Raw genomic sequence first — 71,922 nt, forward strand, 5'->3', positions numbered from 1 at the left:
CTACGTGACTTGGCAAATCTGACCTTGTTGCTTTGCAGGAGCTGGTGTCAGCCACGAGGAATAGATCAGTGTGGTGTGATTAATTCAACAGTTGCCATCCTCACCAATAAATCAGTGATTTCCTGCCCTGTATTACTCTCTGTCTATGATAAGCCACTTCCTGCAGGGATCCAGACCATATCAATGTCAACAATGTAAAATCTGCATCAAAATTTGCATGATTGCTTTGCTGCTTTAGCATGGGAGCACCCACCAAGGTGCCCCAGAGACTGAAGCCCCTGGGTGACCTGCAGGGTTGAGAATGGGTTTATAGGTTATAACCACTTACAGAAGTTGCTCATGATACCCATGCTTTGCACTCCTGGAGGGCTTCAGTTCTGATTCAGTAACGTGGAAAGTTAATATCTCCTCAATATTGTAATCAGTCTGGGGACTGGACCATTTTCATGCTCTCCGTACAGCACCTGACACCATGACAGGGCTTTCCACACATATGCCAACACAAATAAACCAATAAAACCGTCAGAATATAAACTACTGTAAAAGAATAAACTCTCTCCCCTCCTTGGCTGCTCTGCTGGAGGGTAAGGCGGTCCCTGACAGGCAGTAAAGGCAGCCTGGACCTTTAAGAGCAGCAGTTCCCAGTGCAGCTCTTCCTGTGAACTTTGGAACATGCCAGGGTGGAAAGAAAGCCTGAGCTGACTGCCTGCAAGGTAAGCGCTGCATGCCTGATCTTCATGCTGTAGCTTTGCATCAGCCCCTTTGGAAAGCCCACCCCCTTGAGTCTGCATACCCTGTGCACAGTGCTGCAGGCATATTAGCAAAGCACAAACTACAGGAACCCCAGGGCTGATGGGGAGTGTTGCACTGCAAGGGCGTTTTCCAAGTGCAACATTGAGTGTTTGAGAATTAAACTGACCCTTTTATGCTGAGCCATGGTGTATGAAAAACGCAGCAACTGACTCACGCTGTACCTTAGAATCAAACAAATAATACAGGCATGAGCAAGAGGATCCAGCCTTGGGAGTCCCTCATGATTTTTAGCAGAGAAGAACTGATCCTAGTGTTCAGCCTAATTACAAAAGGACTCAGCGCTCCTGAGGGACATGTGCAGACAGGCAGAACTAACATCTGAATCTCACTACCCACGAAGCTGCAGGAACGCTGAGCAAAGCTGCTGCAGGGGCAGAAGTAAACAAGGCTGAGATCCGGACTGAGGCTCGGGATATTTGGCAACTCAGTTTTGGAACGCAAACTGTCCCCCAGGAGAGGGCTTGCTCACTGCTGCAGCCTCGTCTCTCACACAGCAGGAGTGGCTGTGCCAAGGAAAAAATCTGCCTCCAGGAAGGCGAGGGAGTAAACGCTGATTTATGTGGATGCTCCCTAATGTCAATGATGTTGTAGTGCAGCTTTATTACACTTAAAGCTCTTTAAGTATTCATTGAGATCAGAGCACATTTTTGTCAGCCACTGCAAGGCTGCCTCTGAAGCAGACTTTAAATTGATAAGGCCAGAGAAGGGGCAGCTGGGGAAATTGAGGCACAGGCAGGGAATTTCCCCAACTGCTTTCCCAGTGTGTTTTCCTGAAGCCTCATTGCCAGCACCCCATGGGGGCTCTCCATGGGGAGGTTGCTTGTGGCTGGATGAGGGGAGCTGGTTTTATCCTGCCCTTTCCCCATATGATGGGACACCCAGACACAGGAGATGAGTTACAGGGAGGGCATCAGGTCTTCTGCTGCTGGCCCATGGCAGGGACTGATCTGGTTTTGCTTGAAGGCAAATTCCAAGCGTATCAGACCCACCAGGCTGATGGACTCCTCTGGACTCCTGCTGGTCACAGAGGTTCAGCTCGACACACTCATAGGGAAAAGATGTTTCTATCTTCCTATGCAAAATTGCTGAAAGTGGGAATAGAAAGAAAAATGAGGCAGAGGACCACAGGATGAGCCTGCCAGTGAACATGTGCACCGTGTGTTGGGAAGGAAATGGCTTTCTACAAGTGTTTCCAAGGAGATCCTGCCAGAGATGAGTGCCCTTGTCCTAAAAAAGGGATGGAAAAAACCGTAAAACGCAGTATCAAAGAGACATTACTGTTTTTTCATGTAGCCTCTTTGGGTCCTTTTGAAGTGAAAATGTTTATTTATAATTCCCTTATTGGGATAATCCTCTATTCTATCATATTTTCCTGTGGGTTTGCATTAGCCAGTCTGAATGTTGGTACCAGTGCAGATGAGGAGCAAGACAACCAAGTCATGTGAGTTGTGCTGCTGGCATCAAGACTGGGGTTAAAGTCTAGAGATTAGGCCATTGGATGTGCTCAGCTGCTGGGGTGGGGGTACTTCCATCTATGGATTTGAGGTGGGACTTTCACAAGCTTCTGGCATGGACATGGGGTCAAACTGCTGGGGAGAGCAGTGGAATATTCAGTGGAAGGGAGTTTCTCCCATCTCATCCACATCAAAGGAGTTTTGGAAAATCCTCCCAGGGAACATTCAACCATTTGCAGGAAGCAAGAAATCCTCAGACTTGTTGGAAATTAACACAGCCCTTAACAGATTTTGAATTGTTCTGAACAACAAATATCCTTGCATGGAAAAAAGCTGAATTAAATCTAAACTAAAGACAAAAGAAATCCTTGCAGAGGCCAGATGAGTCACTGGATTAGAAGTCTTACAGGGAACCTTTTGTATCCTGGCCACACAACCAGCGCCAGTGCCAGTGTCTTTCTGCTAATGAAAGGAAAGGGGATCAGAGATACAAAGACACTAAATATTTCCAATAAATTGAGCTGAAACTAAAGCCTGTAGTTCATAAAAGATGGTCAAAGAAACGAAAAGATTATGAATATGCCTTGTATGTACTTTCAGATTGATTCCTTTGACCCTTAGGTTAGAAAAATTAAAGTTCCTTCCTTTCACAGCCAAAGCCTTGTCTAAACTCCCTAGGGAAATTTAAGAGATTAAGAAAACAACTACCTGCTTCACATGGAAACCTGTCTGAAAGGGTGACACACTGAGATGTTAATCACAGTTAACTGAATCCATGAATGCAAAACCTTCCAGTTAAATTACCTGTGGGATAGAGAAAGAATTGCTTACCTGGTACAGTAAAAGAAACAGTAAGAACTTTCTGTGACTTTTATGCTGGTATGGTGTGGCAGCTTTTTTGCAAACCTGTTGTTTCTTGATTTTAGAAAACTTTTTTCATGTGGGATCCTCCTCTGTGGTCAGAGATGCTGTTATGGCATGTGCTGTGTCTTCCCATGGGAAAGACGTCCACCTGGTTTGAAGGCAGCCCCTGAGAGAGGGAAAGCATTATTGCCACCTGCTCCTGTCCTTGTCTTTTTTTAAAGAAATACTTAAAATTCCTTTAGATCCTCATTAAAATGGCCCAGACTACATTTGCAGGCTGGTTAACCTGTGCTACAGAAACAGGAGTGAACCCCTTGACAGCCACACAGCAGTAACTGGCTACTTTTCTGCTCACACAGGCAAAATGAACATTCAGGAGTATTTTGGAAGAATATCTTACAAGCAGCCCCATAAGGATGCAGACTTGCAAACCCTGACAGCCATTTTCCAGCATCACATCCAGACCATTCCTTTTGAGAACCTCAGCATGCATTGCGGGGAGGCCATCAAACTGGATTTGCAATCTACTTACAATAAGATTGTGAGAAAGAAGCGTGGTGGGTGGTGCCTGGAAATCAACCACCTCCTGTTTTGGGTCTTGCAAGGATTAGGGTATGATGTGTGTATTCTTGGTGCACACAGCTATGAACCAGCAGAGAATGGATACGCTGCTGAGATGAACCATATCCTCCTGAAGGTGGTGATCAACGGCGATTCCTACATAGTAGATGCTGGGTTTGGGGGTGCCTACCAGATGTGGCAGCCACTGATGCTGATTTCTGGGAAGGACCAACCCCAGGTCCCCGGCATTTTCCGCCTCATGGAAGACAACGGCACCTGGTACTTCGAGAAAGTCAAAAGGAAGCATTATATTCCTGAGCGAGGTGATACTGACTTCCCTGATACTCCAGAACTGGGGAATATCAGAAAAATACATAGGTTTACTCTTGAGCCACGACACATAGATGACTTCCAAGAGCTAAACACATACCTCCAAGTGTCTCCAGACAACATACTTCGGAAGAAGTCAATCTGCACTCTCCAGACCACCAATGGGCTTCTGGCCTTAGTTGGATGGACCTTGACTGAGATGAAGTACAACTACATGGAGGACATGGACCTGGTGAACATCACAACCCTTACAGATGAAGAGGTTGAGAAGACACTGAAAGATAAATTCAATATCGTACTGGAGAACAAACTTGTACCAGTAAATGTTCGTGGCTTGCCACCCAATCTAGTGGATAAGATCTAACTGTAACACTGTGCTGGATGGATCTTTAAATAGCCAACAGAAAAGTTCTAAAATTAAAATTAACTACATTAATGTCATTTTTAACTTGAGCTAGTCACAAAGCTTAGTAAATTCAAGTACATTGCTAATTAACTGCATATATCGATTGCATATTTTTTATTAAACCTCTCCTTCTTTAGAAACAAAGACATCTTACTAGCTCTGTTTTGCTCATATGCAAATTGCTTTTTGACTCCTTAACTTTTTGCTCACCTTCTCAAGAACTCATTTTATTGCACATATATTTTGTGGCAAATGAGACCAAAATGATGCAGAAGGAGAGGCTGTGTTACCATTTAACACGAATGACCTCTAACCTTCTTTGGTATTATTTCCAATCTCCTCAGCGTCTTTTACAAATTATTCACTTCCCTTAACAGTCTTAAAGTTGAGCTGAATAGGCTTTTAAAGACTTTGTAGAAAAAAGAAAGGTTAAGACTTTCTCAAAACAAGCCACCATTAGGTGCTGATTAGCTTATGAAAAGTTGAAAGACTCAAGTCCCGTTCCCTTTTCAGAAATTGGCTTATCCAAGGGTGCCTAAAACGTCCCAAAATCTCTCTAATTTTGAGTACCCACTTTTTCTGAGTCTGATTTATCTGTGTCTCTGAATTCAAAATAAAATCCACAGAAGATGAGATAATTCAATGGTTTCTAAAAATCAGGGATTTGGTATCAAAACTGGAAAACAAAAGTTCGATCAACCTTTGCAAACTATAATCTAAACTTTTGGGACCAAGGCTTCACGTGATGTCAAGAGGACATGACAGTATTATAGATAAAACTCTTCATATTTATTACAAGCAGCATTCTGCACAAAAGCAACTTTAAAAAGTGATATTTTGAAAGCAAAAGAAAACCCTGGGAGGTGAGGACATGCCACCAGTGTGGTTTCACAGCAGGATATCTGTTGGGGCCCTCCCCCCCCGCCATGGGGTCCTGGGAGAGGGGCCCTGGGGGGGGAGACACGCGGTTTCCCTAGCCCCTGGTCAGCCTCATTCCATGTTCCCCTGCGCAGGCAAGGACCCTCGGGTCTCGTGATTGCCTCAGTTCCTCGTCAGAGCCTGGCCATGCGGCTGGAGAAATAAACATCTCTCAAACATCTACCAAGAATCCGTCCATATATATTTCTTTTCCACGGGCCTCGTTGTCTGATACGCGTGTTGCAGCATCCGCACTGTAACAAATGGTGAAGAATGCGGGCAAGACACCGATCCCTAAGGACAGAAAATTCGTGAGTAAAAACCACTCTAGATCTCTCTCTTCTTGCCTTGGTTTGGATATTCTCTCTGGACTATGGAAGAATCCTGGGAAATGTGGCTCTCTGAGTCGCAGAAAGAAATATATCTAGAAGTTAAAGGAATCCTTGAACAACAAAACAAGAAAATGTTTGTTCCAGGAGATTTAGAACATTTTTTTAACTGGCTTTTCAAAAATTGCTTTTATATTTCTTGAGACTTACTTTTTGATATTAATCCTCCTGGAATTACTGGAATTAATCACGGGCGTTTTTGGCACAAAATCTGGGGTGAGATAAGGGATCAAACAAAACATGCACTAGGGATAGAACCTCTCCGTGCATTCCTTGTAATCAGCGAAGCTTTTGAGGAGCATTTGTATGGTCCCATTACCCCTAGAGCAGAGGATGGCCATAATCCTGTGGTTGAGACCACGCGGCCGCCATCCCAGGAGCACATGACTGCAGCCGTGCCGGCGGAGGTGCCTGTGCTGGATGCGCCCGGCCCCCTCGGGAGCGCGCGCCTTATCACGGACCCCATCCCTGCCTCGGGGTCCCCGGCCACGCGACCACAAGTGAGGGAGCGATGCCGCAGGCGCCGTGGGTGCCGTGGGCCACGAGCAGCCAGGAACCGGGCATCGGCGTGGCAGCCCGCTCTGAGCACACGGCTCGGAGAGCCCTGCGGAGGGAGAAGCGGCGGTTTCCACAGCGACACGAGAAGCCGCGCAGCGCCGAGCCGGAACGGGGCCGCTCTCAAAGCAGCGTGGAGTTTGCGGAGCGGAACCGCTCACAGGGCACGGAGCCAGCGGCGATGGCAACGCGGGGCCGCGCAGAGCCCGGACACGCCGGAGCAGCGCCGCTCGGAGAGCGCGGAGCAGCCGCAACGCGGGGGCCTGGCTGAGACATTGGAGTCGGCGAGGCGGCGGCCACGTGGGACCAGCAGCCACAACGAACATGCAAGCACGTGATAGGACAAGTTATAGCAATGAAAATCACAGGAACTGTAAAATGGTACAATGTAAAAAACAACTATGGATTTATAACACGAGATGATACAGGGGAATATATTCATCCATAGAACTGCCATTAAAAGGAATAACCCTAAAAATTACCTGCAAAGTGTAAGAGATGGGGAAGCTGTACAATTTGATATAGTGCAAGGAAAGAAGGGTTTACAAGCAGCAAATGTTACTGGGCCTGGAGGTATTCCAGTCAAAAGCAGCCATTATGTGCAAAATTATAAACAATATCCATCCCAGCAATTTCCCTACCCACAACCTACTTTCCCCTTTTACCCTACATCCAATATGAACCCTTTCCTAAGTTTCCCCCATCCCCAGTTTATTCCTAATCCGTTTTTCACCCCATGGCTTCCCTATACAATTCCCTTTCCCTACAACTCCTCTCCGATGCCGAGGGGGGGGATGGAAGGGGGGAGGGAAGAAATTAAACCCTCTCGTGCCTCAGTTTCCCCACAAAGCATGCCCGGAGAGTCCTGTCTCCCTTCTGTCAACCTTAAGATATTCCAGAGAATCTGTTTGGACATTTATAAAGACTCAGGAGGGTGGCTTGTTTTGTTTTAAAACTGTTCTTGTTATGTTTATCCATTTGTTTTCAATGTTAAGTTCTAAATCTCTTTTTGTTAAAAATAAACAGGTGAAATGTTGGGGCCCTCCCCCCCCTGCCGTGGGGTCCTGGGGGGGAGACATGGGGTTTCCCTAGCCCCTGGTCAGCCTCATTTCCCTTTGGTTGGTTTGTGTTCCCCTGTGCAGGCAGGGACCCTCGGGTCCCGTGATTGCCTCAGTTCCTTGGCAGAGCCCCAGCCATGTGGCTGGAGAAATAAACATCTCTGAAACATCTACCAAGAATCCGTCCATATATATTTCTTTTCCACGGGCCTCGTTGTTTGATACGCGTGTTGCAGTATCTGCACTGTAACAGATATCCGTAACACAGAAGCCTTGTACCTTGGGATACCTGTGGTACTGTACAGGATGTGCCATGAACGAGAGCGACAGAAAATCATCTGTCTTCAGCCAAGGAAAAGAGTTTGATGCTTGTTTTAGTCAACCACATAGACCTACGGGGCACCTGATGTGCCTAAAACTCAGGTGCTTCCCCAGGTGCAGTGTAATGTGCTCTTTGCCTTCCCCAAAGAGACCTCCTCTGACATTCCACCTCTATCAAATGAAGGGGAGACAGGCTTGACTGGGAGAGAATGAAATAAACAGCACTGCAGCGCTTTGAGGATGCAGGAGGCCAAGTTTAGAGCAGAAATGTAAATAAATATTTGCCATGGCATTAATCAGGTGTGGCAGCACCACAATAAGTTCCCGCTGCAGCTGAGGAGCTGAACAGATTGAAAAAGATCCTCTGTGGGCAAAAAAGGGTCATTTGTTCATCCATGGAGCACAAGGACACACAGCCTGCAACACCCTGGCACCTCAGTGTACCCACAAGGGCACAGATGAACGTCTTCCACCACGAAGTGCTGGTTTGCAAAATAACAATTAATTTTAAAATGTTATAACGCCATTTGCAACAGCCTACTGTAATTATTGTACACGGAAAACAAGTTCATTCTGGTCTTAACCAGAGGAAGACATAAACATCTACTAATAGAGAAGAAACAAAGTTTAATTTGCTCACGGATCAGTGAAGTCCAAAAATGTGAATTCATTTTGGGTGGACTTTGCCCTTTTTTGGTATTTAAGATTCAGGAGCAAGTGCCAGCAGAGCTTAGAAAGACAACCCTCACAATCTGTATCCACTCCTGGCATCACTGACTGCTGCCCCTGTAATAAACCATCCAGAAACGGAATACCTCAATAAATAAAAAGGGATCTTTTAAGAGGTAAGTTTATTTTCTTAAAAAACCCCTCCAAACAAAGATGCAAAACCACCTGGTTTCTTTATGATGGTAAAGGTCATGGACAATAACATATGCAACATTCTCTAGGAAAAATGTTCTAAAAATGTGTTGATATAGAGCTAAAACATAACCTGCTATACAGGGGACCTTAAAGAGGGCAAAACAGTTGTATGCAATTTCAATTCTTCTACCTTTCACTCTTCAGGAGAAGCTTCACTATGAGATAGATTCTTTTGTTTAGATACAATAGTAGATATAAATTTAGAACTGCAACTTCTTGTTGGAAGTCGTGCTTTTAGATAAATTTATTTAAAAGTATTGCAAGTGCAAAGGAAGCAGAAGCTCAATCTAATAATCAACAGATTCTGCTTTAAGGGAATAAATTAGAGCTCTTTAAAAACAACTTTAAAAAAATTACAAACTGGGTTGTACAACCCAGAAAGTCCATGTGCTGATGTATTAGGATAAAGGAAAACAAATAACATATTTTTAACAGTAGGATTGCTGACACTGTGTATAGTCCTGGTGAGGAATATTTTTGTATGAACACCTTCATTTGCACCTGTAAAGTTCTTCTGCTGATGTTTTTCTCTGCATAAATCATGGCCACATTTGTGGGGCTGCCTTTTCAGTACCTGCCTTTTGATCTGGTCTGCTCACAATTCAAAACAACGGTAGCTTTCATCTCCTGCAGTCCAGATCTAATGCTGATCAAGTGTATTATGGAGCTGCAGAAAAAAATTACAAGTAATATAAACTCGAGAACCAGTTTTATGCTTGTGTGATCTATTTAGCATTCACAGTCAGAGTGATCAGATAGGATCAGATATACTCGGATTCTGCAAATCAAAAGAAAAAATGCCATATTTTGGCATAAAAGTGTAACTTTTATGTTACACTTACCAAATATTACATTGAGAATATCCTCCAACAATGCTTAGATATCACTGAAAGTTAATTCCTCTCTGTAGGAGGTAATGTGTAGTTTTTGCTGCTGCTCTCCATTCTCTTGGAACAGCTGCCTCTACACCGTGAATATGCACAGCATGAATCTGCCACTGAGAATCATCCTGAGAAATCCTCGTTTGCAGTAAACATTCAGCAGTTCACTGCTGAGTTTTAGGATTGGTGAGTTTTGAGAAAGGTTGGGACTAGAGAGATGTAAAGCAGCCCCTGTCCATTTTCAGGGTACCCTGTGAGACACAGGGCACAGGAGGGAATGGAGATGTGCTCTTTGTCTTTTAAGCCACTCACCTCCATTCAGATCCATTATTCCAACACCAAAAGGAGTTTCCACAACACTCAGAGCAGACACAAGACTCAGTGGTCTGTGACTCTTCTAAATGTCAGTCTTTTCAGTTATAATTATCTGAATAAAACTTGACACTTCACAAAACATGCAGGAGTATCATGTTAACTTTTTGTAAGCGGTGGAAGAGCAATGTGTGCTGAACGAGCAATTCATTTACTGTCATGTCCATCAGTGGCAGACTCATGAAAAGAATATGTGAATCCTGGCTCAGACTATCCTCCCTCCCACTGGCAGATGACACTGCTTCCTCCAGTGACAATCCTGTCACTGAACAGTGGTTTTAGACCATTTTCCAGGAACCCTTGTACGCACTCCCCAGCGTGATCTTGTATTTCTTCTTCACCCCGCTGTTACAATGCAAGTACAGCAAATCCCCATCTCACAGCTGCCTTGTATGAAACTGAAATGGCATCAGCTGTTTGCCAGAGGCATGACTCTAAACAAAAGCAAACCTTCACGTGCACTAGTCTTTGCTCAGGGACCCATTTGATAGGAATACTTGTTTCCTTTAAAAGCTGCTCTGATGAGGTTCAGTAGATTCAAGAATCTTTGCTGGCAGAGCCAGGGCAGCTTTCCACAGCATCATAAATCACTGATGTAAAGAAACCAAAACACAATTCCTTCCTTTACAGGTGAGATGAACCTTGAAGAGTATTTTGCAAGAACTGGCTATAAAGGCTCCACTGAAAAACAAGATTTGGAAACCTTAACCGATATATTCCAGCACCACATCCGCGCTGTTCCCTTCGAAAACCTCAGCATCCACTGTGGGGAGAAAATTACTTTGGAGTTGGAGCATGTTTACAACAAGATCGTGCGGAAGAAGCGGGGTGGCTGGTGCATGGAGAACAACCAGCTGCTGGGCTGGGTGCTGAAGGGCCTGGGCTATGACACCAGCTTCCTGGGGGCGTACGTGTTCAACCCCCACCAGAATGCCTACGCCACCCTCATGACCCACCTCGTGGTAAAGGTTGTCATTGATGGCAAAGCCTACATCGTTGATGGAGGCTTCGGGGTGTCCTACCAGATGTGGCAGCCGATGGAGCTTGTGTCAGGGAAAGACCAGCCCCAGGCTCCCGGCGTCTTCCGCTTCACAGAAATAAACGGTGTCTGGTACCTGGAGAAAATGAGACGGAAACAATACATCCCCAACCAGAGCTTCTCCAACTCTGACCTGCTGGAGAAGAAAGAGTGCCGGAAAGTTTATATGTTCAGCCTTGAGCCACGGACAGTGGAAGATTTCCGTTTCCAGTGCACGTACCTCCAGACCTCTCCAGATTCCCTCTTCACAAAGAAGTCCATCTGCACCCTCCAGACCACTGATGGATTCCAAGCGCTAATTGGGTGGACACTCACTGAGACCACGTACAACTACAAGGAAAACATGGATCTGGTAGAATTTGTAACTCTTGAAGATGAAGAGGTGGAAAAAACCCTCAAAGAGAAATTCAACATCACCCTAGAAAGAAAACTTGTCCCCATTAATGTTAAAGGATCTTATACAATCTAGATGACCAGGAAAACCTACAGTAATGCTACGTGTGTACAGCACCTTCCACTGTCTGTGCAATCCTCACTGCAAGGTTATGGGATTCTTTTGCAGGTGACTGAAGGATACATACATTAACATGAGATTAAAGTGAATTTCACTTTGGGAAAAATCAGGAATTTAAGACTCTTGAGTCAGTTAGGTAAAATTATTTGCTGCGAGATGACTGCCGTTCAATTTTTGGCACAAATGTAGGATTTGATTTGAATCTGGTTATAAGCTTGGGTAAGAAATATGTCTGGGGAATTTTGGACTGCCTGTAGCACATGAGTATGGATTATTAATTGTGATAGGCTGCCAACACATTTTCTAAGGTTATTATAGGGAGACAAGTCATCTGTGAGCATTTAGACAATGAAGTACACATTTAAAACTTCATTTTTCACAAGATCCAACCACTCACAGCTCATCTCATTCCTCTACCTTTAATATGAGTAAAACATAGTCATCTTGGAAAGGAGCATTAGGAGGCATAATTCTTTCACCATCATCCTTAGACAAGCCATAGTATGAAATGAAAATTATCATCATGTGCATCCCTCTGGCCATTACTGCAGTAAACTGCCCCAAGTAATTTTTGGTATGTACCTATTCTTCTGGTGATGAAAATTCTATATATTGCAGTGTTATTGTGGCTGATGGGCTCTAAGGAGCAAACTACTAAGCTTTGTTTCTGAGATGCAATCATACTATAAAATGTGACTGGTGCTTAAATGCCACAGCTGGCTTAGACTTACTTTTGTCCCAAAAGGGGTGGAAATTCTGTGTTTTTAGCATTGCATTGTATTTGTATATGAAGCTAAGCCCGCTATACCCTTAATTCTGTCCTGCAAACATGAGAGTCCACATGACTGTCCTGAATGGATACCATAGCCCAGGAATTTTAATGCCATTAGTGTTTGTTCATCCGTATCAAAGTGAAAAAACAACCCAAGGAGCCAGCGAAATCGAAAGGAAACCTTTTCTTTTATTTCACAATCACTTTTCCCCATTTTCCAGAAAATGTTGTTCTTCCTACCATGCTTCTCTGCAAAAAGCCTAACCAACAAAACCACTAAGACAGGGGAAACATTCTTAAATGCATCTCTAAATGCATCAAAAAATAGCAGAAACACCAAAAACCACTCTCTCTCCCCAATCTGTAATTAGCCTGAGTACTGGTCAAATGTTGATTCCTCCCACTGAATAGTGTATTTTTGCTCAAAGACATCATCCGGTCATTAATCTCACAAATGCTGTAAGTGTATACCTAAAAATAAATAAAAGGAAAATAAAGACATTACAAGGTGTTTTAGGTACAGCTGCCCCCAGCTGCACTGACTCCTGCACACACCATCCCCAAAGTGACGGCTGGTCAGTCATACCACTGATCTGCTGGCCAACCCTTCCCACCTCAAACTTCTTAGGATCACAGGATCACTGAGGTTGGAAGGCCCTTTAAGATCACGGTTTTCAACAATGAACCCAGCACCACCACGTTCACCATTAAACTCTGTCCCCAAGTGCCACTTCCAGGATGGCGACTCCACCACTACCCTTGGCCGTCTTCCAGTCCTTTACAACCCTGTGAAAAAAATTTTCCTAGTATCTAATCAAAACCATCCCTGGCATAACTGGAAGGATTTCCTGTTGTCCAGTCACTTGTTTACCTGTTCCTTGGAATCTGTTACCTGTCACTTCTTGAACTAAACAGGCTAATATTGAACAAATGCAGCACTGGTGTTGGAGATGGTGAGTTCCTACAGGTACCTGGGTGAAGAGGTTGTAGGCTGAGGAAGATGATCACTGAAGGGGAGGCCCAGGAGTCATGTCTGCTGGGCTTGGCAGCCAGCAGCTCTGGGCTGGTTGTGGTGTGTGCCAGCTCCTTGTGTGACTGGCCGTGGTGGCAGCTCATGGCCTGGGTGCACAGATACTTGCACAGGGATGAGGAACTGAAAACCAAGCAAGAGGTGAGAGGAGACACTGAAAGATCTTACTGAGGCCAGAACACAGCTTTGCTATTAATAATGGAATTACAGAATTCGTTCAGTAATTTGTGTTCAGGTTATTCCCTCACATTAAATGTTCCATTAAGGGTTTTTTACCCCTTTGTAAATGATTGATCATGACAAGGTGTTCCCCAAGACCTCAGGGAACATTACAAGCTTCACGACACTCACCACCTCCATTCTATCCGATGGGATTCTCATGTGCATTCACCCAGTTCACCAGACCACTTTTCTCTGTGCCATCCATCACAGTTGTTTCCTTGTCTTGCCTCCCAACTTCCCTAGAGGTGTTCCTGCTGTTGCTCCCAGATAATTGCTTGGATTTTTGTATGTGAGGGTTTCTCAGGCAGTCTTGGCCTCCTATCAGCATTTAACTGGGCCTGCAGTGATAGGACTCACCCAGCAACCCCTTCTATTGTTTGGTTCTTACCAAAGATCTACAGAGTTGCTGGTGACTGAGGCTCCAGCCATCCTCCTGACTCCTATCTGTTAATAACCATTCTCTAAGAGGGATTTTTCATCTTGCTGTGACAATTATAAGCAGGTCCTCACTGTGCAACATGAAACCACACAAAGAAACATCAACATGTACAGCTAAGGAACAGTTTCACAGTTTAACTAAAGCTCCCCAAAAGCTGATGAAAGCAGGTTATTGAGGTGTGAATGCCAGGCCCAAAATACCTCTTAGGTTTGAGATGAGAATGGTGTAAAACCGAACAAAACCAAACAAACCCTGAGGCCTCATGCTGAGGTTCCATTAGCAAGGCAGTATTGTAGAAGGTGATGTTCTCCCAGCCTGAAAAGAAAACAAACAACCAAGCCCTTAAAAAGCACCAGCTCTCACAGAAACTTGAATTCACATGTGGAAGGGAACTGTGGGATGTCTGACATCCTTCCCTACCACCATGGTTTATTAGCACTCTCTGAGAAAGGTTTAATGAGAGCCTAAGCGATTTTGCAGTTTTAGTTCTGGACTGTTGTTCAAATGAAGCAAAACAAATGCTTACAAACCACCCCCCTCTGCCCCCAGCCTCATCTAATTCCAAATACAATTTAAAAGTATGGTATTCCAATTAAGAGAAAGACAAGACAATTTCTTTTAAAGTCTGAATGCTGGATGAAGTCCCAGAATCCCAGCCCAGCTCCCCGTTGCACACACAGGCAATGCCCAATGGCAACTACAGCCACCTGTGGTTGTAGCATTGCATAATGGAGTGTCTCTTTAGAGAACAAGACACAGAGCACAAGAAACACGGTTCAAACTCCACAGCACCACTGAACATCCTGCCCCTCCCCAAGAACCAAAGTTTAATCAGCTCAAGCATTACTAAATTCACACTGGATGGCTCACTTCAGTTGGACTCTGGTCCAGGACCTTTTAAGATCCAATACTAAGCAGAATAGAAACAAAAGAGAAACATCAGCAAGAAAGACGAACTTGTTCAGTACTTCCATGTTTTCAACCCCAGCAGTTATTACAAAATATGCACCACCAGCCTGCCAAAGGGAGGGACCAAACTTCACATGACAAGGGACAGACATACGCAAGCTGTCAGTGAGCACCACCTACAAACACCCTTTGGGCACCTCAGGGTCACAGGCACAAACACTTCTGGTGCCTGGTAACACTCTACCAGTTCCATTTTGCAGGTAACCATTTTCTGTAATAAAAACACTACTTACCCAGCTTGCTTCTGTCTTCAAAGAAATACTTTTCATTTAGAAACATCACCACGTGGGAAAGTCCTACAGCTTAGGAACTTGCACATAAAATGCACTGGAGTCTGTGTCAGAGCCAAGAAAGCCTGAATTAATGCAGGCTTGCATTATGAATATTTCACTGCTACACTTACATCTCTGTCAAGAGAAGTTCAAGCACAGATTTTATACAGCAGAATGTTTCTACCTCAGGTAGGAAGCTCGAGTCAGACTTAAATCCATACATATATACATGTATTTATACCATTGGAAATGCAGACAGGTATTTCAGAAGGTCCCACCATGTCTGCTTGTAACTCTGTACTTAAAGTACATTTAAAAAGTCACACAGGGCTGGGTTTTGCTTTTGTCTTGCTCACAATAACGCACTATGGATGGTGCTTTTAAGGGCACATTTTGCAAACTCTCCATGAATAAAAGATTGTGCTAAAAATAAGTAGCTGGTCTTACTGTAGCACTGAGCCAGCTGAATGTGAACAGCAAGCCCCCAGATTTAAAGACAATAAACTGATGTCTACCTTTTCTTCACAGTTGGTGTTGGGCATGCTTAGGAAACAGAATTACCCTTCCTCTGTCCCAGTTCCAGAATCATGGATTTTCTAGGAAGCTCTTCAGCTTCTCCTGTGCTTATCCATGCACCACGCCACTCACACGTCCAGCTATCCCTCCGGAAGTGACATGAAATTAAGGAGGTAGAACGCCCTTTAACTGATGAGAATTACCCCCCATTGGACTGAGCAGAACCCTGCAACACAGGAGAGTTCTCTGCAGAACCCTGACAAAGGAAGACTCCACATGGAATTCATTTGAGCCACTGTTGTTATCAAAATAACCCCAAAGCTTGTTTACATGGCAGCACTGGAAACTTCCCCAATCCACGGTCTCTCAGGACATGCACTTGCAGTGACACCTCCTGGTTGCTGGTGGTTCACCAGAACACACTTTACCCGTCAACTATTCAGCACAGCTATGCAGAAATTCACTCTCCCTTCAAGAAATGTGTTCAGAGAGAGGGAGGAATCATTTTCCTACTAATAAGCAAGAATAATGGGATATATTCCAAGTTTTTCTTGTGACGACCAACAATAAATCATTTCTTAGCTCAGGTCACATCTTCCATGGGAAGAAAAATGTCTTGCCATCATTAACTTCTTTTCAGCTAGCAGTAATATATGATCAGGTTTTAAGTAATTGAACCAGTAGCATTTAATTAGCTCTGAAAAACTATCTCAGATCATGAATCACAGCCTTTCCACCTGCACAAAGTACCCTTACTAGGTTAAAAGTATATTTCTCTTTCCATGTGTGATTCATCTTGAATATCTAATTAGGTGCTCCTGATATATGGATTATAGTTGGATTATAGTTCATATATAACATGCAAAATACAGCAGACACAGTGTGTCCTTCTTTAAATAATTGAGTTTCACGTCTTGCTTCACTGAGCTGTTAAAAAAGACTGAAAAAAAGCCTCGTGCCCATGGCAGAATGGCCACTCCTTGCTTCAATTAACAAATTCCTCTTTCTCCAGAGAGCCAGCATTGAGGATGAGTAACTTGGACATCCTGAGGAAATGCAGGCATAGCAATAGTTCTTGTTGAAAGGCTGTACACAGAGAACTGCTATGATTTTAGACAAGACCAAACTGACATTTTTTAACAGACCCAGGAGCACCAACTGACGAAACAGAATGGTGTTTCCATCCTAGCACTACTTCAGACGGCTTCATCACATGCTAAATAAATCAGTGCACTCAGCTAATGTCGGGGGACATCTGTGGCCAGCACAAAACAGGATCACTCCTTGTATCAGCCTGTGTTAAGCATAATTTTTTTACATTAAATAAGCTAATCCACAATCATTAATGACAAAAGCCCACAGTTTTTATTCAGCTTTCAATTATGTTTCTGAAACTGTTATTATGCTTTTATGACAGACTTACATAATTATAAGATTGGGTTTTTTTGCTGAAAAAGAGGCAAAATTAGCAAACTTCTTTCAGAAGGCAGAAACTAAGACTCACAATCTGCTCAGATGTCAAACTGTAAACGTCACCCAATATTTGGCTTGCTGTATAAAAAAAAGTTTCACTACAAAATCCTCTATTTTTAAATAAACTTCATAAAAAATAAAATTCCATAAAGTGGATTTTATCTCTCTGTTCTTCTCCCATCTTATTTTTAGCACAGTAAAAAAGCCCACAAACCAAGCATGTTTCTGCTGACTTTTTTCAATTTGAAGAGAGCGCAGGTTTCATTTTCGTAATAAAAGCAAGCGGTGAAAGCTGAACTGCCTTACTGAATTGGACACAGCTCATCTTTGCTCCAAATACCTCTTTCAGATGTTATCCTAAAGTGTAAATAGCGTTGCTTTTGATTGCATGCAACACTCAATTTAACTATGCACAACATTTAAAGAGACTGATGGGATGAATGCCCCACTCATGAAAAGCTGCAGAGAGGAAAGGATGTACAACATCCATTGTATACACACCCACTTTGAAAAATGTCTGTCCTGCGGATGGTAGAAATTTCAATGAGAATAGAACAGATTCACAAATCCACCCTTGGCATTAAATAGCATAAACTCCAAACAATCTCCAGTTCTTGGGACTCTGTTTGGTAGGCATTAGGTAACAAGCTCCACTTGTGCAGTTGACATTAATCCTGAGGTTTTAAGAACATTTTCTTAGCTCTTTTACTAGGTCTTGTGTTACTATTCCCCTCTTCAACTTCATCATCTTCATCATCATCCTTGAGTACACGTTGGTCCCTTTTTCTCAAAAATTTCTTCCCTATTGTTCCTACTAATGTTTCATATCTGTAGAGAGAATAAAAAAATTTATCTTTTACTAAAATCAGAGAAAAATTTGTGGCACATATCCTAAACCTAATTAGCAGTTTAAGTGGTGGTCATTAAAAGCTTGGAGAAGCACAAGTACCACGTGAGTTATTACATTATTATTCACTCTGATAGTTTCAGTGTGTCAGCAACTGGTAACAAGGAGGGAATTAGCATGGAATACCTGGATATCAAAGGGCAGAAAACCCCTACAAGTTATTTTACCCTCAAAAGTAATGGAGATTCCAATGAATATACACCAGCATTTCTGGAAAATCAATCTGAGACAGTACCATATCTGTTGTGGGCTTTTGTTTTTTTTATTTTGTTTGTTTCCTTTTTGGGTTTTATTTCCCCACACACATAATACAGTAACATACCATATTCGTAGCTAGTACTGATTATGTCATAAAATGTAACTTACCTTCTGGCCATTTCTTCATCTGACACATCAGCCTCCATTTTATCATCCTCTTCAATTTCTTCTTCCTTGCACTTAGAGTTCATTTGGACCATTAACTTCTGAAAATGAAGTAAGAAATAGCTCAAACATGTAACCATGACACAATGGCAACTGTGCTGAAATTCACTAGGAGAAGAGAATAAAAGGTAAGAATCAAATTTAATAGTTATTTGCTGTTCCTGGTTACGCTACTGTTATGAAAACTCATGAAGAAAAGGCAACAGTCTGTTGCTAAGCTGAGTTTAGAGTTTGCCTTTGGGAAAAGAGGCAACAGAGAGAATAGTGTTTTCAGTGTATTGTACTACTCAAACATCCTAAAGGGCACTCCAAACATCTCCAGGAGACCAGAGAGTTAGATCATAATTAATTTTTCACTGTGATGTTAGCACATAGACCTTGAAATGGTTTTGTTAAGAAGGAAGAATATCTTCAAGGATTTACAGTAAAAGCCATGAAGCAATCATATGCTGAGTCACAGGGACAGCAAGTTCAAAATATCTAAAGAATCCCCTAATAAATCACCTTGCATGCCTTCCGCAAAGCTCTTAGTCTTTACACCTTCATCCTCCTGCTTCAGTTCAGTGGTAACATTTTTATTACTGTCCCTGTGTACTTCCATCAACATGAATCATGCCAGAAAGAAATTAAAGACTCTCTTGCCCAGCATTTTTACTTTGGAACTCTAAGCCCTTACCTACACAAGTAAGTGTTGAATAAATAGGGTTTAATGTTTGTAGATTGGACTCTGCATTAAATGTCGGGAGGAAAAGTGAGCTTTTGTCTTGGTGAGCAGCATGTGGGATGGCTTCCTCACTTCAGGGAGAGAAAATCTGCAGGAGTCATGCAATTACTGACCATCAATACAGGCAAGTAAAAAGATTCTATTTACCAGATGCTGCACTGATCAGCATTTTGGGTTGAATGATGGAGTTCCCGTACATAGGACGATTTATGGAAAGTGCTGCAAAGGCCAGTAAGGATGCAATGTGAACACTCAAATCCCCATCCCCAAGGGCTTCAATCCTAATGTGAGAGCACCTCAAACCAGGACATTGAAATGGTACCTCAATTTCTGGATTGAATCCTTTGAAGGACATTCTGCCATAAACGAGATCCTCACATCGCAGAAAGCTTCTCTCTTCTATTATACAGCTCCTGCATGAAATCCCAAACCCAGCATTTTGTCAAACACTGCACTTTAAAATAATCAAATTAAATAAATGCAAAAAGGATTTGCTACCTTCCCCCCACACAAATAAACAAAGCCACACGTACTTTAAACCATCAACTACTTTCTGCTTAATTGCTCTGATAAATCTTTCAGTACAAGGAGCTTAGAGTGCAAAGGAATACTTTTTGCCAGTAAAGCTGAGCTAGTTCCACAAGCAAAATTAACTCTCCTAACAAAAAGCACTCTTTGCTGATATGATTCCACCTACATGAGTACTTTTGCCAGAATAAAAATACCACATAATATCACTCCCCAGGTGGCACTACTATACCAGCAAAAGCTTCTAATTAATTTTTCATTGTGCTGTTAGCCCTGGCATTAGTTGAGTCTGTCAGGATATAAAACACTGTGTCATTCTTTGTTCAGCAGAGACAGACTTCTCCTTCTCCCTCCTTTTTTGTCCTCTTTTAATGAGCATGGAGTGAGAAAAGAAACATGACCCTGAGGCATTCATAATACACGTGTCAGATAAAAGTACTTCCGTGGATTGTTCCATCCTTTTCCTCACACACATGTATCTGTTCCCTCATCCTCTTCATCTCCCATGTAAAACAAACTCTCATGATCACAGAACTTAAGATTAAGAGATTAAGCTCACTGTCCTGCCTCAAGGCACACATGTGCCATGAATAGCAGAGGTCCAGCTAACCTGTCCTCAAAAGACTTCCCATGATGAAGAATCCAGTGTCTCCTCAGGCAATGTACTCCAGAGATTCAATTGCCTTTTTGTTACAAAAATTCTCCCAATGTCCAGCTTGAACATTCCTTCCTACAACTGAAACTCAAATACCTTTTTGTCATATCCATCAAGAGTAATGGAAAAGAGTTTATCAATGGCTTTATTCAACTACAGTTAATTCCTTGGGTCCCAGCTTTTTCAAAACTATGTATGTTCTCTCTCAGTGAAACTTTTTTCCACTTTTGAAAGAATGAAACCCAAGCAATTTCAAAAGCAGTTCTCCTGCTATTTAAAGCAACTTTCTAAAGTGCAGGACACTTTTTTCCTTATTAGCTAAGCCTTCCTTTATTTTTGCCATTATCTCTCCTATTTCAAAACCAGGTTTTGCAGTGAGCTGGACACAAGAGGACAGAACTGTCCTGAATCAACTTAAGCATGTGACTGGAGCTGAATTTACTAACACAAGGTTTCAAACTTTTTTCAAATGAAGGGAAAAAGCATCAATGAATGAATTGGACCCTGACTGAAAGAAACAAATTACGTGCATCTAGAAGAATGTGTGAGTGGAAGAAAACAACACACACAAGAACTGAAAGTAGGTCAAACTACACTAGGCAACCTCAAGAACAGCCCTAAAAATAAGAAAAAAAAGTTGTAATGCCAATCTGTCACTATTTTTGCTTCTGTTAACTGGTTATTTATAATACTTATAGGAAAAATATGAATATGCTATTTCCATTTCAAAACAATGCAGTGATGATAAGAAGTACAAAAGATTACAAGCTTACTCTTTTTCCTTTAGATCTGGTACATCAAGATACCAGTGTTCTTCACTAATTATCTTCTTTTCTTCTTCTTCTAGCTGTTTTTTAGTTTGTGAATCCAAACCCCTTTGCATGAACTACAAAGAAAGACACAAACACACAGCTTCAGTTTCTGCATCATGAGTATCTTCTGAACATGCAATAATTACATGATGGCAATTATGCATTACATAATGTTCAGCAGTTGACAAAAAGTACATACTTTTTGTGATTCTTTTCTCTGAGCTTGGTCAAAGTTTGGGCAAACAGACAATGGAAAACTGAAACAGCTGCTGATCACAGCTATCTACTGAAAGTCAACAGTCAGTCACATCTGTACTTCCACATAAAGAAACAGACCTCTTCTGGTTAGTTTTGATGGATTGGAGCTCTCACAATTCCCTAACTTTGCTAAGGTTTTTCTAATGTTTCAGCAAAGGCCAGAGAGAAGGTAATGGTGTTGAAGTTATTGCTGCACACCAGGAACCAAGTCCACCCATACAAACAGCACTGGAGCTCAGAGCTGGAGATGGGTCATACCAGGCTGACCATTTTTTGAACCATCTATACTTTCAGCCATCCTCTTCGTTTCTCAGATTTAATGAACTGGATTGGATTTGTAGCTCTGAAGGTGCAACCTGCCTTTGGAAGTGGAAAACGTCAGACTTTGAAATTAGACTATGAGGAAAAGTCTTCTGTCTCCTGCTGTGCTAAAGAAGATGTTCTCAGCTCTTCAGTTCTCACTGACCCACCAAAGGACCAGTTCAGGAGTGTATTTAAGCACCTGTTAACTCACTGCAGGAACAGTCTGCCAAAACAGCCAAGACCAATAATGAAGCTTAGGGCAAGATTGCTATTTTTTCCTCATACAAGGGCACTCCTGTCATTTGCTTCCTTGATGATAACCTCTGTCAAGAGGATGGGAACAGGAAGGTAGGAACAGTAACCTCTCAACAGCTGGGAGTAGAAAAAGACATCTGCCATGGCCTATAAAAAACTGCTGAGAGCACAGAACCCCAGACCTGAGGCCTGTGAAACAGCACTTTAATTTCCATTTGCCTCAAGTAAGGTGCCTGAACTGAGTGACAATTAAGTCTCAACAATGTCAATGAAACGTGCTGGAAAAAACCAGAATGCTTCACAATTTTATAGTAATAATCTGTATAGTCCCAGCCCCCTAAAAGTTGGAACCTTCCTTAGGATCTATAGAAAGTGTTTGAGTAAATGTATCTGTCAGAGGTCTGCATTTATACCAACCTAACTCCCAGACAGAGGCAAGTCTAGCAGTACAGTTCACACTCAGTCCTGTAGCAACAGACAGGTAATATAGATGTGTAATGTATGTATTATATACAACCCACACCTTTTCAGTCTTCACAAAATGCCCAACGGAACCAAACTCAGAAGTACAAGCCAACAGTGCTAATGTCTCATTTTCCATTTCCATTTCTATTTGCATCCACTGTACAACATCTTTAATGAAAGAAAAATTGACTTCTGTTTTCTGAGTCGATTCAAAATATGTCAAAGCTTTCCAATTAAAATTACAGTATCTTCTTGAGGAAAATAAGTGAATCTATCATGTGGAAAAACATATTGCTCAAGGAAATTGGTTAGCCAGTCAGAAATCTCAACACAAGAAATTCTGCTACAAGAACCCAATTAAATAATCATTTCACACTCCATTTTAAAGATTATGTTCCTAAAGATTACTACAGGAAAAACCTAGATAAAAATTATGTGATCAGGTTTATCTCGAATGTAAACACACACTGATGAATTAAAAATATACCCACTGTGGTAGACACAGAATATGTAAGTCAGTAACTGAGGGGTTGTTTGGGTGAGTTTCCCCAAGCAATGGGACCTGGATCAAATGGTGCCAGATCTAAAAGTTTTTTTCCATGTGGCCCAGTATTTAGTGCAAATGGTCCTTCCAACACCACCAACCACCCGTCACCTGTGGGTGCCACCTCACCCACCTGCTGAATTCTGGTAATACATTGCATCACTACCTGCAGAGGCAGCTGCTAAAGGCTTAATTAAAACATTTGTAAACAGGAAGATCTGCAGAAACAAAGTGCTCAATGCAAGATCTGTGTATGACCTTTTCAAAACCTACTGATCTCTTCAAAGCTGGTTATTACTGCCTGGACTGTGAACCTGCAAATGTCATGGCAGCATATCCACCTGCCTGGTTCTCCATGGCCTTCTGCAGAAAAATACTCTAAAAACCTGCTTTTGAAATCTCCAGGGGGTTAGTAAACTGGCAAACAACAGAAATAGAAATTTCATTTTAAAAGTGTATTATATAAAAATAAGGAAAAATAATCATGCTGCCATCCAAGTCATGGGAGTCTGACTGTGTCACACATTGCTGGCTGACTCAGCTCAACACCTATTCCCTTCTGAGAGTGAGGCAAGACGTATTTTGTTCCTTCAGTGAACAAGTTTTAGATTTAGCAGCATCTGTTAATTAGGGTAAATATTCCATCATCCAACTGTAGCAGAGTGCACTTTATGTGAAAAATTGAACTGAAGTCAGGTAACTCTTTTCAGCCAGAATGTGAAATATAGCCCCATATAAATACAAGGGGGAAAAAATAGCTAAATAAAACACCACAAGCAAGAAGCCACAAAGGCCCCATCGTGTTCAGTTAAAAAAATTGAATATTAACATTAAAAAGAAAGAAAGGGAACTCAACTTTTCCTGGTTGTTTTCCAGCAATAAAGGACCATCAATCAGAGGAGAACGTACTCTACTGAATTAGGAATTGTAGTACAAGGTGTGAAGCAGAATCCATTAGCCAGTGAGCAGAGACTAATTTCAGACTGGTGACACTAGATTCACAACTCCAAGGGTAACAGGCACATGGGGATGTTACTAAGATCCCTGGCATTTATGAGTTGGGAAAGGTGGTTAATACTCCCCATGCAGGCTGGGATTTCCTTAGCCAGTAATGTAAACAGGAGTAAAAACAGACACACCAAAACCTAAACGTTTTTTCCTCCTCAATACTAAAAGCTCCACCCCCAAGTAAAGCAAGCAGCATCGATATTTTCATTTCAGTGTGCTGGTGGTGGGAAATCTCTTTATTTAAATTCGCAATAGGCAACCCAGCTGCAGAGGAGCGAGGTGCAACGAAGGCACTCCCATAAGGTGCGCTGGAGCTGGCTCTTGAGGCCAGACTTTGCTGGAATCACGAAGTTGCTCTCCTGCACCAAACCCTGCAGTTTGTAACCTCCGACACCTCTCGAGGAGTTTAAGCAGTTCGGTGTCGGCAGCAGCGATGTCCTGCCGGGGAAGCAGCCCAGCAAGCCCGAGAGGGCCGGGGAGCTGACCATGGATAAACATATCTGTATTTAGAGTGTCGGCGATGAAATCCAGGGCACACCGACTGCTGCCCGTGAGCCCAGGCTGGCGCCGCGTGGCCGGCGATGGGCACGGGAATGCCCCATACCAAGGGCTCCGGGACGGCCGCGTGTGGCCGGGGACACCCACCCCGGCCCCGGCTCAGAGCACGGGACCCCGCTCGCCACCGGTGCCGGCCCGGCCCTGGGGGCCGCCGCTTCCAGCCCCCCCGCAGGCCTCAGACACCCTCTCCCCTCCTCCCCCCTCACCTTCATGCGCAGCAGGTTCTTGGACAGCTTGGTTTTCACCTCCCCGGCCATGGCGGCCCGCAGGCCGCGGCGGATCCCCGCGCTCGCGTAGCGCCGAAGCCGCGCACGCCGCGGGAGGAGCGGGGGGAGGCGGCGGCGCGGCTCCACCCTCCGGCCGGGGGCGGCCTCGGGCACAGCACCCTGCCCACGCCCGCGGGAGCCGCCGGGCCCGGGGGATGCACCAGTGGTACAAAACCAGCGATTAAAATAACTACGGTTGTGCGGGCTGAGGGAGATCGGGCGTGTGAGCAGGACATAAATCCGCCGTGGTGTAAAATGGTAAATCGGTAGGGGAGCCTGACATGCTTTACCCATGCTTGTGTGTTGTTTAGTGCTGCTGGCTTACAGCTTCATCCATAATTTTCTGACTCTTCAAAAAGTATAAAATGCATCTCACATTGGCATTTGGAGACTGCTTGGCTTGTTAAGCTTTTATTTTTTTACAATCAGCACAGACTTACTGGCAAAAAAAAAAAAAATCACAAAATGGTCAAATCTGATTAAAACTGGAAAGCAATTCAAAGATATTATAAAAAGCCTCAAAGCTTTGTTAGTCTTGAATCATGATTTGTGAATTCAGTGTTGGCAGCGCTGTTGTTGGACTGCTATGCTGGGCACTGGGAGCTGAGGAGGAAATCCTGATAGGGAATTGCCAGCTGACTCCCAGTCACGAGCGTGTGCCACAATTTTTCTATATATCCTCATAAATCAGATTTCTGATGCCTGTTTTGACATTTGGCACATAAACTGCATGATAAAGCAATAAGAGTGAGGGTTCAGTGTTCAGAACTTTAATGAACTGGTGTGCTTCAAAAGACAATTTAGGGAGAAAAGTTCCCGTATTTGCAAGATGTAGGTCAAAGCTTGAAGAACTCTCTAAAGATTTATGCTCTAATAGACTCCAGAGAAAGGTATAATGAAGGACAAAACCTGATTGCAGTGGGAAAGGAGGAAGAATTATCCACATCCAGGCATCCTTATTACACATTTAAGCTCAGTGGACTAAAATGACCACAAATGCCAATGAAACATGGAGCCACAAATGCTTCAAGGAGAAGTCATAACACTGCATGAAAATATTTAATTTTCATATAGGGAAGGCACCTTCATTCCCAGGCTCTGTAAATGAGTTGAAGCTGCTCTGAAGTTCAAGGCCCCAGTGAGAAAGTTGCATTGTGAGTGTGGGAGCTATGCTGTTTAGCTCCTTCTCCTTTCCTTTTCTCATGAACAGCTATCAACCCTTCCCAACAAAAGAAGGCTGGGAAGAAATTTGCCATTTTCTGAATACAAATGTTCATCAAAGAATGAGTATGTTTGAATCTTAGTGAACAAATCAATAGGAGAAAGCCGTTAATTAAGATAATGGCACAGTACAGCCAGAATCTGGCCATTTTTGGTGTTATGTTCTATTTGCCATGCATTTTAATAATGCATTTACTTTTTGTTGATCATTGCAAATCAGAACCCTGTGTTTAATTGCATGACCTTCAATGTCAGGGCTTTTCTGAGCAGTTTCAGTTCATTTACAGTCCAGGAATGTACTTCGAATGATTTCTTCTAAATACTGCGCTCTCCTCAGCACTTCTGCAGCCACTGAGCTGTGGTAGTGCTCGGCTTTGCTTGATGGCCTTTGCAAGAGCTGTTTCTGTCCCTCCACCCTGCAGAATGTCCCAGCTCAACAATTCCACAGCAGACTCTGCTTATAGCCTGTTCGGGATTTGGGTATCGCACATAACAGCTGCCCTATACCTTTGATGGGAAGGAGCACCGTACCCCCAACTCTTTGGGAGCTAAAATTTACATCACTGTGCAGTGTCTAACTGGGATGGGGAGAGTGCAGGGGGTTTCCACCTTATCTAACCATGAAGATTATTCCTGGTGCTCCCTGGTCCCCACTGCACCCTGTGTCTTGGTGCTGCACCCTGGGCTTGCACAGAGTTGCTGCCACTGTTTGTTGGCACATCAGCTAAAAACCAGCCTCGATACAGGCAGGGAGAAGCATTTTGCAGTAAAAGCAGTATAGGTTCTGTGATGTTTATTTAGAGAAGTGGAGATTGTAAAAAGGCTGCCACAGAATGTGATCTATTTTGGCAGTAAAAAAGTCCGAAGGAAATTTTTGGGTTACATCTCCCATCACTTGAATTGGATGGGGAGGTTATAGATAACAATCAGCTGCCTTGTGGACCAAATTATACTGTCTGGTAAATGTGAAGACACTCCATTGATTGTAGGAGAAATTTTTATGATTTACTGGTGGTGGAGGCAACTCAGAGAATAATCCAGCCCTGTAAATACGGCTGCTTTTGAAGTGGAGCGAGGGTGAAGAGCGTTAGGAGAGAAAAAGAATCTATGTTTAGAGAAGAATCGAGGGTCATTGTAAGTGACAATTAGACGCCTCTCCCACAGCTCTGACTGCTGCACAGCAGCTCCATTTTCAACCTGGAAATCCATTTTTTTTTCAAAACAAAAATACTCAGGGAAATAACTCGGGGGAAAGGAGCTCCATCTCATCAAAGATTGTACAAAGGGAAATGTGGTCCCTTCTCCATCTAGTAATTACAGAAGTCAAATCAAAGTTGTCGTTAACAATATTGAAGGAGTAATCTCTCTTGGAGCAACACGTGGCAGCTGTGAAGTAACTTCATGCCAATGGGATCTAATTTGAGGGAACCTGTGGCTTCCTTTTCCCATAACCTTTTATTTATTCATATTCTCATAGTAGTGTGATTTTAGTGCAAAATGGGTATCTCTAACCTTACAGCAACCTATCAGTTGATTTGATTTCTTCTGAGCTGTCTTTGAATTCCAAAGCAGCTTTTTACAGCTCTCAGAATACCTGAAGCCTTTTTCCTCCCTTGCAAATATCAAAATTCTTCTAGTATGACAGGCGAGTCATTAATTTGTGTCAAACTCCTCTACTGTGTTTTAAGTAAGGATATTATGTGTTTTTCTCTATGAATGAGGAAAAGAAAATGAGAAGTGGAGCTGCCGGAGGTCTGTTTGCAAACCTGAAAGGAAGGTGTGAAGTGCTGTGTGCAACTGGGTGAGATCAGAAAAGCAGTTTTGTACCCCATGCTCCCTACAGAGAGAGCGTGAAATCCTCCGCGTGGCAGACGTGCCATTTTCAAGTGGAGGACTCGTTTTTTCATCTCTCCTGCTCCCACCCCGCTCTGAGCCGCTAATGCATGCGGTGTATTGGCAGCTGCTGAGGTGCTGGGTGCCGGGGGATTTGTTACAATATTCATCACCTTTGATGCGCTCATGTACAACCCGCGCTGCTCATCCTGCTTCGTACCTCATCCACGGAGGATATGGGGTAGCTCCAGCTCTCCTTCACACTGCACTGACTCATCCTCTTCGTTTTTGAAGCCCCCTTTTCAGGCATTGACACCGGTTTAGGTGGCAGCTGACACACACAGTGTTTTAAATCGCTGCCCCGCATTCCTCAGCAGACCGCAGGTTTTCCTGTGGATGGGGACCATATGGAAAGAACGCAGCAGGAGCCAGACTCCTGTAATTTGGGTAATACGGATCTGTAAGCACAGTTCACGTTGCTGACTCTTTCCTTTTAATAGCCTTAGGTGGTGTCGCGGGTTCGGTTTGTAACCTATGACAGGTGGTTCACAATTTATGCAGCATGGAAAGGTGTATTTTAAAAATGTGTTTGTGGAAAAACAGTTACAAAATCTCCAGAACAACCAAGATGTGTCTTTGGAGAAAATGCCTGGTGTCAGTTTGGGAGAGGACAATTCGTTCTGAGTGCTTTTGGCTCGTCCAGTGGCAGGGTGACCTTTGTATGAGTAAATAGAGTAATTCCTTTTTGGTTACAGAAAGAACCAGCCTCATAATGGTAGCTCCCTACATTCTGCCATGAGCTGGAGTGATGGAGGGAACACATGCTGGTCTGTGGAGAATTCTGCTGGCATGTGGAGAAGTCTAAATATTTGAAATTATTTGATATATCCCCATGTTAGGAGTCAGAGCAAAGAGAATGACTGCAGAACAGTGTGGAGCATCCTTCTCTTTGCTTTCCTTTAAAAATCAGGAGGCTTTTAACTTTTTGGATTTGATGGAATCGCAATTAAAAGAGAAAAGGAAAATACTGCCTTCCGTTTGTTAACTATAAAAATGCAATCCAGCAGTGCTGCTGGTGCTTTGCTGTTTCCCAGGTCAATAAATGGCTCCCCTGACTTTAATAAACATTGATGCTGCAGGCTTGTTCTACAGTGATTGAACATTTTTATAGTTTCAACCACTCGCATTGCATGAAAGCTTTAAGATTTTTTCTTTTTTTTTTTTTTTCCCACCCCTCTTTTTCAGGAGGGTTGGTTCTGATTGATTAAATTGTCATTTTCAGAGTTAGTTGCTGAATTATAACTTGGCATTTTTAACCATGCGATTTGTTTAAAGAGACAGCATTTTGATATAGCAAAGCAGCTGAGAATTTTTAAGCAGTAAAAAGAAATTTTGTTCACTTTGTTCTCAGCCTTTCATCACTGCCTGACAAAAATGCTCCTGAAAACAACATGAAAGCTATGATATGAAGAGAAGGTACTTAGATCCATGCTCACTTCTTTATTCCATCATGGAGCTGATATGTGCAAAACTACATTGATTTTGATTAGTACTCGGATACCTCATTGTTGTTCACATGTTTATCTTTCTGAGGAGGAAGGGAGGGAGGGAGGGGGGATTAGAGACATAAAATGAGTGCCACCCAATGTGATGTTAAGAGTAAGTGACAGCACTGTGCTTTGGACCAACCCCTTGATACGCACGATAGATTTCTTTGCACCAAAATGATCGTTCTGATTAATAACTGCAGGGGTTTCACCTACATCCTCACTGAGCCTGGTTCAAAGGGACAAAGACCCTGTAATTCTTTAGAAAATGAGAAAATCACATCTACGTGGTGATGCCTTCATTTTTTGATTCAGCCAGCTGCCACATTTCTTCTCAGTGGATAACTGCTTGGTTTCCAGGTCTGCTTTTTTTTTTTCACTTTCCTTCACTCCCCCCCAATTTAAATCTATATTCAAGACAGTAAAGCTGAAGTAAATGAGACTCACATAAAAAACATGTGTGTTCAGAATGTGTTTGAAAAGAAAGGCCAACAAAACTGTCCTCTAGAACATAACAGGATGTCTTTTGCTTTTGATTTACAGTACCTGCAGGGGAAACAGGATAATCTAATGGCCTGAATATGGGAGATCTTACACTGCGGTGTTACCCTGGCCAGACTCTGAAACAGTGCTTAGCAGTGGAAATCTCAGGGTATCAATATGAAATACTGAAGTCCAATTATACTTCTGCGTGTACACTTTCCCCTCTCTGGCCATTTCAGCTTCTGCTCTGAAATAATAACTTACAACAGCGCAAAGCTGAATTTCAGCAGTGAATTATATCCCTGGCCTCTAAATTTAATTGTGTGGTACTGCAACTAACCTGCTATCCATCTTGGTCCCTGGCATTCTTTCTGCCTCATTTCTTCTGCTTCTATACCATTCATTCGAGACCTTTAGAAAACACAAAATAGGTGCCCAGAAAGAAGGTGGATTGTGAAGGGAACACTTTAACTTCTTATCTGCCACCAATTCTGGATGGTCTTTAACTAAAAAAGCGGGTGGAGTTCACCAGCAGTTGGGTCAGGATGAAGTGCTGCAGGCTCTGGATGTTTTCCTGCAGTGCTGGGTACCTGGGGTCAGGAGGACAATTTACAAATCCAGTTTGGATTTGATCCAGCCGGCCAGGTGCTGTACAGGAGGTCCTTTTTCCACCATGTAGTGCCTGAAAATGGAGCTGGGGTAGGTGTCAGATCAGGGCCCTGATTCAGCACAGCAAACCTGGTGTTCCTGACACTGCTCTTCTGATCAGCTGGAGGTTTCACGACAAGATGTTGATGGCTGAGGAAACCATTAATAGCAAAAGCAAAAAGATTTTCTGTGGTTATCATAAATACAATATGATTACATTTTTAGGACAGTTACTCATGTTCATTTCAAAATCATCTTAAGGCCATTTTATAGGTTGGGGAAATAAGCTGTAACATGAAAAAGTAAAATATTCATTAATGCTGTAATGATTTATATAAAAACATTATGGGGTAGCACACTTTGCCTCAGTACAGTTCCTCAATGAATGTTTTTCTAATTTCCATAAGTAATTGACCTCTCATTAGCGGCTCATTAGAAAAATTGAGGTGATGTGACAAAAGCAAACCCACTGCGACAGAAACTCTGGATGTGAATAAATCATTGAAAACTCTAATGGATTCAAAATGAAGGACCACAAGAACCTTGCTTTCTCTGACTGAAAAAGGATTTAGTTTACATCTGTGATGTGAAACACTTTGAATATGTGTGTATATATATATATATCTATATCTCCTTAAATCCATATTTTAGCTCATGGCTGATTTTCAAACATTGGACATTCATTTCTTCTCCTTGCATGTAACTTCATAGGAAAAAGTATCAGCCAAATAATTCAGACACAATACTTCAGTGAGTGGAAGTCTATGTAAGGTCCTGGTACAACTGCAGACACTGAGGTTGGAAAAATGGAGTACTAAATACAAGACTTTATTTTGGAAGGAAATAAACATCAACTGATGCTTCTCACTGGGTCCATCCTAGAAGTAGATACCTTCCAGAAAAGGCATAGTGCTGAGTCCTTGTCTGTGAGCCGTTTTTTCAGAGGGCAGGGGTCTGCCTTGTCCTTTTTATATCCACTGTTAACCAACACAGGAATGTTAACAAGCCCAAATAACAGATTTTGCACATATTGACATATTACCTTAATAACCTTATATATCTGTCTTTTTAGAGATCAATAAATCAATTTTGAGCTAGTTCTTCATCACTGCAATATTGTGAAAAGTGAAGCTGATATTTAATGTAGTTTTATGAGTCCTGGATGCTACTGGACAAACGCAGAAAAAATCCATTTCTTTTTTAATATATCCCTTAAAGTCTTGATACCCGTCTGAAACTTATTTGAAAGTAACTGGATTTATGGGTTCCAAGTTAACATTTCATTACAAAGTTACCTGAGTATGAGAAAGGAAAAAAAATCACTGTCTGAAAGTTTTGTACAGCAGAGAAGAGCTGAACTGATGAACCTCCCTGACCTTATGCAATGCTGGCTAAGAAACTGCAGGGTCTAAAAGGTGAATAAAAGCAGTGCAGTAATATTGTAAAAGAATGGGAAAAGCTACTGGCTTAGGCCTGCCCTGAGAAAAAGGCCAGTGAGAATCTCATTTTTCCTCATTTGGGAAGTGTATCTGTTCTCTGGCCACCCTTCTAACAGGTTTTTAAAAATTTTTATTCCTTAATTCTCCTGCAATGGGCCATTGCATAGCGCTGCTTTAATATGGGTGAATATTGCTTTTGTTTTGCCAACTAAACTGTAGAAGGAAGGAAGCACAGGAGTGATCGTGAGAAATTTCCTGTTAAGGAAGAAAAATGCATTTTTAAAGGCTCACTCAGACAAATCAGACTGCTTAGCTTTCCATGACATTTAAAAAGGAAATACTGAAAAGAGATGGTAGAGAAACAGTGAAGTTTCGTGGTGTACTGAGTGTTTCATGCCTTGGGACTATAGCAAGTGATTAGTTTTGAGATGATGCTCCTGTGTCTTTTTTTTTTTCTTGTGTTGTTGCAGGAACTGTGGTTGCACAGTCAAGTCCTGATTGTTTCAGTCCAAATTTACAGAGAATTCTGATCTCTAATGCCTTTCAGCACCAGAGAGCACCTCATCCTGGATCCATGACTGAACAGATAGGATACTGATAGGAAACCAAACATGGTACAGCAGCAGGAAGCTGAGACTGGATTATGCAAAGATCTGTCTTATGTCCAACTAGGATTTCCAGAGCTGCTACAGAAATGGAGCTTTTAAACTCCTGGACAGCCTTTATGTTGGAATAAACCATCCTCATCTAGTTTATCACTGCATCTCCCTGCACAGCCCTGTCTGCTCCTTAGAGCCCACCCTTTCCCCCACAGTTACACGCTCCTACACTACCGGGATGTCAGATGGGTAGAATTTCTTTGGGATTTAGGAACACATTTGGATTTCAGCCAGGTGTGGAAGATATACATACTTCCACTTATACCCACGCACGTACTCAATATATTCCTTTACATATGGAATCTGAATCAGTAATACTAAAAGCCTGAAGTTGAAGGAAGGACAAATACATTTATAGCTGCGTTCCTCAAAAAGGTTTGGTTTTTTTTAAAAATCATTTACTCAATCATTTTGTGGGAGTAACATACTTGATCCATTTCAAGGTGGAAATAACACACACAGAGGTAGTTCACCTTATATAGATTGACTTTAAAGAAGTCCTAGTGCTAGGCTTAAAAATTATAATTTAACGGAACTAGTTAAAACCACTTCCTTTCCTTCCCTTGAAATGTAAGGAAGAAGTTCACCTGTGGCAAATGTATATATTTTGCAATATTTTGGGGGTGCCCCTGCACTGCCTGTTAGTGGGCCCTGAGGTTACCTAAGACTGGCTGTATCTTGCTGCTTTATGCTGAAAGCTGCTAATGGGAAAAAGGGAGTGTTATGATTAGGGGCCCAAACACAATTTCCAAACCTGCAATATCAGATCAGTATTCCCTGGGGCAAGGAAAGCTGTAGATATTCAGGAACTCACCAGATTAGCTAGGAAGGGCATCCTTAATGACACCAGCAGAAGAAAACAGCTAGGTTTTTTTTTTTTTTTTTTTTTTGTTGCAGCATGCTTTTGGTTGTTGTATGCAAAGTGGTTTAATATCACCTTAATCTCAGCTTGCCATGTGAAAAATGACCCTGTCAATTTGACACAGAACTGGAATATTGAGAGGTGGAACATTTTGTCTAATGGGGAAGAGCTGACAAAGACAGACTGAATAACACTTAATTGGATAAAACTGACTTGATTGTGAATTCCAAACGAAATTAAAAATATTACACTAAGATTTATAGGGTTTGTTTTCTGTCTTTTTTTTTCCCTGTCCATGTTTGCTAGGTTTTGTTCGTGTCACCAATATTTCAGTTTAGCAGCACCATTCCATTCTTTATTGATAAAAGCCAAAGGCTAAATATTGCAAGACATTTGGTAATGCCAGTATAAATGGGAACTCTCAATTGTGTGCAGCCCGGTTATTGATGTTTTTATTAGCAATCTTTATAAGGGCACATTCTGTTTTCCTTCTCAGTGCTGTAGTGTGGAAATGAGGGAAATGCCTGCTGGAATTAGCTATGCACAAGCCAGTTTTGACTGAACACATCTCTGTCCTGTGCCCAGCCACAGGGCCAGGGTGTCTCAGCAATGCCTTTTGCACCTTTGCCCATTCCTCTGCTGTCCAGGAAATGGGAACAAAGCAGACTAATCTTCATCTGATGTAGGAACCACCACCATCCCTTATTTCTCCAGCTCCTTAAAAGAGCTCTCCACAGCCCACTGAATTCCTGCAAAATGCATTATCATATCTATTCAGGGCAAGGCTTTGGTCTGAGGACACTATAGGGAAATTCTTGGAGAAAATGAATTTCTTAGAATTTTCACTAGCCACTATAAAGAGTTTTATCTGTGTTATTTTTTTCTCCCACTCAGCTTTATAAACAAACATGACACTTTATTCTACAAAGTGATTTCTTTCTGAATTATAGAACCACTGAAAAAGCATATAAAGCCCACAAACCTTATTATTTTTGTATTCTTGAAACTCAAAATTGATTTAAACCAAGTTCAACCAGCAATATTTCCTCCCCATCTGAGAAACTATATCCTGAGCTTCAGACTAAAGTAAATTTTTATAGGCATGTTGTAATTATAAACCCTTGAGAAATGGATTTTGTAACAGGACCACGGGCACAAAGCTTCCCTGTAGTTACTCTGCCGAGCGAGGATGCGAAGAAGCTAAAAATCCATTCTCCCAAGAAGGAGCTTATTAAAAGACTGCAGTGGTGTTAATGACATTTTTTATGACATCAAAATTATTTCACTCAGAATCACAGAGCATCTTGGTTTCTGTATTTTTGAAAATCCAGGGGGAAAGTACTGTTGCAGCCTCACAGTGACTGAGGGAAGCAATCCAGAGAGATAAATTTTCTCAGGTACTCATATCATCTCATGTTGGGAGATGCAAATTAAACTGTTTAATTAGAACAGCATATAATAACCAGCACCAGGAAGGCAGGAGAAGTGTTTGGAAGTAGCATACAGGTTTTGAAAACACTCTGGGTTCAGCTCTTCCCCTTAAAGTGATGAATAATGGCTGAAAGGTCAGTGATAACTGAACTCAGAGTGAGGGGGTTTGGCTCACATCAGGTGTGTTTGGTAACTTGTGTTCTTATTAAAGTCTGTAGAGATCCTGGATTGATTTTCTTGCAATATTTCAGGCCAAATGGGTATTTTCAAGCAATATACATTTGTGATTGGACTGATCATTGTATTATTTATGTCATGTCATTTGTGCACATGAATTCAAATCAAATGACAGCAGGCTGCTTGGCCCAGATATATCACACTGTAAGAAATTAAGTCTTTCTCACTTGATCAACCTTAAATTACACTTGTCAGCTATATAGGTATGCAAATACTTTGCAAAGATGGATAAATAGCTTTATTATCATTTTAGAGGTGTTCAAAGACAAGAATTGTCCCCAAAACACACACTAGCTCAGGGGCAGAGGCCTGAACTGCATCATTCCTCATCCTACATCCACTGAAGCCAACTTCAACATTTTTGCCTAGAATGTCCAGCCTCTGCCAGTAAATTTGCTTGGCTTTCTTCTGATCTCCCTGGGTTTACTCACAGGAGGAAGGGGCTAAAGTCTGACATGTCCTCAAAGGAGATGTATTAAACGAGTGGTGGCAACAGCATTCAGGGAAGGAGGAGAGTTTAGTCAAGTAGGTGGACTGTTGCAGGCTGTTGAATGTGAAATGGCACAGGTTCTGTTACAGCCATTGAATTTTAGGGTTTTTTGGCATTGGCTCTTTGATCAGTCAGACCAAAGTGGGAAATGGAAAACCACAGAGAACTCAACTTCATCCACAATGCATGTGAGTAGCCAAAAATAGCTGCATGAATTGAATAGAGGGGCTGGGGAAATTTTACAAAGTTTTTCAGGATCTCCAAGGAATTTTTGGCCCATATTCTGAGAGAAAAATCATGTTAGTCTCCCTTTCCCTGAGCCAGTTCTCTCATCCATGCACAGCTAACCCAGACACGTGGGACTGAACCCAGCTCCATCTGAAGCCAATGGGAAAGCTCCTACAGCTTTAGTGGAGGCAGGATTCATCCCTTTGTGAGACAATCATATTTATATTCAATACCCTGCAACTTAAACTGAGGATTAGCAGAATTAAACTCTCCTAATTTGTATATCTCAGACTGCCAAACTGCAATTAACTTTTGTGCTTTTGAATTAATAGGGAAAATTATTAGCCACCCTTTCCTCATGCAATTATCATTTTACACTTCTGGAAAAATGTCTTCAAAAATATTAAAAGTAGCCTGCACCCCCTGACCTTATCCCTCTTAACATCCTTTAGTTAGTAGAGTAGAAAACAATTTTTCACCCCACTGCTTCCATGTGCTGGCGGTGCTTTCCCGATGCCGCTGCTGGGCCGTGCACTCCGTGGATCCAGTGGCTTTGTGTGGGGCACTCCTCACATGGGGACAGGACTCAGAGCTTTAAATCCACCCAAGGACAACCCGTCTGTGTGCAGCCCTTGGCAAAGCTTACCTCCAGCTCCTTTGTGTCATTTTTAATTGTGCAAAGGGCAGGATCAACATTGCCCCTTTTCTCCCATAGAAGTCCAAGCAGGACATTCTTTTTTCCCCTGGGCACAGAGCTACAGGTTGGCAGGGCAGGGTAAATGCAGCCTGATGCAGACAGAGTTTTCTGCCTTATTTGCTGCCCTTCCCTTGCATGTGCTGGCTGGACTCTGCCCTTACACAGCACTGTGAGGGCCCAGTTGGGTCCCAAAGCTGGCAGAGCATCTGTGTTCCCATGGGTTTTCCTTGTGCTGCACCACACCTCCACTCTATCTAGAGGTGGTCATTTCCTCTTAAAAATTTAGTTTCCTTAGAAAAGTACAATCTTAAGCTATTTCTGTATTAAGGGTAGGGGGAGATATGCAAGGCCAGATTTATTTTGATATATCCCCCTTTTGTAATAAATACGTTTGTAACAACATAATGAAATTGTTGAACAAAAGTTCTTTTCCAGAAGAATAATCTTTAACTGGTGCAAAATGTCTCTCTAGGATTTTGTCAGCTTTTAATTTCAGTTTGAATAAATAGTGTGAGACACCAGGCTGGAGAAGATAAAGGTGAATTTCATCTGTTTGCAGCTTGTCATAATAGAAATAATAACTACTTTAGCTAAAAACAAGTTTCCAATTAGTTTCTCTAAAATAATATTATCCCCTTTTTAATAGATGCTGCAGCTCATTTTGGAACCTAATTTTGATAATATATAAACAGTTCTAAAATAGCTATTTCCACCAAAAAAGTGACAAGCACAGATTTTGGCAGCACATGTTGGGAGGCTGTCTATACTGAAAAGCAGTCTTTGCTTTTCTTGAGGTGAATCTTAATGAAAAATAGAAAAATCAATTTCAAATATTCTTTAAGATGAAGACATCTTTCCTGAAAGACTTTATTTTAAATGGGCGGATCATGGCCATTTAACAAGACATTCTGAAATTTTAAAAACATTTGTTTGGGAAAATATGTAGGCTACTTATTATTGTTGTTATTTTAAGAATATTTAATGTGCTTTGTGGGAGGTTTCAAGACACAGAAAAAGTGAAATAGCATCAGCTCTTAAATGCAGCTGAAATTGGCTGATTTATATATAACCCTAAATTCAGAAAGCAACAATAACATGGCTCAGAAAAAAGTAATCTCAGGTTAGTGTAAGGATTCTTTGCAGGGATGCAACAGGACTATATTCTGTCCAGTCCCACCCTGGGATCTCTGGGACACCTGCCATTTCAAATGCCAGGAAAGTGTAAATAAATAGACTTTTACTATTTATGGAGGTGCTTTTTACACAAGAAGAAAGCAAAACCCAAGCTCTGGCATCCAATGCAATATACAGCACTTACTGGGAAAACATTCCTGCAGTGGCACAGTCGGTTTTGGATCTTACCTGGCACTCCAGGCCCCTCTGGAGCCTCCAGCTGCTCTGTTGGCTGAGCAAACTCATCCCAGCAGAGCCCCAAGGCTTGTCCTGGATCTATCTGGCCACAGCTTTTCCCCCCAAACACCCCACACCTCTGACCTCCCCTCCTTGCTGCACCTGCACCTCCCTAGAGCCCAGCTCAGCACTGAGGTGAGGTTTTAAAGACCCTGAAAAGAAGAGCAGTTTGGTCAGAACCCCATCGGCCGTGGGGCTCACCAAGGGCTTTCAGCTGCTTAACGCCATGGGGATAAGGCACATGCCATGGCACTAGCTATTTAAATTAGTAAATCATCACAGCACAGCAGTGCCTCGTTTGTTCTGACTAATGCACAATCAGGGTGGTTGTTTTTGTCCCCACAGCGGTTGACAACAGCACTTACAGTGTCACAAGCATGGCCCAAGTGCTGACTCTCTGTCAAGGAAGCCAAGATGTGTGGTGGCCCTGTTGATTTATCCATCCCTGCCTAAGCAAAGAAAATAAATTTCACCAAAAAAAATTTCCCAAAATGACACAAAATTTCAAAGACTTTGTATGACAAGACAGCATGAAGTAAAGCAGCTATGTTAAAACCACCACATCTGATTTAAAAACTGAATTTTGTAATGCATAAACCTCTCATCATCACATGTACATATGTGTGCAGAACTGTGGGGCAACAGATCCGGGAGACACTGATAGTTCCAGGGATGTTCTTCTAAGTGTTGACATTTTGCAGTGTGTTTTAGCTGTAGTTATGGAGCTGCATGGAGAGACTACTGGAAAATTATCTCGTGATGAAAAAATATAAGACTGGACAAATAACCAGTACCTATTTTTGATGAATGTGGCTGTCAAACTGGCTTGGATGAAGGTCCTTCTAACCCACTGTGTTGTCTCTGCCAGCAGCTGACAGAAAACACTGTGGATGAAAGTGTAAAGATCACGCAGGAAGCAATTGTCAAATAATTCACCCTTCACCATAGCTTTCAGTCTTCCTTTGTTTGTAAATTCTTGCTACCCATGTTTAATATCACTAAATGATTTCAGCAAGTAAACCTCAGGCTTCTGGTATGACATGGTGCTAACAAGACACTCTTTCAACTTCTGTAATGATACAAGAAAAGTCTGTCATGAACTGCCATCAAAGAGCTGCTTGTTAGCACCCAGGCTGGTGTTTGCCCGTAAAGCCGTTCAAACAATTCGGAAATAAAACATTTGCAAACATCATGTGCTATCTGCAGATATAGATCTCTGACAATACCTCACTACCCCACAAATTGTAATAAATAATTAGATCAGCACAGGTAATTTTCAATGAAAACAGGTTAAGAAAACAGTAGCAAAGCAGGGCAGAAGTTGGAGGTAACAGTTGCTCTTTGTATAACATGCAAAATATCCCAGTCCACCCGGAGAATAAAACCTCATTTGCATTTGCTTCTTGCTCTATTTTAAAAGGAAAAGACGTTCTGTCTGTGATTTACAGAAGTATGGTTTGCACAAATGAAAATATGGTGCTGATTTGGCCAACCTGAGCATGGTAATTTTTGCCGTGAAATGCAGAAGATGTTGTGAAACCTCCTCTGAGATGCCCAGTCACTCATACCTCAGCCAGGCCTTGACCTTTTGTAGCTGGTTTGATTTTTACCGCCTGAGTAAGTGGACATTAGAGGGGAATTCTATAATTCAGTTAGCAGAAGCTCATGTAAAATGGTGTTGCAAAGGACAGTCACAACTGTGTGGAGGCTTTTGACACCTAATCAGCTCCTTAATCACAGACCTGAGCTTCTTCCATGGAAATACAATGGGACTCAGCAAGAGCAGCAGCCTTCCCAGATGGGATTAGCTCGTAGGTGTGGTATGCTGAAATCTCACTTTGCCCCGTAGAAAAAGAAGGTGTTGTTTTAGAGACCTGTGTGTTAATCAGTGCAAGGTAAAAGGAATCTGTTACTGGAGAGCCGGAATATGAAGTTTATATTCCATGAAAACTGTCTCATGAAACTGTGCATTAAACAGGTTCTTAGAAATGTGCAGCCCCATAAATAAACCCAGTAATTCTACCCATACAATGAGGAAATGAGTCAGTAAAGGTGTGGAAAAATGATGGAATGACAGGGAAGCTTCATCACTGTTATGCTGAGGGTGTTCCCAATTTGGGCAGGGAAGGGAGCTATCATTTTTTCAAGCTTGCAAGTAGGAATCATTGGCTGGAGAGACAGCAAAACTTATGCTTGATGAAATGGAAACTTAATACCAGCATAAACAGAGCCACTCAAAAATAATGAAATGAAGTTTTAAAAGGCTTTATTGCACTCCAGGTTCAGCCCCAGCAGCTGGATTTACATAACTGCAGAGAAGAAGCCACAGAGGTGGAAGCTAAACAAGTCCTGTTAGAGATGGGAGTGAAGAGCCAAAGGGGTCCCAGGAGAGTGATAGCAAATTCAGAGTTGCTGAATGTTTCAGGATAATCCTTGAGGATTTCGAGTTTCTCTCAGTCCCTTCCGTGCAGAAAGAAAAGAGTTAATAAATATTGTCAGTGCCTGGGGAATTGTTCACAAGGGATCTTTTGGAAGAGTAATCTTCATGTTTAGAAGTATTTTCTCATTATGGGTAATAGGATGATGAACTGAGAAATGATCTCAGCCACTTACCATTCTAGAAGCCCCTAGCCTGAATAATCTGCTGATTTAGAGATAATAGCATCAAAGGCAGAACTCATTTAGCACAATGTCCATTTACTTACTCTGGAGACTTTTACTATCGTGCACCTATTTTATAGGCACTTATAAAAAGTTGATAATGATATTAAAACAAAAATGTAAGCAAAAAAAAGTCAGTGTGCAGTGAGAACTGCCCTGTCCCAGCCTGTACTACAGACCTACCAAAAACACTCCTCATGAAGAGCAATACAAGTGCTAAGAGAGAGAAAAAATAGAGAGCACTCCCACTGTGGTGGGTCACAGCCTCCTTCAGGCATCCACCTGCTCTGGTGTGGGCTTCTCCTGGGTCTGCAGGTGGATTTCTGCTCCCCCATGGGCCTCCAGGGCTGCAGGGACACAGCTGCCTCGCCATGGGCTGCACCACAGCCTGCAGGGGAATCTCTGCTCCGGTGGCTGAAGCACCTTTTTCTCCTCCTTCTTCACTGATCTCAGCGCCGTTTCACTCACAGATTCTCACTCCTTTCTTCAGCTGCTGTTGCATGACAGCTTTTTCCCGTGCTCAAATCTGTTATCCCAGAGATGCTGCCAGCCATCCCTCGGCCAGTGGTGGGTCTGTCTTGGCCAGCATTGGCTCTGTGGGACACAAGGGGAGCTCCTGGCAGCTTCTCCCAGAAGTCACCCTTGCAGCACCACCTGCTACCAGAACTTTGCCGTGCAAACCCAGTACTGTACTCATTAAAATTTATAAACCTATAAACTGATGGAGAGGATGGTTTTGTGTGCTGGGCACTGCAGCAGCACTTTGAGGATGAAAGTCAGACTCTCAGGCCAGCAAGGGCATTTGCTGCTTCACTGCTGGGCTTCCCTTTGGTAAGAAAGTCTTGATTCCACTGCTGCACCAGCTTAGACCTTTGGAGGCAGAAGTCCTCTCTGATCACCTCTCTGTGCAGATTCCAGAACTGTGTCTCTGCAGCAGGCTCTGCATTCTCCTACAGCACGCGTTAGCCCACTAGCACAGGCAGCTGTCCCTAATTGCTCAGGATCACCGCCAACACTTTCCCTGTTTTGCTTCCAAGTCCTCATGACTGTAACATCTTATTTTCAGCGAGGGTGTTTTCCCACGCATGGGACAGCAAATGTTCAGGCTGACCTGAGGAGCTCTTTTTTCCTACGTTTTGTGGGTTCTCTCTTCTTCAAAAGGTGATGATGAGTTCTTTCAAATGCCGATTAGATCATCATAATTAATATTTCCCTTTGTTTTTCTCACATCACAGAGACTGTGCTTGCACGTATCTCTGGTTTAAGGCAGTTTTTGTAGCTCCTGAGGTGATTCCTGCAGGAGTTTCTGAGAGACTGCATCATCTTGGGTGATTTGGGCTCAGTCATTTGGACAGCGGAGTCAACATTTGCAGCACTGCAGTAACAAAAGACAAAAGTTGGACAAGTGTTTGGCTCAAGACAGGAGGATATTAAGGAAGGAGACTACAATTTATGTCTCTGCATGTTTTAGAACAGAGCTGATGATACAGCTGAGCCAGGACAATGCTGGTTGCCTCTCAAATGGGGCACTCCTCATCCCTTCTCTCCTCCACTCCCAAATGCACATTCCCAGCGGAAATATTAATTTTTGACATCACACTTGAAAAATGCTATTTTCCTTCCTAAATGGTTCTTTCAGTGGAGATTTTTGGTGTTTCTTTCCTCTAACCAACCCTTCTGTTGAACAAACACAGCTTTACCCTCACAGATCAGAGGTGGAGCAAGCTAGTGGTGTGGTGTGTGTATGAGCAGCTGTCCACCTCCCCCTCACCTCATACCCTGAAGATTCTGCATTCTTCCATTTCATACCTCCCTCTGCTGTGTCCTCTTGTGCTGAGACCTTCTGCAGTTGGATTCATGTTTGATTGTGTAATAAATCCATGAATTATTAACAGTATATAAAATATTGACAAACTGTTCTCTGAGGTAGAACAGCTTAAAGTATTGATTATGAATCCAGAGAATTATAATTAGTTTCTGCATAAGAGATAATTAAGTTATTATTGTTTCTCTTTTCTCTAATATAGTGATGGATAGAAGGCATTTATACCAAACTGTATGTAATCTTATTAAAATTAAGGCAATAGGTTTATGAGCACTCAAGGTAATGGGAAAATAAAGCATGATGGGGAAGCGTTTACAATTCCAAAGAGCTCAGTTGGCAACATCCTCTTGTTGTGGAAATACTTTTGGGTTTGCTCTGAGGAAACGCCTGGGCACAGAGATGTGATTGACTTCAGCAGAATTAGAATCTTGTTTCCATTTGGTTTTAGTGGAAATCAAACCAACACCGCAGTGCTTTGTGTGCTTGTGAGCATTTTCAACCTGGGCACTGACTTCAGTCAAATTTGGCTGAGGGGGACACTCTTAGATATATTTAGTCTCTGCAGTTTTTATACCAGCTTGCTGGCAAAGCCTTTCAAGTATTAGTTTAGCTCTCATTAGGCATCAGAAAACTCACGCCAGAGTTCAATTTCCAGACAACATGACACTGGTAACGAGTTTTTATGGATTCTGCTGCTCCAAAATGATTTGTGCATCCTTTAAGTTAGATGCTTTTGCCACGAGGAAACCTAATTTTATTCCATGGATTACAGTACAGGCAGAGTGTTCCCAGGCAGAACTGGGCAGCAGGGACCCATCCTGCCTGCCCTAGTGTGTCTTCCAGTGCTGTGCTGTGCAGCCCTTGGCTATACTCCCTCCACAGTAAAGAGGGAGAAAGGTTTTCTTCCAAGGTATAATTCATCTGAGCAAGTTTAGGAAGAGTAAAATCATTGTAGGCATTTAAAGTTAAGGCAGGGTGAATCCCATGCTCAGTGTGGTGGTGCAGTGGAGCCAATGTAAATGTCAGGAATGAGAAGCTGTGGGCTCTGCCAGAGGAGTGTGGCCTTCAATGGATCCCTGCCTGCTCCTGCTCCCTCTGCCTCTTCCTCTGCTGCTTGTGAGGAAAGGAAATTCTCCAGTGATGACCACTATGCCCAATCCAAGAACTGGATGAAACCAAAAATAACAGTTCCTGGGACACATTCTCTTTGAATACTGAGGCTCTCCTGGTGCTCTTTGAAAACATATTACTTATTCCTGGGAAGTCCCCTCTCAGGCTGGTGTGTGAAGAGAAAATATGGTAGAATGAGAATTCAGGAGGATGATCCTCCATCCCTGTGCACCAGGGCAGGATCAGCAGTGCCAGAAACCTTCCTTATTAGACCATTTGTTCCTCACCCCCTCAGAGGTGGAGGTTCCCCACCTCTCCTAAAGAGTGAATTTCATTAATTATCCTTATAATTACATTTCCTAATGTATAACCTTTTACAGCCAGGAACCTCAAGCAAAGAGAAATTTCAGAGGAGTTAAATTCACAGGGTCAATTAGTGCTTCAATTTATCTTATCAGAAAGCACAAAAACTGGATTACATACCAGGATACCTGCAGCATCACTTCGGACAACACTTGCGAATCCTGGAACTTTTGTACATTTTCAGTTGCTTCTCATCAGTTGGGGTTATGAGCCTCCTGGAATTTCTGTTTTCTTGCACAGCATCATTGGATTCTCACCACTGAAGAAGGCCTAAAGGCAGAGCTGAAGTGACTTCCTTCAAGACACACCTTTTTCTCCAGAAAGAGAAAGGAATCTCAGATAGCAACAGGCAGAGAGCACTGCCCTAACCCTGGCACGGTGCTGGGTGCGGAGACTGGAGCTTGGTTTTGCTGAATGGCCTCTTTCCAATGCCTCTCACCCCAGCAGCTCGTCCAGCTCTGTCCAGCAGCTGCCTGACCTGCTCCCCTGCTGGGCTGGAGCCCGGAACCAGGCTCAAATAGCTGCTTTTAACAGCTCCTCATCTCCCAGCTTTCCCGTGGCATCTGGTGGGGACAAATTGCCTTGTTAGACTTCTGCAATCGGACGGAGCTGCACTGCCAAAGCCATGTGGGTGACAAAGCCATGTTCAACCACACTGCCCAATTTAATCCAAAGAAATACTGCATTAAAGAAGCTGGGAATAGAAGCATGCAAGGAATTTATTTGCAGATCTCAAAAACTGTGTTGAACAACCTATGAAACACATGAAGTCTATGAGGGAACGTGCTGTTAGAATTTCCACCAAGTTTGTTACAGCCAACTCTTAAATCCCACCTTCTAGGCCAAATCCACTGGAAATCTCTGGGATCTGCGTGCTAACAGCAAACAAGCCTTGGCTCTGGGCATTGCTAATGCAAGAGGAGTCTGGGGGAGCGGCTGAGTGATGAACATCTCCCGAATTGTGAAATGAAGTTGAAAGTGCAGCTGTTGGTCAGGAAAGCGGACGTGACAGCGCTCCCTTAGACTTTAATAGGCTTGTGTGGCTGCTTTCATGATTTAACATTTGTTTGTTAGTACCTCTCTCTTTTGCTTTCGTATGGAGATATGAGCATCCTTACAGAGGGCACTGGTCCTGAGCAATCACTGTCTGCCTACGGAACAGATTAAAATGCCTCCTCACCCCTGCGAACAAAACAGGGCACCTAATTGAAAGCCACGCCACAAGTGCTTCTCCATCCCCTTCCCTCCCCAGCATTACATCTTCATCGCGTCTTTTGTCTGCTCTACATCAGATGCACCTTTCTTGCTTGCTCTGACTGAAAACAATCCCTGCCTTCCCGCAGCGAGGATGACAGCCTCTTCCCCAAGTGCCAGCACTAAATGAGAGCTGCACTCGCTCTGTGTGCTTTGGGAGGCAGGAATATTTCGAGGGACTAAATTAATCCCTCACATTTTCAAAGTGTGTGGCACAGATCTGAACTTCGGCTCCCACAGCGGTTAAAGCAAAGGAGAGGAGATGGGGTCCCCTGGGTTTGATTCCCACCGAGCCCCGGTGCGACGAGCACAGCTCGGCACTGATGTGTTCAGCACTGCAGGCAGGGGTGGCAGATGTCCGTCCCGTGGGACCTGTCCTCCTGCTTTCACTTTGGGGAAAGCTTTTCCCCAATTCCCCAGCTGAAACATCCAAGCTGTTGGGAAAAGGGCTGCAGGGGAAAAGGAAGAATTGTGCAATATGACAGTTCGGGGGCACACACTGACTCTCGCTCCTCCAAAATGTGTGGCGTAGGCAAAGCGTGCAGCTGTGCAGGGTTGGGAACAGCCTTTCAGTGCTCCTGCCTTCGAGCCAGCAGTATTTACAGGCTCAAAGGACAGAAGAGGCAGGGGCTGCCTTGGCTCTGGGAGAGCAGCAGCCAAGAGATACAGACATGACTGCAAAAAGCAGCTGTGTCCCAGCTTTGCCAGGCAGTAGGTGGCTGTGTGGAGGCCAGGAGCGAGCTGGAAAGCCACCGGTTCAGCGGGGCAGGGCTTGCCAGGATTCCTCTTATGCAGGCTCTGTTTGCAGATGTGCCAGCCTGGCTCCCTGCACGAGCAGAGCCAGCAGCCCTCACCCACGGTTCAATGCCTTCAGGGGTGTGTGGTGACCCAGCTCAAACACCATCCCAAGGGAGAATCTGGGTTTAGAGTTTCTTCCCAGCTTTGCTTTCTCTGGCAGCTTTTCCTTACATGATATTCCCTGCCCCTTCTTCACAGCAAAGAAATGGCAAAGTTCTGGCCATATAATTAGACCAAGAAATTTCAGCTCCCCACTCCCAAATGAGCTGGGGGTACTGAATCTACTAAATCAATGTCCCTTATCAGCTGCAAAATTGTTGTTGCAGGAGGAAAGACATGCACAGCTGCTGATTTTGATGAGTTACCTGGCTGTTCACCTGCTGGGCTCAGCTTCTCACTGCGGGGGAACAGTTTTATCCAAAAACAGAGGTGAGAGCATCGAGTGCTGGTTCAGAGGAGGTTACCTTGCAAAAGAGAGGGAGAACCTTCTTCTCCAAAGACAAAGAGGGAGTTTTTGATCCCACAAAGACTTCTCCCCAGGCTGTCACAACAAGCAGCTTCTAATCAAGGTTGCCCTCGCAGAGTGCGAAGTCTCTTGACAGCAAAAAGGCAGAGATGTGCTGCTTCAGGACAGCTGTTATTTGAAGGCAACGAGTAACTGTGTGTCTTGTTGTGTTTTTCCCAGTTTGGATCCAAGCAGGGTTTCATCTGTGTCTGTAGGCAGAGGACACCCTTGAACAGAAACCCTTGCATCCCACAGTGCTGCACGATGTGCCTCAGATCATTAGGAAGCCCCCCTGCTCTCACTCGAATTGCAGTTGTCTGTCTGGCTGTGAATGATGTGAACCACTGGTATTTTCCCAAGGCTACAGTGTGCAAGGGGTACATGTACTCACTTTAATTTCAGAATTGAAATTTCAGTGTGTCACTCACCCCTTGGACCAGGAAAAAATTGTCCCTGTTGTGGAAGGGGTAGACTTTGCTACATTGGTATGAACAAGGTTTTGGCCACACTTTTTTTAGTCACATTATAGAAATGATTAGTTTCATATCTTCCCTTCCTTTTCAAAGATACACAGATGCATTTGTCTTGATGCTGTAAAGCCAGAGCTCAGTAGTCACTGTGCCTAACAAATAATGCATTTTTGATGGGCTGATTTTTATCAGATTACTCACCTCATGGAGCTTTATCATGTCTAAATTCCTTAAACAAACCCTCCTGTACTCTTCCTTAAAGCAGGATACAACAGCCACGGTTACCACCTGCCTTTTACCACAAGTTCTTTTTCCTCTCTTCTTTTCACATGTTTGACACAACTGGGCAGAGTCAACTTCCCATTTTCTCTGTGTGTGACATTGCTCAGTGGCAGCTGCTGAAAGAAAAGCCCCATCATAATCAGTGTGTTTTGCCTGTAGCACAAGGCATTTCAGCAACACTGAAAAGCTGAAAGGAAATAGGAGATAACTTGGAAATCATGAGCTGAAATGTGCATTTCCATTTTAGAGATTAAATTAGAAAAATATATTATCATGAATTTCAAGCAGCATCATCAGCCAGCTTGACAGCTCATCTGGGCTCATGCTGGGTTGTTATTGAGGGAACTTGGGCTAACATCCAGCCTTAGGATGCTGATCTCTCTGGTGTTCAAAGGCTGGATGGAGCTTTGGGGCAGTGCTGCTTGATGGGGACCAGAAGAGGTTTCTACTGGAGGCAGAAGCTGCTGACTGAAGCACTTTGTGAACTCAGTGACCTGCCAGCAGCATCATGGTGAAGTGCTGCTGACCCATCAACAGCGAGGTGGAAAAGGGACAAAGTGGGGGAAATTTTGCCCAACTGGAATAACTGTGATCAAATAAAACAATCCCGGAGAGAATGTAACAGGCAGGTAAATGAACAACCATTTCCTGGCCACCAGGAGCACTGCAGTCCCACTGCACAGGTGACCCAGCTGCAGTTGCATGGGTTTGGGTGACATTCAGACAATCCCTGAGTGACAGCACGCAGGAAGAAGACTGAAGGGTGTTTCTAATACCTCAGCTGATGTATCTTTGGAATTAAACCAGGGATCAAACACAAGGCTCCCTGTGGAACACGTGCATCTCTGCAGAAGGTTGGAAACTCTCTCATCTGTGGCTCCTGGCTTCATTCTTTCAGTGGCCCCCAAGGCAGGGACTCTCAAAACAGCTCTGTAGAAAAGACTGGGAGATTGGGGATTTGGGAAGCATTCTGTGTCCTGTCCTGCTGGTGGTAAAGATTAGGAGTGAATCTGTTCCTTGTTTTCCTTGTAGCCTGTTCCACTGCCCATATTCCTGCCCAGGAGGAATTCCTCCATGGGTTTCATTTTCCCCCTTTTGACCATCTTCTCCATGTAGACATTGGAGTAGGTGAGTAGACTGCTGTGTGATACCAAGCTCAACCCCTCTTATTGGTGAAGGAAGAAGAAAAAATGCAGAAAAGCTCTTTTATGAAGCAGATTAGAGAGATGTGTGCATTTAATCATCTCTAAAACGTGGGAAAGGGTCTGACCATGAGAGATTTGGCATCTCCTCTATGCAATGCTGTTTCTCTGGGCCTTTTGAGATGCTCAGTGTTCATGTGGAGAGCTGAAAGTCCTCAGGAAAAGTTAAATTCTGCATTAATTAAACAATCAAGCTTCTAAGCTGTGTAAAGAAGGAAGATGACACCTTCAAAGGCAGTTGAAGCATCAGATTGAGAGGCTGGAAGCACAATTTGTTTACCATGGCTCAACAAGTTGTTACAGTGCACCAGCAGGAAGAGCTGAGCCAGCCACACTCTTTGGCTCCTGTGTGTGTAAGGTAAAATATGTGAGCTTAAACTTCTCATATCTCAGAGTCCTTTCCTCCGAGAAGAGAATTAACGCATGCAGGATATCAAAATAACTTCTAGAAGTTGAGCCAGAACAAAGAAGTGTTACCCAGGGAAGGAGCTGCTTCACAGCTTTTTTGGAATGAGATCTGCTCTTCAAGATGGTTTAATGATGAGGGAAAGGCAGGAGATGTCAGCAGGCTGTGCATATGGAATAGGGTTAGTTGTCTTGAGAGAAATTAAAAATAGGTAGATTATTGTGCCAGTTTTTCCTGTCTTCTGCCATAAATGGTCTCAGTATCTAGCAGGGAACTGGAGGAGCTAAGCAGCACAAAATGTTCAACAGAGGCACTGAGTGAAAGCCACACTGAAGATCTCAACCTCTGACCACTGGCCAGGACCAGAGCCTGGGCAGAGAATGGGCAGGGTTCAGGTTTCATTTCTCTATTCAAACACAGCTGAAGGAAATCCTTTCTCCTTTAACAGTAAGACTTTGGCTCCACGGTACAGAGCCATGAGTGGTGCTGTTCCTGTCCCTGCAGGTCTGGTGGTGGCACCTGGGTGACATGTCACGGGGGGAGTGTGGCACCTGCCAGTGAAACAGGCAGTGATTCTGCTGAGGTGTCTGTGCAGGATGCAGGGTCACACACCAGCTCCTTGACAATACACTGAGATTCAGCTCTCACAGAAGAGTCCTGTGTGGTGTGAAGAAAGATCTTCTGCCTGAATGGAAATCTGCAGTGCTATAAGGTCATTGCCACAGCTGGAGGGGAGAATGCATTCCCACAGACTTACCTGTTGAGAGCTCATTCTATTTTTATTTCATCGATGCCACCAAAGCCAGTGTCAAGACTTGCTATGATGACAGTTTTAAAAGAAGTTGTGATGCCATGTTAGCATGAACAGCTGAGTTTTGGCTTTTCATAGCCAGTAGGAAAAGTCACTGAAGGTCTTTTCTTGTCAAGAAAGTACATGCAAAATCCACAGAATGTTCAATCAGTAGCAAGACCCACAGAAAGAATCCTGTAGGAGAAGATTCCGGGCTTGCCAGGCTTTCGGTTGGGAGGCTGTGTTGTCTGGCTCCATCACCAAATGTGAGCACAGACTGCTGGGGATTGGGACTTTACAGATGGAAGACATCAGCAATTCCTGCCCATGTGCACTCTGTCCAGGACATGTGATTTTGGGCACAGTTAGAATCAATAGCACAGGGGAAGTGGAGCTTAGATGAACTTTTCTCCTGTATCAGAATAAAGAGACAGTTTGCATTAATTTGTGCTGATCTCTGCATGTCTCCATTATATGGTTGTATACATCTATAATTATTTCTATATAAATGAATGAAGGGACATTTCACTCAGAATTGCACATTGCCATCAAGATGAGCTTGGCTGGAACCACCCACACAGCCCAGAGATGTTTTCTCCTGTCAGCTGTCTCCTGAGTAGAACCAGCACATCTTTGGACGTGCAGATCCAAGTTGGGGCTCTGGCATTCAAAAGAGAGAAGATTAAAGCAAGGGGTTGGTGTACAGGCTTGATTGCACCAATTCTGTTGCTCTAGAACAGAGAGTCTGGTCCCTGCCATCCCTCTGGTGGGCTGTGGAGCTGGGAGGAGAGGGATAAGGTCTGGCACCAGCTCATACTGTGCACACCAGGTGTCCAGCATGGCCCTTCTTGCAAGGAGCTCCCACAGACTAATTCCAGCTGTCATCTGACTGATTTTTTCTTTGACCATTTCATATATTTCCAGTAGTGCTTTTAAGATTATAAAGCCCCTTGGCTCTTTGACTTTCCTGTTTCAGGTGCATCCTGGGCTGTATTCAAAATTATGATACAATCCCCAAAGCTTGAATGGGAGCCAGACTCTCTCTTTCCCAACCTGGCAAGCTGCAAGGAAAGCAATGAACATATTTTTCACAGTTATGCATCTTGCATCTGACTCAGGTTGCTGTTATTATGCAGTAAGTGTTTCAGTCTGAATATTAAAGAAAAAAAATGTTCAGGTCCTGAGGGGGGAACAAAATCCACTAATCCAACATAGGCTTTATTTGCTTGTTGACTACCAACTGATGTTGAGAACGGCGGGACTCCCAGAGCTTCAAACAAGATTAGAGAGTAGGAAATAGGACATTTATTTCAACTCAGATACTTATTTAAGTCTTCATTCTAGCTACACAGCTAGGTATTTGGACATCTGGCAAAAGCGCTTGGCAGTGCACAGGTTCTGAAAATGTTTTTAATCTTTAAAATCAATATAGCACTTGGGAAATTTCTCACCTACCTGCATGTTTGTGAGAGCTAATTCGTCCATATGCCACTTCTTAAGTCATTAATTATGCAGGAAAAGGCATTACTTTATCACTCTTGGACAACTTATACCCCCCCATAACCATTAACGTATAAAATACATTATTACTATTTATTCATATCACTTGGAAGATTTAAAAAAATGTCTGTACATGATTTCCATAACTGGGACCCAAGTGCTGGTTAAAAAGTATGTGGACACACCAAACTCATTATGTGAGAGGATGTTGGGCATCCATGAGCTGCAGTGTGGTCCTCTGACCATGAAGGACCAGTTGTCCCACCCGTAATTAATGCTCTGAATCTCATACTATTAAAATACTAAGCTGAATCTTGCTTTGCTTAAGAATCAGGTGGCTTGAAATAGAGACTGTGAAAGTGAAACAATGGGGTGGTTGTAATTTTCTGAAGCTGCTGTATTTGATTTGCCTTTAACTCAGTTGAGTGTCTTGGCAAACCTTTAATTTGAAATCTGTAGAGGCTGAGCATCACACCCTGCTAGGCCTATCAACAGATGGAGGAATTACTGGAGGCAAAATGTATATCTTTATGCTACTTTTTTTTTTTTCCCCCTCATTATACTAATCATGCACTGAAATGATCAGTAACCCCAGAGACTGACAGATTTGTTTGCAGCAGAGGGTGACCCTGGAAAAGCATGGGACTAACAGACACCCAGGTGGTGGGGGTTTTCCCAACATGGGCTGACTTTTGTTGTGGGAAACTTGGAAGCTGAGGGTAAACAAGGAAATCAGGTTTGCCTCCCAGAGAGTTTGGGAAATGTGACGGTGTTTGGATTGCAAATGCGCAGCTGTGCAGGAGCTGTGACCCGAGCTCTGCCTTGCTCCTGAGGTCAGGGAGGAGCAGTGGGGTGGGCAGGACCAGGCTGGAGGCTGCAGGGACCCTGTGCCTGGTCCCTGCCCTTGCTGGAGGAGAGGAAACCCATCACATCCTTGTGATGCTCCAACACTGAGCCCTCCAAGCCTGGCCCACCATGTCAGCCCTTCCCATTCACGCTGCAGTCCTGAGTTCTTAGAGGGGATCCTGAACACTCCAGGATCAGTTAAAATTTTGCAAAGACACAGGAAAAGTCCCTTAAATTCAGTCAGCTCACCTCCGGTGTGCACATACTGCCCAAACGAACTGGAAGGAAATTAAATAAAGAAGCCCCTGCATTTTCTCTTTACTGAGCTTGCTAACCTTTTCCTCATTAATCATGGAGCTAACTAAATTACTGTGGGAGTGAGCTCTTATTATTCCCCCCACACCCCCAGACAGTGCTGTTTTGTGCAGGTGCCCACACATTTCTGGGGTACCCAGAGGTAGCACTAACTGGGGTTTGCTCCTGCACGCTCAGGGAAGCTGTCAGGATTGCAAACTCTCACATCCCACAGCAAACTCCCGTGGCTTCCCTCTCACATAATGTATTTCATCCGTCATCCCCAAAAGGACAATTTTATTTACAAGCAAAGCTCTTCAACAGGAGGCACATCCCAGAGAGCTATGTGCTCCAGTTGCCCTCTGGGTGATACTATTTTATTAAAAAAAACCCAAAACAACCAAAATATTTCAAAATAATCTGTGGACTAAAAAAAAAAAAAAATACAGGTACAGGTGAACCTTAATATACAACCTAGATATGAAATGAAATTCAATCATGCAGAAATTGCCAACAACTTATTACAGATGAATGGGATGGGAAGTGCGTTTTGTCTAATCCCAAGACATTTCAAAATAACTATTCAGCATCCTCTCACCTGAAATGTATCATCTTATTGATTTTGAGCTGACTTTTGCAGATTGACTCCAGCTGCCTGTTTGGCTTCCATGCTTTCAAGTCCTCAACTGCCCAGAAAATGGTGCCACTGCCATTCTCCAAGAAGTTTTTAGTGTAAGGGGCTTAAGGTGAACTAGAACAATAGCTGGGAATGAGAAAAGCTGAATAATAACTTCAGCCAGCTGGGAATAATGAGCACACAGCTACAGCTGAGCTCCCCTGTGATGGGATGGAAAATCTCGGTGTTGATAAGGATTAGCTAGCTACACAACCAGGAGAAAATATTTTCAATGGGAACAGGATTTTGTCAATTTTCACTGTGCAACATGGTCAAACGTGAAGGAAATGTCAGGTCACTTGTTACAGTGATTTATCTGCCAGCTAAATTGTTCCTCCTTAGGCCTTTTGGTAATGCTCAAGACCGCCTAAGATACCTTCCAGGCTGCCCCCAGTGTTCTTTTGTCAAGTGTAGAACTCTCTGCAATGGAGAACAAGCCCAATCAGGGCATAAACACCAGGGCAGAAAAAGCTAAAAAAGGATAAAATAAAAAGCAAGCTCTGCAGATATGGGAGTGAAATGAGAGCATATCTCACTTTCAGAGTTGAAATTGCATTTCAGGGCTGGTTCACTGAATCATGAACTTGGACTGAAAGGGTTCCTGGCCTGAGCACTTAGCAAGTCCATTCGAGTGTGCATGGCCGGGAGATTTCCCTCTGCGAGTTTATGGTTAATATAATCTTCAGTCCTGACAAATTTGTGCAGAGTCAGAACATTTCAGACACAGCAAACTCAAATGCTATCCAAATACCTCACTGTTCGACAAACACCATGGGCAGAGTTCAAATATATCTTGGAGAAACAGAGAAGTGTGAGGGAGCATCAGACACCGGAGCTTGTACCTGGAGTACCTGGAACTGGTGGGAAGCTCCTGAAACTTCCCAGGGTGTCCAAGTACGCTGGAAATGTGGTTGAAGAGCAGGCTAAAGAAGCTCAGCCTCCTTCCAGCACCCCCCTTTGCTGGGGTCTCTCTGGGTTCTGTGTGCCTGAGGGAAAGCGCTCTCAGCAAAATGGCCAAATTTCGCTTTCAGTCTGAAAGGTGCAAATTGACCCCAGATCTTGCTGCTCTGGAAATATCCAGAGTGGGATTTAGTTCTCATAAAGCTGTGTTAGAGCAACTCTTCTGTAAAATTGAATGTGTCTGGGATCAGCGCTGATATTCCAGCCTTGTTGACCAATTGTGCATTGGATATGCAGGGGGTTCAGGTCTTTGTCTCCAACATGCTGCAAATGATTGGGCATAAAACCATAAGAAATTGCAGTTCAAGTTTGTAAAACTGTACTGACAGCCCTCCTGATTGTTTTGTAAGATTTCTTTCCTTTATAATTAGGCAGAAAAACATCCAAAGATCTTTACCACTTCCCCTCCACTCAGAAAAAAAATGTGAATTTCTGTGGGGCAATACAATTGGTGGGTACGTGGGCTGGAAGTGGGACTCTTCTCAGCATAGCTGATTGTGGAAATTCCAGAACTGAAGGAAGGATTCAACATACAGCTACCTTGGTTTGGGGTATTTTTGGTTATTTCTTCCACTCTTACTCTAGAAGTCATTATAACAATGGAAATTCACATTCCCCTATCCCGTCCTTGTGCTCCTGTGCTGTTGCACCCATCTGCTTCTGAGGCATCTGCTAATGGCATCGTGGGGAGGTTTAGTCTGGGTATTAGGAAAAGGTTTTTCTCCCAGAGGATGGCTGAGCACTGGCACAGGCTTTCCAGGGCAGTGGTCACAGCACCAAACCTGAGAGAGTTCAAGGAGCGTTTGGACAACGCCCTCAGGCCCAGAGTGGGGTTGTTGGGGTGTCCTGCACAGGGCCAGGAGTTGGACCTTGGTCTTTACAGGTCCTTTCCAGCTCAGGATATTCTCTGCATCTGTAACTCACACCCAAGGTGTGGATGGAGCCCCTTGCTCTGAGCACAGACCAGTGCCAGCCCTCAGCCCCCTCCTGCTCAATGGTTTGGTGGGTGCAGGGAAGAAGATGGGTCCAGCAGTGTGTTAGCACAGGTCAGGGGTTGGGGCGGCCATGTAGCTAAATTGGTTTTGGCTGACCTGGCCATTCCTTCCCATCTGTAAGCTCTCAGCAAACACCTTCACAGTAATGGAGGAGGCAGAAATGATTTTAGCACCTGTCAAAACAAAGCAGGTGACTCTGAGTGCTCAAGCGGCAAAATCTCAAGTGCAGATTCCCCAATTGTAGTTCGCCCGATCCTTCCTTTCCTCCCATCTGGAGAGAGTCCAGAGCTGCCCAGCAGCTCCTGCAGCTCAGCAAAATGACAGAACAGCACGCCAGTAATTCTGACATAACAAGAATGACACATTAATCTCACAGCTGGGCATCACTAGCAACAGGCAAAACTCTGTGCAGACAGAAATCAAAGGAGAGTCGCACCGTTTATAGGGCTCACCATTCACGGGAACCCAGGGTACCCGTCCCTCAAAGGGGAGCCGTGGTTCTGAGCACAGTGTGGTTTGTGGGATGCAGAGATTAAAAATGGAGCGTTTCTTTAGCCTAAATTGTAGCTTTGGTTTTTGAAAATTAATCACGGCGGGTTAGAGGTCCCAACACGTTTTTAGAAAGATACAGAACCATGGTAATCTTTGTTTAAAAAAAAAAAAGAAAAGAAAACAGTGTGTTGTAACAGCAACATTGCCAGAATTACATCTAATGTGGAACAACAGGGGCTCTGCTAAGCAGACATAACTTCACCTTAAGCATTCTGCTAATTCCCAGGTACCATCAGGAGACAGCTTCCCTGTCAATCAGTTCTGGGCACATGACAGCTTATGCCTTAACTGCTCCTATCTTGTATCATTTAACCAGAAACTATCTGTTTTGACATTCAGGACTGAGATACTTGGCTCGTAATTGGGAATGAATACAACAGAGCAGAACAGAGTGATTTCCTTCCCCAAGGATGGTTGTTAGGGTGATGTGGCACTCGGAGCTTGACTCACTGCACAACAGAAACCCTCCCAGCAATGCTGCAGAACAGAGCGAGGGAAGGCTCATGTGTGGCTGAAAACAGGGAGTTGTCCTGGGGGTACACAAGCAAGGGGACCCTGACCAGGTGCCAGTGGCCTCATCCATCCTTGTGTGTTGGGCCCTGCATCAGCAGGGCCCGGGAGCTGGGTCCTGGGCAGGAGGATTGTGCTTTGCCCTGCAGTGGGGCACCTCTCTGGCCTCGCCACACCCGTGTGTGCCCCGTCTTGGGGCCAGGGCCGTGCCCCACTGCAGGGCAAAGCAGCAGCACACCATGGGGCTGAGCTGCATGCTCTGCTTGAGCAGTGTATTATTTGGGTTTGTTTTAGAGATTTAGGAGGATTTCTGGATTATGGAAGTATGTTATCTCCTGACTGGGTTATTTGACCTTCTCCATTTACTTAATGGAGGGCAATCTGCAGACACCATGATGAAAAGTGAGGTGGTGGATTCTGCTTCTGTCTGAAGGGGGAAAGTGACCAGTGCTTAAACAAGGGGAGCCAGTGCTGCCCTATTTCACACCCACCAGACCTCTGGATTTTTCCCTAATTCAAATAAGTCAACACAAAAACCGATGCTGATTATCACTTAGATCAGAACCAAGATGGAGAAAGAAGGGATTTTATGCTGCATGTCAGAGCAACATTATTCTTCCTGAATATGTATGGCAGAAGAAAACTGATAAAGCTATTGACAGCACAAACCAGAAAGAAATATGAGATGAGAGGAGATTGAGTTCCTTGATCTGTTTGATGTAATCTTTACTGTCAGGTGAGTATCCTAATTAATGCAGGTATCTCATTCTAACTGCATGGATCAGGCCACTTTGTCTTTTCAATAATCTACAGAGCTGTACCTGGCATTAATCTTATTAATGGAACTATTATACTGCTTACAAATTAATTTCCAGCTTGAGATTATCTACTGGATGTGCTTGTATGCTGAGGGATGCCTTTCCTCTGAACTGTAAGAATGGGAATCCCCCCAAAGTTCTCTGGATTTGAAGATTTCAAAATTGACTCCTGATGTTGAGACTTCAAATGTAGATTTTGAGTGTCCAGATGCAGGAAGTTTAATCTTTCATTTCTGCTCTTTAAAACAGTGTTGCTGTTTGTATCACATGGAAGCAATCCTGTAGATTACAGTGTGATGATTTCAGATTAAATTTTAATAATGCTGCTGAGTGGAAAGGATTTATCGATGGGTGTCTCTGAGAAGGGGAAAACAGTGTGTGGAGAACATTCATTGAAGCCAAAAAAGAGTTTGGTTTTTAGTCCAAGAAAAGGGAGTCCAAATGGGAGTGAAAGTTTGGCTTCCCACCTCCATTTACTCACCTTCCTCAATACAGTCCACATTTGTCATAAGTGTTTCCTTTGATGAAGTTTCCCCCTTCTCAAAAGAAGACTCTTGAAGTGCAAGTGGCTCTCAAGGGGCCAGGAAGCAGGAGAAAGAGCTCTGGAGCTGAATGTCACAGCTGAGAGGAAAAGGACACATGAAAATGAAATGAAGAGTATGGAGGAAAACTCAGGACATGACTGATGATATCTCCTGAGCATGTTTGAATGCATGCACTCAGGTATCTTCTTTTAAAGAAAAACCCAAAAAATTGTAAGTTGAGCTCTTCTATGCATTTGTTAATTGAAAAATGGAAAAACCCTGCAGCTGTCAAGTATATTCCTGTATTTTTGCAAGTCTGTTTAGATAGGCCATGTCTCTTTTCAGGATTTATTAAAATTTTTCCATATAAACTTCATATGGAAGAAATTTTTTCTGGAGGGGATTACACCTCAGATGCTGTTTTTCTCTGTAGATATCTGTGTGTCTTGCACACCTGGTGACCCTCTGTTCCTGCAGGTTCTCACCTCCCTCTGCCTGGAAATAAAGACTGCACTGGGCTCTCCTGCATGTGACTTGGGAAGTTAAGTTTAGGAAGACCCTCTTCTCACAGATTCTGTACTCACAGGGCTGCAAGAAGAGAAACAGAGCAGGCATTAGGGTGTAAACTCACTCAGAGGCAAGCTCACAGCTCAGCCTTGCTGACAGCAGTGGGCTGGGCTGGGCTGCGCAAGGGCACAGTGCTGCCACAAGCTGAACATTCACCCTGAAACAGAATATTAATCCATCCTTCCTGCTCTGGGGATGATCTGCCCAGTAAATGGGAGGCCCCTCTCAGCCAGGGTGAGGAAAAGTCATTTAACCCGACAGCTGAGAGACAATCCTCTCTCCAAAAGGGCCCTTTCCGGAGTGCTAGACCTTAATATAGGCAGCTGTATTTTTTCTGGCTCATGTTGATGGAGCATGAAAGTTAAACACTTAATCATTTAGATTTCTATTAGAAACACAGGCAAAAATTGAAGTGACAATATTATAATAGCAACATGTTTTAGCTACTCTTACCAGCTATGTTTGAAGCTTAAAGCTGTCAGGAACTATAATAAAGTGAAATTGGAGTGACAAAAAGAAACAATTCCTTGTTTAAAGCCTTAATTTCTGCACACCTGCTTGGCTGCAGGTGCTGTGTGTCAAAATGAGAGGAGATAGGGAATGCCCCATCCCCGATGTGCTGAGACCCCTGTGCTTGGGGCAGCTGCTGCCTCTGTGTGACCAAAGGATGCTGAGCCTGGCTGCAAAAAACCCCATGAACATACCCATGTGTCTCAAAGCCTGTAAAACAGAGGTGGACGCAGCCTGAGGAAGTGCAGGCACTTAATTTCAGCCTGAAAGTCACCGTGTAGTTAAGACATGTATTGATCTGCGTCCTGTGCGAGCACTTTATGAGTGATTTCTTATGTAAGTGTCAGGTGAGAGGCATGAATAGAGACCTAATTAAAGTGTATACAAAGTACATGCAGTAAATCTCCCTGGCAATGTCATCCTGCCTTGGAGCAGCCCAGGAGAGGAAACAAGATGGCATAAATGAAAGATAAAGAAATACTAAGAGTCTGCAACAGCTTGGCTCATGAGACACTAACATGGAGCAGCTGGGGCTATCAAAGGAGAAAATGTGCCATTCCTGGGACATGTCCCACAGTCCTAAAACACAAAACAATGGGAATTTTGCTCTTAAATAACAGCCTTGTGTTTCTCCCCTGTGTCATGGCCATCACTGTTTTAAACAAATTCTGTCTCTATCTGTGATCCATCCCGATAGACTTTTATCCCCACTGTAACATTGCAGATACAAGGAGAGTGCAGAAGTAATAAGGAAGTGAAATAATTGTTATTATTTTGTATTAGGGAACCATGCATATTAGAACAATGAGATACTGTTTTTTTTATGACTGTGCTACTGTCCTTTGAGGAGGAGTGGGCCCTGCTCATGATGAGCTGGGTGAGATACAGGATCTTCACATTCAGCTCTTGGATGGGCTGAAGATCTCACAGCTACAATGAATTAACAGCTTTATGACAACATTTTCAAAAGCAAAGTGATTTTGGATGTGTCTATCAGGATGGATGGAAACAGATGCAAGTTTTTTCTGCCTTCAGTCCTGGCTACTTGAGAATTCTGGTGTGGAAGTTAGAGCTGCTTTCTGCTTTTGGGAAATACCACAGCCAAGGTAATAAATACTAGTGGAAATAAATACTACAGTATATTGGCTTGGGCATAGCACAGCACTAACTCATCACTACAGCTTTCTGGACTGGAGCTGGCTTGTGTTTCTGCACAAAGGAGCTAAGGTCCAGGTCAAGGTATTAAACACTGACTCCCCGGAATGACTACCCAGAGCTGAATTACAGCTGCTTTGGTTTGGAAATTTGGGGTTGTTGTTTTCCTTAACTTCTCCTGAAGACGGGACTCAAGAGTTTTTCCAAAAGATACTACTTCTTTCTTATAAAAGCCTAGTCCAGAATCTGAACTGTATTCCCTTTAAACTCTGCAGCGGTCCTTGGACAAGGAGAAAGCTATTCCCAGCCTTTTATCTTGGTCGTGTGGCCTGGGACCTGTTTAAATTTTACTCATCTGTTCTCTTCATTAAGTCTGCATTGGGGTGAGAGTCTTCTCTTTTACCTCTGGGTTTCCTTACATTGTGCCCGTGCCCCTCCTGGATAATGTGATGGAGCAGGGCACACTGAGGAAATCTGCTCATTTGTAAAGCCACTCATTAATAAGAATCAAGATGGCTTTACCACAGGGGTGCCAGCATCACTTGGCTGACAATGTCCCTTACGATCCTGGAGAGATTTTAATGGATTGAACAGGTTGATGTTGTCATTTCCAATTTGCTGAACCATCTGACAGTGTTCCCAACAATTAGCACGTACAAAATATGGAAATGTGTTATCTTTTGCATTAAAAAAAGAAGACGGGAAGCTGCCTGGTCTCTGGAGTTGTATAACAACTTGTTATTATGAAGTGCTTGCTTTGACTTTAAATAGATTTCAGTACAGCAGAGTCACCCTAACCTTGGGATAAATTTAGCTGTCGCCTGAGTCAGTAGCGGGGTTTGGGATCATTAAAAGCCGATCAGGAATTAGCACGCGCTTCCTGCGGTCGGAAACGCTGGAGGTGCTGGTTCTGCTCCTGCAGCCCAGAGATGGGCAGTGGTGGCCACATGAGGGGACAGGGGCCACTCCTGAGACCCCCATGCATGGTGCCAGTCACTGCTGAGACCCCCACTCACAGTGCCAGTTGTTTCACCTCCTCCACCTCTGCAATCCCCACCCCACCATTGCACAGCAAAGCACAGGAGGGAGCAAAGGGACTCACCCAAGGCCACACAGAGGGATGGACCCAAGCTCCAGTCACGTTGTGTCCTGGCTCCTGCAGGGGGACAGAGAGAGAAGAGGCAAGTAAGGACAAATGAGCATCCATGAATCAGGAGGTGCTTCAAGGGAGGTCATCCACTCTTGGTTGTTGAGATGAAAAGGTTGCTTTTGTTTCTGGAGTGGACATGAGGCCATGAAATGCAGCTGTCAGCTAAGGAGAGACTGAAAGGAACACCTCACATCAAAACCCCAAAGGCAGCAGGCATATTTTTTAGTGTGATGGCAGTTGCAGTCATTTTAGACCCACCATATCTTGTGTTAAGAAGAAATACATCTTCTGGCTCCTGACATGGGGCTGTTGCTTGCACTGCATGAGACATGAAGTCACCTTCTCTGAGAGTGGGGCAGGGTGAGGAGGTTTTGAGCTCTCCAACAGGATGAAGGTTTTGCACTGAATTCGAGATGCAAAGCAGGGGGAGGTTCTACTTAGGAGAGGCAGGGTTCATCCCCAGGTTTTTCCTTCCCCACCCTCAGTGAGCGTCTTGCACAGCTGTGTTTCGGGATGTGCCTGTGCTTTTGGGCACATCCTTTCTATCCTGCTGAGGGGGAGAAGGGATTTGGGGAGCAACAGGAGGCTCATTCAGAGTGCATATGGCTTTTCTGGGAACCACAGAGGAAATCTTGCTTTAAATAAAGCAGCCAGACTGGGCTCTGTGATGTGTTCCCACCTAGGACGAGGGCAGGAGTAAGACCTTCCCCTGCCAACCCCTGTCAGCAGGGAAGTGACCCTTATTTGTCACTGTGTGGCAACAGATGATGAGTAATGGCTCAGGTGCTGCTACCTGTGCTAAGGCAGGTCCTGTAACCCAGGAGGTCAAAGCCTTGGCAGGCTGCATCCGTCTTGGCCCTGAGAGCAGCACTCGGAAACCAGCACCAAACGCCTCATCTTCTGGGTGTGCAACCAGGATAAGGGGACAAAAAGGGGAGAGGGGAGCCCCAAAAGGGCTACCTGACCTTCATGTGTGCATTCAGCAATGCTCTGGTGGCTGCAGCTTTCCATGCTTCTGATTTCTGTATTTTTAACCTCTGGTGACTCCTCCAGGACTTTGGTGCAACCACTCATGGCTTGTAGGAAAAGCAACTACCAAACATTCGAGCTTTTGAGCATCAGCCTCATGAGCATGTAGGAAATGAAGGTCTCCTCCTCAACCAACCAAACCCCAAGCCAGGAGCGTAGGAAGATTTTTGTTTCTATGCAGGTTTTCATGCTGCTTTTCTAGAGACAGTTTTGAGAAAGACTGTCAGAATATCTTCAACAAAATACTAAAGAAACACACTGGGAACTGTGAAAGCTTAGAATTGAATATAAATATGAGCTGACAAGCTGCTTCATTTGGTATCATTAAACTTCACAGTTAGACTTTTTTTGAAAACCAAATTATCATGTAAAAATATGCCTGTAGTGTTAAACTTGAGATGAAAACTGCTTATTTTTGTGTTTAGTGTGATAACTAGTAGAAGGAAAAGTTTCTGTGGTCTGATGTTTCATAGGGTTTTGATTTTTACATTCATAGCAGCTTAGTTATGAATAATATTCATGATGCTGCAAACACATGGGGGTTATAAAAGTGAGGCAAACCAGGGTGATTTTAAGATTATTTGATACTCTGAGGTTTAAACCAAAAGCTGAAGGCACAGACTAATGTAGCTGAGCAGCTGAGTTAGAACATCCCAAGCAGGGGGAAAGAGCTCGCTCCTGGCTCAGTGCCTGCTGATGCACAAAAATATCCCGACTTTTAAATAAAAAAAAAGGACTTTGCGAGGTTTCCCCGGCAGGCCGGTGTCAGAGGGACCCGAGTGACCGCTGGATGTCACTGTTAAGTCACGGAAGCACCCCGGGCACCCCGAGCGATGCCCCCAGTGCCCAGCGCTCCCTCCCCTCGCCCCGGGCTGGAGCGCTCAGAGCAGGGACTGCCCTGGGCTGCGGAAAAGGAAACGCCGCTTTTGGTGGTTTCCTACTATTTTTAAGAGTTATACAAAGTTCAAAGTGCTGAGGCAAAGCTGTTCGGAGGCAGGATGAAATTTAGGACAGCAAGAAAACAAAATGAGATCTGGCTTTCTCCTTCCTTTCAAACAAATCTCCGTACCCAAAGCTGCGTAGCTGAGCGCTGCCTGGGATGTGGCTTTGTTTGGATATTCAAGGTGTGGGGATTTGTAGGCAGCTTGATTTTCCTGCTATTAATGCTGCAGGAGTGAAAAAGAAAAGTGATGCAATTCACTGGCACAAACAAACAGGCTTGATATTAAATCAGAGCGATGAATCCTGCTGCGACCTGGGTGTAGTCCTCAGGACTTTTCTTCCAGTACGTGGAGAGGTGGATAAATTCCTTCCATAACTAAACACAGTCTCAATATTAGAATCATAGAATCACAGAGCCACAGAATGATTTGGGTTGGAAGGGGACCTTAAAGCTCATCCAGTTCCAACCCCCCTGCCATGGGACACTTTTCACTATCCCAGTTTGCTCCAGCCTAGCCTTGGACACTTCCAGGGATCCAGCTTCTCTGGGCAACCTGTGTCAGGGCCTCCCCACCCTCACAGGGAGCAATTTCTTCCTAATAGCCAATCCAAACATACTCTCTTTCAGTGTGAAGCCATTTCCCCTTGTCCTGTCACTTCAGGCCCTTGTAAAAATCCCTTTCCAGTTCTACTGTGGGCGCCTTCAGGTACTGAAAGGCCACAACTAGGTCACACTGAAGCTTCCTCTCCTCCAGGCTGAACAATCCCCGTTCTCTCAGCCTTTCCTCATAGGAGAGGAGTTCAGTGGATGTTTAGGGAGCGTCCTCCTAAAGGGGTCTAGAAATGCCTCTCTCCAGGTGTCTCCTATTTCCCTTCATTCCCAGATATGACAACATGTCTGTTTTCTGTACAAACTGTGGACAGAGTGCCCTTCTCTGCATTTTTAATGCCAAGCCATGGAAAATGGGCTCATATTATCAAAGCCTCACTCAGGAGCAGGCCTGCTCGATGGCCATTTTTACTAGAAAGTAGCCTGTTTTTTCCTAATATGCCATCACAGAAATTTCCTTTGAAAGAAGGACCGTTCTTGAATTCACAATGGGCTGTGACAAACTGTGAATTTCAAACAGTTCCACATTTCATTTCAGGAATTTGTCACCTTTTTTCTTATGAGGAAGTCAGGGCAGACGTTTGCTTCAGGCCATTCTTACTCCCCATCAGCCCCGTGGGGCCGGTTCTTGTGCTGTTCCCACGGATGCCAGCCTGGGGGAGCTTTTGGGACTGGACTCATAAGTGCTCAATCTTTTATGATGGACAAGGTCATGGTTTCTTTTTCCTTTTTTCCCTCCTAACACCAGTTTCTTATGACCTTGGCTGTGCCATGAAGTCCCAGGGATGGGGATGGTACCAAGCACTCATCCTGCCAGAGCAGCTTGCAGAATTCCTTGTAAAACAGCCCATTCCTCCCAAAGCTTGAGGTGTTGATAAGATAGACCCTTTCCTGGGACTTACTTACCCCTTCCTTTGAACTGTAAGTCCAATTTCACCTTACTCATTCCCTTCATTTCATGGGTCCAAAATCAAAAATCTCACTTTTGTCTATTTGCCTTGATTGGTGTCAGCTGCGATAAAACATCGCTGTGCCCCAACCCACGGAATGCTCAGCGAGGTGTTTGAGGCTAACCAAAGTGTTTCATTCTCCCCAATGGCTGTCGGCTAAAGGAAGGACAAAATAATTCTCCAGAAAGGAGAAAACAATCTCAAGTCCTGAAATGTTTTGAGTGTATGTTTAAAAACACAAGGTATGAGGAGGGCTCAGATTGCAGCTCATCTCGCTGTCATCTCACCAATTTCTTTTATCACTGAGCTTCCTCCCTGTGGCCCTGGCTCAGCTCTGCTGGTTTCAGCCTTCTCCTTCTCCCTCTGATCTCTGACATTGCCATAGATAGTTCAGTCCATCATGCTGAGGGAAAAAATAGTCATTTCATGCTATTTGGGCATTGATAGCAGCAGTTACTAAAGTAGTGAGAAATAATGGTTCATTTTATGTGTAGGGATGAATATCTGATACAGAACGTTTTCCAGATCTGTGTGAGAAACTGGGGAATTTCACTCTGCTAAACCACACTGAATGTGAGGTGAACTGGGGAGGGAGCTGGCTTGATGGCATTGCCTTGAAAACTGGGAGGAGGTGGGAAAGCAGGGCAGCTTGCTTGGGAGACACCAGGAGACACAAATTTTCTGGTAAAAGAGCATGAGCACATGCTAAGCAAAGGTGCCAAAGCTCCCCAAGAGAAGAGATGGATAACAGAACTGTTTTGTTTGTTAATAACTGGAAGCTGCATCGTGATGAGAAAGGATGTGGTCGCTCACAGGAGATGTTCAAGGGAAAGGCCAGGTCCCCCCCATATAGAGATAATAATAGAAGAAGAGAAAAGGAGTGTCATGGGAACCAGAAACAGAAAGGAAAATATCCAAGTCAGCCCAGTCGTGGTGAAACATAAGCAAATCAAACTGAGCAAGGGTAGATATGCCAGAGTAGGAGTGATCAGAGCAATCATTCATCCAGTGCCTGCCACCACTGCAGAAGATGTGAGCTCAAAGTTTGGCTCAGAGGAGTCTGTGTAACATCTACCCTGTACCTGCAGCTTTGAGTTCCCCCTCACCATCTAACACATGAAGACTTTCAGTGGGAGGCAAAAACCTACAACTGTAAAGTACCCAGGCAGAGCAGGAAGGATCCCTTGACTGGATGCATTCAACAGCAGAAAGAGCTTGCTCTGTTTCTGTAAGCAGCAGGCAAGAAAATAAACCAGAACAAGGTCCCTGGTCTGTGGGACAGCTCCCTCTTGGCTCCAAATCCAGTGCTCAGCTTGCTCCTGGGTGCCCAAAGACACACCAGACAGGGACCAGCTCACCGTGACCTATACTGACTGCAAGACTAAGAAAGACAAAGATATTCTTCAAATGAAGATTTCACAGAATGGGAAAAATGCAGTGAAAGACAATCTAAGAGTAGCAATTTTGATGAAGATGGCAGATTAGCAGTGGAGAGGAAATCAGATGCAAGAGTCTGCATAGATGGAGACTATTCAGGGTCTTGCTGCTACTGCAGAAGTTTGGGGAGGGACCTGCTGCCAGGCTGCTTTGTGTGTAATGCCCTTGGGGAACAGAGGGAAAAGCTGTGAATCCTTTAAGCACTCAGATGCTTTCAGCCATATAATGTTTGGATTAGGATCCACTCGAAGGTGCAGAGAGCACACTTGCTGAGTTCAACACTGGCGGAGATATGCTGGTGCTTATTATAAGGTAAGAAGGAAAGAGGGAGTGTTCTTAGCACTCAATCAGTTACCCACAGGTAGAAGAGGAGATTCTGAATGGGGAAATGAAAATTATTATTATCTGTACAAATCCACTCTTCCCCAAATGACACTAATGGGGATAAGATACGTAGGGCTGCCAGCAGGAGGAAAACAGACTTTGATTTTGTGTAAGAGATGTCAGAGGGGCAGGTGGGGACGGCACATCGGAAACATGACACCCTGGGGTTGGCGCTGAGCATCCCTGGGAGCAGGAGGCTGCACCACCTGCCAGGCTCCGGCACTTGGTCCTGCTCATTAGTGGCGCAGGGACGGGAGGGAGCTCCCGGCAGAGCTGCTGCACTGCCCTGATTAGGGGCAGGAGAGATTGATTTGTGATGAATGAATAAAGAGGTGAGATTAAAGCACGGCTAAATGGTGAGGAAGAGGCAAGAGTCTGTGAGTATTTGAAGGGCATTAGCAGAGAGAAGGGATGAATTAAGGTGGAACAGGGGGTTTTAGCTGTGGGCAACAGGATGAAATCAAAAGGGGATATTCAGATTTTATATACAGGGGTTTACCTAAGCAAGGCAGCAGCCCAGAACAGCTGCTCCTCACTCGCTCCCGGGAGGGCACTTTGTGCTGCACAAAGACTGCTTTGAGCCCTCTGGAAGTGATGGGAGCCCTGTGAAATAAGAGGCATTTCTGCAGAATTGACAGTGCCCTTCGCACTCACTTCCATTTATTCCTCACCAGCCTCCCAGTGTAGACAACAAGTATTTATCAGTGTAACTTTCTTTTTTTAGGAGTGAGATTTAAGCCTGCAAAATAATCCCCTCATTGGACATGCAGAAGGAGCCGCAATACTTGGCAGATGTGAAAACAAACTGGATGATGGAGAAAAGGATTTAAACAAGAGATCCTAAGGAAGGTCAGCTCCTGGGGTTGTGGCCCCAGATTTACCACCCTGGAGCAGACTCCCACACAGCCTCGTGCCTGGACATGTGTGGGCACTGCCTGCACAGCTGCCTGCCAGGCTGGGCAGCTGCCCAGGAGGAGCTCATGGCATTTCCCCCAGCATTTCCCTACCAGGGTGAGGTTTTCCCTTGGGAGGGCAATATGCCTTTGCAGGAGTCTCAGAGAACAATCTTGTTAGAAATACACAGACTTAACTTCAACTCATCCATCTTAATAGGAATTATATCATTTTCCTGGATGGTTCTGATTTTCTATCCCATTAATAATAAAAAAGCTTCTCTGCTTATATATAATGCAATTCAACAATAAGTCTCAAAGGAGGATCAAGATCACTTTGGCTTTCCATCAATTTGATACTGATGCCTCTCCAGTTAAATAACTTGAGTGTGAGGAGAGCAAAAGGGACCAGGGATGCATCCCAGCACACACAGCTTTGAACCTGAGTCTTTCTGAAAGCAGCTGATGTCAGAAGACTTCACATCACCTCCCAAAATATGAGGGAGGGCAAAGCCTCTGTTTTCACCTGCTGTAAATCAGCGTGCCACACTGACTTAGCTGGAGTGAGGATGATCTCGACTACCTGAGAACTGGGCCAGAAGACACCATGAGAAGGGTCTGTGGTTGTTTTTATTATTATTCTTAGGTTTCAAATTGGTGTCTGGAAAAGGGCTTGTTAGTCAGTGCTTGCCAAATGGAATACTTCATGACAGCACTAATTAAAATAAATGAAACTTGACTTTTGAAGATGATGCTTTTTTATAGCAAAGTACAGTAGTTTGGAAACATCTTTAATTTAATTGCAAAATACTTTCTCTGGTTGTTTACTTAAAATTGTCTCCCATTGCAGAGCTGCACCAGTGTTTCTGGATGCACACTTTGATTTCAACATTTTACATTACGTTATCAAGTTAATCTCCCCAAATCATTAACCTCCAGCAGGAAAGATTTTTAATTATGTAGATTCACCAAGTGTTTCTCAAGAACTGTTTTGTTTCCACGAGTTCAACCCTAATGTACTGTGGGCAGAGGGAGGGCACTGTCCTACACTTGATTTCATGAAACATCATTGTGAAAGAGGCCCCCTAACATGCAGCAGATTTCAGCAAATATATCTTATCCACAACAGAAAACAGCTAATGCCCTGGAGAACCACTGCCTTCCTGGCAAGGAGTGCTGATGTGCCCCTTCACCAAGCAGGAGGGTCATTTCGACCGAACTGAGCCTGTTTTTCCCCTCTAACACAAGCCAGTTTTATTCCAGTGTATCAGAGTTCTGATTTACATCTCAGGATGTGGTCTCTGAATCAGGCTGAAGCTAAAAAAAAATGTTCATGATGGTTAGTCCTGCTCTTCTACAGGTTAGAAAACACATAAAAATCAAGAGTAACACTGAATCCTGTTCCTTGACACATTGGGGGAACCAAAGATTTGGGAAGATGATGAAGAAATTACACTGCATTAATTTTTAATAATTAGTACTATTAATAAATGTTGGTTTGAGCCCTTATCCAGTGCCTTCCCTCTCTGTGGTGGGCATGGAGGTGTGGGCAGCCTTGCTCAGTGTCAACAGGGACTCAGCAGCTCTCTCTGAGCTGGAGTAATGCGTGAAAAGGCTTCTCTCTGCGGGACACAAACATTGGTGCCTTAAGTGCTGGAAAAAACAGTGAGTCACAACTGGCAGAACACCATAAAATTGTCCTGATTTGCTCATCCAAATCCCTATTAAAGATGAGCAGCAGCTGAGAGGGAACAATTGCTCGAAAGTGTGGTGTTCTCTCTGTTGATGTCACTGGTGGGCTGAGGAGCAAGGATTCATACCCTCAGACGTACACAGGATGATAAATGGCGACAATAATCCTACAGGAAGGGAAACATTCCAAGTGCCAGGGCTTGTCCTCCAAAACAGATGACACCAAATTCTTCTGACTTGTGCAGCCAAGCTCCAAACACAAAAGAGAAATGAAGCATTTTGGAAAGCTGAGTGCATTTTGATTTCATGTGGGAGACATGTCCCTGTCCTGGAGGCTCGGAGCCATGGAGACGTCACAGTACGACTGGGAGCAGAGAAGCATTTTGTGGGCAACTGATTTTACTGTGACAGTGCCCAGAGTGCTGAAAGGGTTCCCTCCATGAGGGATTGCTGTGTGGGAGTCCCAAAAATGTATCTCAGGTGTCTCAGTATTTTATTCAGTGTAACATGTCGAGAAAGCTTATGCAAACACTCCTCTGGATTGTTTTCTGGTACCTGCCTCGTGTCTCTCCTCCTTCTGTCCTTGCTCCTTGGGAAGGGAGATGAGAAACAATGGAATAACTGATAGCTCATAACTGAATTAAGTCTGAATGTTTTTTGCAAGTATGTGTGGTCAGTGTAGTACAATATAGATCCCAAGTTATGTCTCTGAATGCAGTGAGTCAGAACAAAACCAGCAATTAGGCACTTTCCCTCGGAAACAGCTTTTGTGCTCTCTATTCTGTGGTGTTCCATATCCATAAAACCCCAAGTTTATAAAAATTTTATAGCAGAACTACAGCTCAATTGCTACAGTTCATATTTCTACATTGAATATTGGGTGCAGACGGTAGTGGGAACCACATTATAGCTTTTACAGGTGTAAAAGCCTCCCTCTTCCACGGCTACTTTTATCACAGAAAGTTCATTTCAAGTTTTATTTTCTTTATTCTTGTACCTGATGCCTATGAAATCTCTAATCTGTCAGCCTGTGTGATGTTTCACCCAGTGTTTCACACTGCTGTATCAAAGCTAGTAACAGCATCTCTATCTACTGCTACAGACATCATTTTTTACTTGCCCTGTGCTGCACTCAGAGGTCCCAGGTGCAATCAGAGTTTTCACTGAGCCTGTACCTAATTTAAACGTCAGTCTAATATCAGACAACTCCAGAACTGCCCCTATAAATGTGTGCTCTCTGATCATGGAGACAGACTTAAACCCAGCAGCCCTTCAAAACATTTCTGTCTTGGTTCACATCCTCCTTGCATTTCAAATTGGCCAGGACCTTACCAAAGACAAATTTGACACTGCTGAGAAGAAACATGCTGTGTCTCTCCTCTTCACCTTCCTTGCCTGCCTGCTGCTCTTCCCAGAGTTGCCGCCGCTGCTCAGACAGATGAGTGTGGAACATGGGATGGAAGGAGAGAGAGAGAGAAGAACTAAATCAGCTTGCAGGACCCACTCAGAGCAATGACTGAGGATTTATTGTCGCTGCTGGGTTGAGGCAGAGATGTGCTGAAGCATCCATAAGATTTCCTCCTGGGAGATCTTTGGAGACAGCACAGTCTGGCCATGGCAAAATGTCATTGTATGTCTGCATATGGGAAGAACACATCTAATTTAGAGAGCACAAAAAATGCACTGTATGTGTCATGGTATGAGGCTACTTTCCCTGATGGTCTGGCCTGATCCTCCTGAGGGCCTTTGGGGAGATTGTTGGATGCTTTCTGGGTGTGCAAGCTTTATAAAAGGGTCAGCAGGAATGGAGAGGGTTTGAGAGGTCAGGAAAAAGCAGTTGCTTGGATGTACTTTGTGTATTATTTGACATAAATGAGGTAAAGAGTGTGTACCTAATGGAAAAAAAAAACCCAACCAAAAAACAAAAACCAAAAACCAAAAAACAAAACAAAAAAACCCAAAACAAAACAAACAAACAAACAAACAAAAACAAACAAACAAACAAAAAAACCCACAAAAAAAACACCAAACACCAAACCAAAAAGCTTGAACCCACTATCCTTTAGAACCGGCATAAATCAGGAATAGCTTGGAAATCAGCAGTCCAAATCTTCAGCTATTATCAGTCTTCCTGGGGTTTAAATGAAGTTGGAAGAGCTCTGCTTGTTTACAGAGCTGAGGATATGTCCTGATGGAATTACACAAGCATGAATGTACTATAAGGCAAAAGAGAATTAGGCCCATTATTTTTAAAAAAGCAAAGCTTGATTAAGGATGTTCAGTATAGGTTTAGAAAAAGAGCACTGTCACGCCTCACTAACTTTGCTGTTCTTTTGAAACATGACTACCAGGGAGGCATTACAGTGCCCTGGGATTTTCTTGAAAACCAATCAAGGCAGCACGGTTTGGGGGAGGAGAGCAGGGAACAGCACTTTTGTCAGTGCTAATTGCAGGCGTTAATAGGAGCCTTAGCACAGAGAACTGCCTGGCACTCTGCGGAAGTTGGAAGCACAAGAGCACTTGGCTTTATGGGTGCAGACAGAGAGAGATAATTCCACTTGCAGAATGGAGAGGCAGGATCTGAGCTTGAGAGGAGACGTGCTGATCATCCTGGTATGATCAGTCAGAGGTTCAAGAACTGCAATGAATTGAGGGGGAAGCTCAGAAGGCATTTCTTGAGATTGAAACATAATTAATGCAAATGCCTCTGAGGCTCAGTTCTCACTTTTGGGAAATGCAGAGCAGGAGCTTTATTATTTTTAAATGAATTGGATAAAACTTGAAGGCTAAGTTCTTGGCAGAGTTGCATCAGCAGATATTTAACAGAGAACCACAGTGTTGACGTTGCAAATTGGGCATGTGCTGGGAAGGAAAGTTGGGTCTGGTCCTATAGAAAAAAAACACATAAAGAGCTGTAGAAGACTGCAGCCTGCTGGGACTGGGGTGTGGACCTGACAGCAGCACCACTGCCACAAACATGCAGGGAGTCTTGCAGGACGGTCACTGGGGTGGGCTGGATCACAAAAATTCAGTGCAGGGTCGCTGTTAGCACTTGTCACTGCCAGAGAGGAAGTACCAAACATGTCCCACACCAGCACTTCACTTCAAAAGTCTTAGAGTCATTTTCTTAGTCATGTTCCTCATCAGAGAGCTTCACTGATTGGCTTCACACCATCCAAAGTACTGCTGTGCTATCAGAGATTTTCAAGCAGTTTCCAAGTTTTCATGTTGTTTCCTCTTCTTGTTTCATTGATTTCTTTGTCTTTCTCTTGAGTGACA

General features: G+C 43.7%; 3 protein-coding genes across 3 annotated transcripts; 2 read left to right on the top strand and 1 right to left on the bottom strand.

The window, feature by feature from the left end:
- Positions 1 to 3,495: 3,495 nt before the first annotated feature.
- On the top strand, positions 3,496 to 4,386 carry LOC309577761 (arylamine N-acetyltransferase, liver isozyme-like; the record flags this gene model as incomplete). The annotated part of the gene is made up of 1 exon (XM_082289984.1): positions 3,496 to 4,386. The coding sequence occupies one exon, from the start codon at positions 3,496 to 3,498 to the stop codon at positions 4,384 to 4,386; it is 891 nt and encodes a 296-aa protein (XP_082146110.1).
- Positions 4,387 to 10,481: 6,095 nt separating this feature from the next.
- On the top strand, positions 10,482 to 11,354 carry LOC309577762 (arylamine N-acetyltransferase, pineal gland isozyme NAT-10; the record flags this gene model as incomplete). Its single annotated transcript, XM_082289985.1, has 1 exon — positions 10,482 to 11,354. One exon carries the CDS (start codon positions 10,482 to 10,484, stop codon positions 11,352 to 11,354), a length of 873 nt encoding a protein of 290 aa, XP_082146111.1.
- Positions 11,355 to 16,982: 5,628 nt separating this feature from the next.
- On the bottom strand, positions 16,983 to 24,836 carry MPHOSPH6 (M-phase phosphoprotein 6). Its single transcript, XM_082290244.1, has 5 exons — positions 24,739 to 24,836; positions 21,103 to 21,215; positions 19,469 to 19,559; positions 18,366 to 18,463; positions 16,983 to 17,920 (listed from the first exon to the last, which is right to left on the bottom strand). Exons 1-5 carry the CDS (start codon positions 24,787 to 24,789, stop codon positions 17,761 to 17,763), a joined length of 513 nt encoding a protein of 170 aa, XP_082146370.1. The 5' UTR covers positions 24,790 to 24,836; the 3' UTR covers positions 16,983 to 17,760.
- Positions 24,837 to 71,922: the final 47,086 nt, after the last annotated feature.

Source organism: Coloeus monedula (assembly GCF_965178545.1).
Source record: "Coloeus monedula genome assembly, chromosome: 13".
Classification (NCBI taxonomy): Eukaryota; Metazoa; Chordata; class Aves; order Passeriformes; family Corvidae; genus Coloeus; species Coloeus monedula.

Excerpts from the sequence above, each read along its gene's own strand:
- MPHOSPH6 (XM_082290244.1), bottom strand. The coding sequence starts at position 24,789 with ATGGCCGGGGAGGTGAAAACCAAGCTGTCCAAGAACCTGCTGCGCATG. Across the intron at positions 19,560-21,102 it reads CCAGATCTAAAGGAAAAAGA|GAGCTGTATAATAGAAGAGA; the intron begins GTAAGCTTGTAA and ends GATTTCATGCAG. Across the intron at positions 18,464-19,468 it reads GATTCAATCCAGAAATTGAG|AAGTTAATGGTCCAAATGAA; the intron begins GTACCATTTCAA and ends CTTCATTTTCAG.